Source organism: Homo sapiens, chromosome X, assembly GCF_000001405.40.
Source record: "Homo sapiens chromosome X, GRCh38.p14 Primary Assembly".
In the NCBI taxonomy this organism is placed as follows: Eukaryota; Metazoa; Chordata; class Mammalia; order Primates; family Hominidae; genus Homo; species Homo sapiens.
Genome location: NC_000023.11, coordinates 137,399,559 through 137,471,647, shown reverse-complemented (window position 1 = coordinate 137,471,647; position 72,089 = coordinate 137,399,559). Strand labels below are relative to the sequence as shown.

General features: G+C 41.8%; 1 pseudogene, besides 3 other annotated features; it reads left to right on the top strand.

Moving 5' to 3' along the window:
• On the top strand, positions 29,617-30,601 carry RAC1P4 (Rac family small GTPase 1 pseudogene 4; annotated as a pseudogene).
• Positions 42,901-43,827: an enhancer, noted in NCBI's record as "NANOG-H3K27ac-H3K4me1 hESC enhancer chrX:136509980-136510906 (GRCh37/hg19 assembly coordinates)". NCBI's record gives its function as "activates a minimal SCP1, AML or CMV promoter by ChIP-STARR-seq in naive H9 embryonic stem cells {active_cell/tissue: H9 hESC(naive)}" and the evidence as "EXISTENCE:reporter gene assay evidence [ECO:0000049][PMID:30033119]".
• Positions 43,828-44,755: an enhancer, noted in NCBI's record as "H3K27ac-H3K4me1 hESC enhancer chrX:136509052-136509979 (GRCh37/hg19 assembly coordinates)". NCBI's record gives its function as "activates a minimal SCP1, AML or CMV promoter by ChIP-STARR-seq in naive H9 embryonic stem cells {active_cell/tissue: H9 hESC(naive)}" and the evidence as "EXISTENCE:reporter gene assay evidence [ECO:0000049][PMID:30033119]".
• Positions 66,013-66,513: an enhancer, noted in NCBI's record as "H3K4me1 hESC enhancer chrX:136487294-136487794 (GRCh37/hg19 assembly coordinates)". NCBI's record gives its function as "activates a minimal SCP1, AML or CMV promoter by ChIP-STARR-seq in naive H9 embryonic stem cells {active_cell/tissue: H9 hESC(naive)}" and the evidence as "EXISTENCE:reporter gene assay evidence [ECO:0000049][PMID:30033119]".

The following is a 72,089-nucleotide window of genomic DNA, read 5'->3' as shown; positions in this document are numbered from 1 at the left end:
GATTTCTTGGCCTGAACATCGAGTTCTTTGAAGGCTGCTCTTCCTCTCCCTCCTACTTTCAGTGCCCAGCACAGACCCAATTGTCAGTAAATAATCATTTGCTAAAAGAATGAATGGACGAATGAATATAGGAATGCATAGTCATTGTGGAACATTTTGAAAGTAGGGAGAAATTCTGAGAATAGTTGGATGAGGGGCTGTATTTGTATTCCTTTAGCATTGATCACACTTTTAGAATTCTATTTATTTGTCTACGTTTTCCAATGAGGATTCGGAATTCTATAATCAAGAATCTTACTCGCCTTGTTCTGCATCATCTGGTGCTTAATAAATATTTGGTGAATGAATGAATTGGGAGGAAGGGGTTCCCAGGCACTGGTCTCTCAGGATCCCACACTCAGCAAAGGCCTGCCATTTATTGGACTTACATGTCAGACTTCCAGGATGAATTGCAAACTGTGCAACTCCAGAAGACTGTTCCTCAGGGGCTCAACTCCAAGCAGCTTGGACTCTCAGAAATTAACCTGGACCCTCTCACAGAAGAGTATGAAACCTCTTGCTACACTACATATGCCCCACTCCAAAGGAGCATTTGCTGGGAAACTGAACCCTAAGACCAAAAATCTTAGGTCTTATAGAAGCTAACATTGGAGGCAGGAGGAAGGGGGTTAAGGTATTTTTTTCCTTTCAATTTTATTTGGTCATTGAATTCAGTGTGTCTGAAGTCTAGTGACTTTTCACACCTAGAGTTCCACAATCTCTGTTTTGTATCCTGGAAGCTAGTTCAACCCTAGTTCCCATGAACAATTCAAGAAAACCTTACTCCGAGGACAGATTAAAGGAGAAGCTGGCTGTTTGCCCCAGAGAACAAATAAAATCAAGGAGAAACTGGAAAATCATTACTCAGTCAGGTCCCAGACTTTTGTATTTGTAAAGAGGTAAATTGGGGACAGGACTGCAAAGTGGTTAGTGGCACTAGCTTTGAAGTCCTACAGGCTGAGATCCTCCCTTTGTTATTTATGGGCTGTGTGTCCTTGGGCAAGTAAATAAACTTCTCAATGCCTTGGTTTCCTTATACGTAAATTGCAGATGATGAAAACACTTACTTCATAGAGTTGGGTTATTGATGAATTCAAATAATACATGTGTGATGGTTAATTTTGGTTGTCAACTGGATTAAGGGATACCTAGAGAACTGGTAAAGGATTACTTCTGAGTTTGTCTGTGAGAGTGTTTCCAGAGGAGATTGGCATGTGAATCAGTGAACTAAGTGGGGAAGATCTGCCATCAGTGTGAATGGGCACCATACAACCGGCTGGGTCCAGCCTCCCACTCTCCATGGAACAAAAAAGGAAAAAAAGGATTTCCTTTTTATTCTGGACCTGAGACACTCTCCTCCTCCTGCCTTTGGACACAAGAACTCCAAGCTGTCTGGCCTTAGGACTCTAGGGCTTATACTAGTGGCCTCCCAGTTTCTCAGGCCTTTGGCCTTGGATTGAGAGTTACAACACTGACTTCCTTGGTTCTGAGGTTTTTGGACTTGGACTGAGCCATGGTACGAGAATCTCAGGGTCTCCTGCTTGCAGACAACCTGTCGAGGGACTTTCCAGCTGTCATAATTGCGTGAGCCAATTATCCTAATAAATTCGTTCTCATATATCTCTTTCTGTCTGTCTGTCTGTCTATCTATCTATCTATTCTATCAATTATGTCTCTCTGGAGAACCTTGACTAATACAGATTTTGGTGCCAGGAGTGGTTCTAAAGGAACGGAATTTTAAGGATGAGTTTTCTTAATTCGTTTGGGGGAAAACCAGGGAATATAATGACATTGGTTGGTTGCTCCTAAGGTCGCCAGCGACCTTAGTGATGAAAGAAAAGGATAAACTCAGAGTTTCAAATTTCTGGCTTTAGCTTTGCATAAATAGTCTAAGAGCCTCTAAGTGTGCCCTGAGCCAGAATCTTCTCTGCTACAGCCACAGGGCTAAAATCACTGAAAATCAAGCCCAGGTCCTCATCACACAATTGGCTAAATTACAATGAAAGTTGAACTCTCAGCCTTGCAAGGTGTTTATTGTTTCTGCACAGCAAAAGAAACTACCATCAGAGTGAACACGCAACCTACAGAATGGGAGAAAATTTTTGCAATCTACCCATCTGACAAAGGGCTAATATCCAGAATCTACAAAGAACTTAAACAAATTTACAAGAAAAAATCAAACAACCCCATCATAAAGTGGGCAAAGGATATGAACAGACACTTCTCAAAAGAAGACATTTACACAGCCAACAGACACATGAAAAGGTGCTCATCATCGCTGGTCATCAGAGAAATGCAAATCAAAACCACAATGAGATACCATCTCACACCAGTTAGAATGGCAATCATTAAAAAGTCAGGAAACAACAGGTGCTGGAGAGGATGTGGAGAAATAGGAACACTTTTACACTGTTGGTGGGAATGTAAATTAGTTCAACCATTGTGGAAGACAGTGTGGCGATTTCCTCAGGGATCTAGAACCAGAAATACCATTTGAGCCAGCCATCCCATTACTGGGTATATACCCAAAGGATTATAAATCATGCTGCTATAAAGACACATGCACACGTATGTTTATTGCGGCACTATTCACAATAGCAAAGACTTGGAACCAACCCAAATGTCCATCAGGGATAGACTGGATTATCGGCCGGGTGAGGTGGCTCAAACCTGTAATCCCAGCACTTTGGGAGGCCTAGGCGGGTGGATCACAAGGTCAGGAGATTGAGACCATCCTGGCTAACACGGTGAAACCCTGTCTCTACTAAAAATACAAAAAATTAGCCGAGCGTGGTGGTGGGCACCTGTGGTTCCAGCTACTCGGGAGGCTGAGGCAGGAGAATGGCATGAACCCGGGAGGTGGAGCTTGCAGTGAGCCGAGATTGGGCCACTGCACTCCAGCCTGGGCAACGAAGCGACACTCCATCTCAAAAAAAAAAAAGATAGACTAGATTAAGAAAATATGGCACATATACACAACGGAATACTATGCAGCAATAAAAAAGGATGATTTCATGTCCCTTGTAGGGACATGGATAAAGCTGGAAACCATCATTCTGAGCCAACTATCACGAGGACAGAAAGCCAAACACCACAGTTTCTCACTCATAGGTGGGAATTGTACAATGAGAACACTTGGACACAGGGTGGGGAACATCACACACTGGGGCCTGTCGTGGGGTGGGGGGAGGGGGGAGGGATAGTATTAAGAGAAATACCTAATGTAAATGACGAGTTAATGGGTGCAGTACACCAACATGGCACATGTATACATATGTAACAAACTTGCATGTTGTGCACATGTACCCTAGAACTTAAAGTATAATTTAAAAAAAAAAGTGAGGACATTGGTCCGGAAAGAATGGCATCCTATAAGCTGGGATGGCAGAACGTATGGGAGGACCCTAATAAATCCCTTCATCTATATTTATATTTATCTATGTCTATATCTGTATCCTACTGGTTCTGTTTCTCTGGGGAACCCTGACTAATACAGCATGCAAAAAAATTAGTGCACAGTCTAAGTGCTCAATGAAGGTAGTTATTATTCTCTTTATATTACAATGAGGTAAAATTTGTGTAATGGGGTTCTGTGGCTTAGAGTGATTGACAAGATATCTGAGACTAGGTTAAGTTTTCAACCCCTGTCTGCTCCACATTCTGCTGAAGGGAGAAGTATCAGATTATGTGGGAGATTTGAGAATAACAGGGAAGAAAGGCTGGTAAAATCTTACAGAAACATAGGAATTCATAGGCACATACTTATATATGGAAATAAATGGGGAGAAGAAAAAGCTTTCTCTTACATAAAAAAGCAACTAATAAATGTTTTAGGGATGATTGAATTAGAAAATCACCATTTGGCAACCATCGTAGTAATAATTAATTCAGCCAAGAAACATCAATGGATGCTAAAATTAGTGGGTGAAAGTTTGATGAGAAATGGGATATTGACATAGTCTTGGGGTACCTCCCCACAGAATACTTATTAATTACAAAGGGAATAACTTTACAGTGGAGGAGCCTGGCAGATACTGCCACCTTAATGAAGTGATCAAAGTGAACATCATTAGTAATGGGACAAACTGAAATCATGTGCCACCTGATAGGATGCAATGAGAACACAGCATTGCTTCTGTGCTGTTACTGTAAAAGATGCATAACTTGAACCTAATCATGAGGAAACATCAGACAAACCTGAATTAAGGGGCCCTCAATATAAGAAATGGCCTGTACTCTTCAAAAAGTGTCAAGGTCATGTAAAACAAAGAAAGACTAAGGAACTGTTTCAGACTGAGGGAGCCTAAAGAGACATGGACATTAAATGCTACCTGTGATCCTGGATTGGATCTTTTCGCTATAAAGGACATTACTGGGACCTTTGGAGAAACTTGAATGAAGTTTGAGGGTTAGATATTAGTGATGTCCTTTTAATGATTGCAGGAGATACATGCCAAAGCTTTCAGGGGTGATGGGGCATCAGCTTGACAACTTACTATCAAATGATTAAAAAAAATTAATACTATTCTTGCAACTTTTTTGTGAGTTTGAAATTTTTTGAAGTACATAATTTTGCATTTCAAATGATGTTATTGAAACATACCCTTTATTTACAATTAATTGCCTGAGAGGTGGAGTTACTCATACTGAGTCTATGTGTTGGAAAGGCAGGGGAGAGAAGGTTCTAGGAACGAGGAAAGGTGTGCCCAAAGACAGCACTGAAAGCCCCGCACTTACCTACATAAATCTCACATCTATCTCATGAGTTAGGAGAAAACTGGGGCAGGCAAAAGGGTGAGACATTATTATCCCCATTGTATAGCTGAGCAAAGTAAGGCTACACAGAATAAAAAATGATATGAGAGCCAGAGGGCACCTCCCTATCCTTTGACAGATGAGGAAACTCATCCAGGAGCTGACAGGACTTGCCAGGTTCTCACAGTCAGAGCTGAACTGGAATCCAAAGGCCAGCACCACACTGCTCTCATTCAACTGTGTCTCATTAAAAATGTGTGTGTGGTTTACCCATGTAACAAACCTACACATTCTGCACATATATCCCAGAACTTAAATTTGGTTTAAAAATAAAATAAAATAAATGTATCTTTTCAACAAAAAAAGTGTGTGTGCGTGTGAATTATATATGTGTGTATGTGCTTATTTTATTTGTTCATAAAATAATTGTCTTACAACATTTAGTGACGGCAGTAGTTGGAATGAATAGAATTATCTGGACCAAAAATACAAGGGCAGGGATTTTGCTCACATTTACTTCCTCCTGTGTCTCCAGGGCTAGAAGAGTAGCTGGCATATGGTAGGCACTTCATGAAGGGTTGTCGAATGACTGAATGTTGTTCTAAACTTTTAGGAAAAAAAGATTTCATTCTCAGGAAAATTATTTGCCTTTTCCCCTCTAAAAATGCCTTAATGTTCTTTCCCCTCCAGGAGACGATACTTGGGACCCAAGCAAACCAAGCCTCAGGAGCCACTTCATGGGAAACTGCAAAAGCCTCTGCAAAGATGACAGGCATTCTGCCCAGAGGTCTACATCACAGTTGGTTCTTGAAACTTCCTTTTATATTTTCCTTAGCTCTTTCAATGGAGCTGGGTTTCCCACACGGGGAGTATCCTGTGGTGGCTAAATGTAGGGTAAGTGGAGCTAAATTGCTCATGTTTGTTTGAATTGTGGTTCTACCACTTACTGAATGTGTGATCTTGGGCAAGTTATTTAACCTCTCTGACTCTGTTTCCTCATCTGTAAAACAGAGATAATAAGAGTACCTATATCACAGGGTTGTTGTGATAATTAAGTTAGCATACACACAAAAACACAAATACCCAGACACAGACACACAGTTTCCAACTTAAGATGGTTCAACTTAGATTTTTTTGACTTTATGATGATGCGAAAGCCATATGCATTCAGTAGAAACAGTACTTTTTTTTTTTTTTTGACAAAGTCTTACTCTGTCACCCAGGCTGGAGTGCAGTGGCGTGATCTCAGCTCACTGCAACCTCCGCCTCCCGGGTTCAAGAGATTCTCCTGCCTCAGCCTCCCAAGTAGCTGGGATTACAGGCACATGCCACCATGCCCAGCTAATTTTTTTGTGTTTTTAGTAAATACAGGGTTTCATCATGTTGGCCAGGCTGGCATCGAACTGGTGATCCACCCGCCTCAGCGTCCCAAAGTGCTGGGATTACCACCGTGCCTGGCCAGAAACCATACTTTGAGTACCCATGCAGCCAGCCATTCTGCTTTTCAATGTCAGTACAGTGTTCAATAAATTCCATGAAATATTCAACATTTTATTATAAAATAGGCTTTGTGTTAGATGAGTTTGCCCAGCTGTAGGCTAATGTAAGTGTTCTGAGTACACCTAAGTTTGGCTTTCAGTAGGCTAGGTGTATTAAATGCGTTTTCTTTTTTTTGTTTGTTTTTTTGTTTTTTTGAGATGGAGTCTCGCTCTTCACCCAGGCTGGAGTTCAGTGGTGTGATCTCGGCTCACTGCAACCTCCATCTCCTGGGTTCAAGCAATTATCCTGCCTCATCCTCACCAGTAGCTGAGATTACAGGTGCATGCCACCATGCCTGGCTAACTTTTGTATTTTTAATAGAGATGGGGTTTCGCCGTGTTGGCCAGGCTGGTCTCGAACTCCTGACATCAAGTGATCCGCCTTCCTCGGCCTCCCAAAGTGCTGGGATTATAGGCATGAGCCACCGTACCTGGCCTTAAATTCATTTTCGACATACAATATTTTCAATTTATGATTGGTTAATCAATGGGTTTATGTAACACTGTCGTAAGTTGAAGAGCACCTGTAGTAAGAACTGTAAAAATGTTTGTAATTTTTCCCAGACACCTGGGAGCTTGTTAAAGCGCAGCCTTGGGAAAAATTCCCCTCTTGGTATTCTCTCAGCCTGCCCTCTGGCACATCCACCATAAATTTGTCCTGCCCGCCTGGTTTTTCAGGGGCTGTCTCAAAGGGAGAGACATTTGAACTGGGACCTGAAGAATGAGTAAAAGGTTACTAAATGGAAAAAGAAGGAATTGAAACACCTCTCAAAAAGTGGCCTAGGAGCCACAACCTCACAGACAACCTCTCCCCAGCCCCTGAGGGGCCACTGCTGGGCTGAAATTCATTCACCAAGAATGGGTTGTGCTGTTGTCATTTCTATTTGCGAGGTGCTGTGTTGTATTCTATGGCTGGCAGTTTGATGTGACTTAAAATAGCATTTTTTAAAATCTTCAGAAGCAGAAATAATGAAGTGACTCACAGAAACAGCATAGTATAGTACTCATGAGCATGGATTGCCTGGGTACAAATCCCAGCTTCACTGTTCCTAGCTGTGTAACCTTGGACAAGTTTCTTAACTTCTCTGTGCCTCAGTTTCTTCATCTCTAAAATGGGGGAAATGATCATGGTACCTGTCTTATGGGTGTACTAGGAAGAGTAGATGAGTTAATACTTTGTAAAATGCTTAGAACAGTGACTGGCACAGAATATGTGCTATATAAATGTCTGCTAAATAATACATAAGCGATTGAAATCCTCAATATTAAAACAGAATGATGGAAGGAACTGTTTATGCAAACAAAAATAATAGTGATTAATTAGTAATACCCTATAAATGAAACCTCAGATCTCTTTACTGTATTTTTCTCTCACAGTGCATAGACAGGGGTTGGGGGGGGAACCTCTCATTACCAATTAGAAATTATTTTTAAGTAAATTATCAGTCACATATTAGGGATCAAATCAGAGGGGGACAAGTATTTTTTGTTGACATTATTGCTTACAAATGTGAAAACTCATCTGTGCAAATAGGTTTTGGTGAATAATCAACTCATTTTTACCTCTTTGGAAGAAGTATTTTAGAAACCCTTCCAGTGAGTAGAGAAAAGCATTTTTAAAACCATGAAAAAATCAAAATGAAAGGAATGAAAAAAGCACTAAAGGTAAAATTTTTTTGTTACCACTATCAAGACCTTTAGGAGAAAGAAACATGTTTACCAGTAATGGCATGGCATGAAGAAACACCTGTTTTATTTGCTTATATACTCCCAAGGTGACACAACTGGGCCAAGACCCTGTGAATTCCAGCACACTCATGAGTTTGGTGGGAGCCTTTGGAAACCATTGGACAAAGCCCCAAGTTTTGATTTTTGCCCTCTCAAGTTGAGTCAGATTGGAGGTCACCATCTGAAGCACAGCAGGAAGGGTCAGAATGGATGAGCTGACTGGCAGCTTCTGCACAGCTTTTCCGGAACACTTGGTTGCCTGAGGAATTACATCCCGAGTAATTGACTGGGACAATTAGGCAGACTCTGAAAGTCAAGCTTGGAAGGCACATGCTGAAGTGCACCCACAAATGGGTAAGCTCCATTGTAGCCCTTTGCAGATGTCACTCAAATGCAAAGATCTTGGGAGAGTTTTCTTTCCAAAGCTGGCAGAGGTATCACTGGTATCGAGTGTTCTGCCCATAAAAATGATAAAGTGTCAGTTAATGTCAGTCCTTTGCTAAGAGCAACAGCTGGGGACTCTGTGCTGGCAGACGGGGGTGAATTGTATAATCAAGCAAAGCTTAACTCTCATGAGTATGACAATCTGCAGCTCTCAATAAGTTTGCTTGTAAGGAAGCATTCATCCTGCACTGGGACACCAACTTCCCCCTCCACAACCACGCACCCCCACAGAGACTCCACATAGCTTTACCATGCAAGGTATGTGTAACCAGCCTTCTACTTTATAGCAACATCTGTCTAACTAGGTGTTATTGTGCCAACAGTAAGAGTTGTGTTCCCGAACCAAGTTCACCAAATTACAAAGATAGAAGAATGGTAGTGCCAGTGGATGTTGATTCTTTAGTGCCTGTCATGTCTACTTCATAGGGTGTGAGCATTTCATAGGATAACGCATAAGGAGAGGCTGTCACCAGATATACATTGATATCCGAGTTTAAAGGATTTTGATATTGTTACTTGGTAGATTCTCAGCAGAACTCAATAAAGACTCTAATTTCTGAATATTTAAGACTCCCGAGGCTATAGTAAGTCTGTGTAATCTTTATAGCTCTAAATAATATTTTATTATAGCCACCTGAAAATTACCTTAGGATAGTAGATATTGCTTTCTTTTCTTTCCGTTTGCCATCACAAGTCTCGGAAGAATTGTCTCTATTTCTTGCCTGCATTTCTTTATACTTCCTCCCTAATCCCTTATGATTTGGTTCCTGCCTTCGCCATTCTTCTCAAAATACAGTGTGTTAGTTATCTATTGTTGCATAACAAATTACCCTGACACTTAGTGCCTGAAGACAACATACATTGTTATCTCACAGTTTCCATGAGTCAGGAAGCTGGATGTGGCATACCTGGGTCCTCTGGCTCAAGGTCTCTTACAGACTGCAATTTAAGATGTTGGCGGGGGTTGTAGTCTCTCAAAGCTTGACCGGGGAAGGATTCATTTCAAAGCTCAATCATGTAGTTGTTGGCAGGATTCAATTCTTCATAGGCAGTTGGACCAAAGGCCTCAGTTTCTTGCTGGTTGTTGGCCAGAAGCTTCCCCCAGTTCCTTGTCACATGGACCTTTCCACAGAGTGGCTTATAACATGGTAACTGGATTTATCAGAGCAAGCAAGCAAGAAGGCAAGAGAGAGTAAGCTGGAAGTTACCATCTAATAAACTTAACCTTAGACATTATATCCCATCGCTTTTGCTGTAATCTATTCACTAGAAGGTATTCTATTTGTTAGAAGCTAGTCACTAAGTCTAGCCCACACTAAAAAGGAGGGGGTGACTCAAGGGCATGAATACCTGGAGGTGGGTATCATTGGGGACCATGTTAGTTATAAATCTGTTTATCACATGCAGGTCACTTGAGGCTTCATTGCCAAGTCCAATGAACTTTAGTATATTTCATCCTTTCTGAACTTTCTAGGGCCTCTCATCTACACACTGTCTCCAGCTTGAAATGCTGTCTTCATTGTGACTGCACAGCACTTTATTTTACCATCTCTCTACCACTCCTTTCTTTTCTCCATCTCTCTCTCTCTCTCTCTCTCTCTCTCTCTCGTTTGAGACAGGGTCTTGCTCTGTCACCCAGGCTGGAGTGCAGTGGCACCATCATGACACACTGCAACCTCAACCTCCTGGGCTCAAGTGATCCTCCTGACTCAGCCTTTCAAGTAGCTGGGAACCCAGGCATGCTCCACCATGCCTGTCTAATTTAATTTTTTAAAATATATATAGACAGGGTTTTCCTATGGTGCCCAGGCTGGTCTCAAACTCCTGGACTCAAACAATCCTTCCACCTTGGCCTCCCAAAGTGCTGAGGTTACAGATACGAGCCACCATGCCCAGCCTCTTTTCTCTATTTCTGCTCCTCTTCCCCCTTTTGCCTACTGAATCTGCAGCCTAACTCAAAGTAGGCCCACTAATGAAAAACTGTAGGCTCATGGAATAAATACAAGTGGCCATCAAGGGCCACTTTATAACATCCATTCAGTTATCATTTCTATGGAATTAAGTCTGAATTTTTTTTTTTTTAGACAGGGTCTTGTTCTGTCATCCAGGCTGGAGTACAGTGGTGCAATCTTAGCTCACTGCAGCCTCTAATTCCTAAGCTTAAGGGATCCTCCCACCTCAGCTTCCCCATAGCTAGTACTATAGGTATGTGCCACCATGTCTAGCTTTTTTTTTTTTTTTTTTTTTTTTTGTAGAGATAGAGTCTTGCTATGTTGCCCAGGCTGGTCTCGAATTCCTGGCCCCAAGCAATTCTCCTGCTTCATCCTCCCAACGTGCTGGGATTACAGGCATGAACCACCATGACTGGCCAGTCTGAAATCTTAATCTGCAACTTTGGTGTCTCTTCTGAGCCCCACTTCTGTTTTTCTGACTGCTTTAACACTTAAAAGGATGATGTGCTGGGACCTCAAAAGCAGCATATATTTCCCCAATCATTCTCCTAACTTCATCAAACCCTGCTCCTCCCCTATTCCCAATTTTTGATATTACTACTTACCCAATCACCCAGACCTAAAACCTAAAACTATTATATTTGATTCCTCTTTTCCCCCTAGCTGTCACATCCAGTTATTACTATATCTTGTCTATTCTAATCCTGCATCATTTATCCCCTCTTCTCTGTTCCCACTGAGTACTGTAATGGCCTCATAATTAGTCTCTATCCTCTCTCATTTATCCTATACATTCCTTTCAAATAAATCTTCCCGAAGCACATCTCTGGTCATTCCATTTCTTGTTTAAATATCAATGGGGCAGGCATGGTTGTTCAAGCCTGTAAACCCAGCACTTTACGAGGCCAAGGTGGGAGGATCACTTGAGCTCAGGAGTTCGAGACCAGCCTGGGCAACAAAGCAAGACCCTGTCTCTACTAAAAAAAAAAAAAAATTTAATTAGCTGGGCATGGTGATGCATGCCTGTAGTCCCAAATACTCAGGAGGCTGAGGCATCAGGATTGCTGGAGCCCAGGAGATTGAGGCTGCAGTGAGCTATGATTGTGGCGCTGCACTCCAGCCTGAGTGACAGAGTGAGACCCTGTCTCAAAACAAACAAACAAAACCCAACAAATATCAATGGTTGTCCACTGATTACAGAATACAGTTCAAATTTCTTAGCCTGTTATTCAAGGCCTTCCACAATCATCTGGTCCCATTCTTGACCCCTACTCCTTTTATGCACTGTGTGCTCCAATCATGTGGAATCTCTTATCTGCTCTTCATACAGCTCATGATTTCCTGCTTTAGTGGCTTTGTTCTTGCTCATTTTCACTTCAGCCTGGAATTCTCTGTCCCCATTCTTAACCTTAGTTCTACATAGTCAACTCTTACCTATCTTCCATGGCCTGGCTCAAATTACATTGGCTCCACAGAGTGTCCACCTTCCTTCAAATCTGACTTGAAGGTAGTAGTTCCCTACTGTGAATTCCCAGACTCCTTTACTTCTCCATCTTACGGCACTTTATCTAGATATTTCTGTTCACACTAATCTCTTTCCTGCTAGACTGGGTACTTCTTTTTTTGACAGAGTCTCACTCTGTCGCCCAGGCTGGAGTGCAGTGGTGCGATCTCTGCTCACTGCAGCATGAGAATTGCTTCACCCTCCCCAGTAGCTGGGACTGCAGGTGCATGCCACCACACCCGACTAATTTTTGTGTTTTTGGTAGAGACGGGGTTTTACCATGTTGGCCAGGCTTATCTCAAACTCCTGACCTCAAGTGATCCACCTGCCTCTGCCTCCCAAAAGGCAACTGGGCACTTCTTGATAGTAGGGTATGTGCTTGATTCTTTTTTGTTGCTCTCTGCACACTATAGAACCTTACACATCCACATCATCAATAGATTTAAAATCTTTTTTTATCATTACTCCCCATGAAATAGGTGTGCCCATTTGCCTTATGGTCACAGAAAAAGAGGGACAGATTCAGTTAACACCCCGTGTTATTACTTTTTTTTTTTTTTTTTTTTTTTCTTTTGGAGATGGAGTCTCTCTTTGTCACCCACACTGGAGTGCAGTGGCGCGTTCTCAATTCACTGCAACCTCCGCCTCCCAGGCTCAGGTGATTCTCATGCCTCGGCGCCCCCAACCAGTAGCTGTGATTACAGGCATGTGCCACCATGCCTGGCTAATTTTTGTATTTTACAGGCGTGAAGGCTCATGCCTATAATCCCAGCAATTTGGGAGGCCAAGGCGAGCGAATCACCTGAGGTCAGAAGTTTGAGACCAGCCTGGCCAACATGGCTTAGAATCAAGTTGGAGATCCTAAACTTTAATATGTACTTCTTCCTAAAATGTATTTGCTTGAGAAAGTATCCATGGTGGAGGCAGCAAGCCAGTTTTACTTTTCTACCTCTCCTTTCACCACTGATCTCCTTGCACTTTACTAAAGAGAGGCAAACTCTCACCCACCCTGGCTCTCACTACAGCGCATTGCCCCCAGGAATGTAAGCACTTCTTGGAAAATAAACAAAGAGGCAATTTGAAATACTGTGCTAGTGTCAAAAAAGTGGATGACTCTAATTAAGACCAGGTAACAAATTTCTATGCAAGTAGGTGGCTTCCAATTCTTTGCTTTTAACAAAATTGAAGAAGGGCCTAGTTGTATTTATTGTGACCTGATTGATCATTACAAATATTTTTGATGGAACTCTTGTGCACTGCTGATGGGGAAGTAAAATGGTGCAGCCACTGTGGAAGACAGTATATCAGTTCCTCAAAAAGTTAAAAATAAAATTACTGTATGACACAGCAATTCCAATTCTGGGTACATATCCAAAAATTTCAAAACAAGATCTCGAAGAGATATTTGTACACCCATGTTCATAGCAACATTATTAACGACAGACAAAAGTCAGAAGCAACCCAAATATCCATCAATGGATAGACCTGATAAACAAAATGTGGTATAAGCATATAATGGAATATTATTCAGCCATAAAAAAGGCAATTCTGACACATGCTGCCATATGAATGAACCTTGAAGAGATTACTCTAAGTAAAATAAGCCAGTCACAAAAAAAAACAAATATCATATGATTCCTCTTCTATGAGGTATCTAGAGTAAACAAATTCATAGAGACAGAAAATAAAATGGCAGTTTCTAGGAGCTGAGCAGACAATGAGGAGTTAATGTTTAATGGGTATGGAGTTTCATTTGGGGAAGTTAAAAACGTTCTAGAGATAGATGATGGTAATGATTACATGACAGTATGAATGTGCTTAATGCCACAGAAATCTACACTTAAATGGTCAAAATGATAAATTTTGTGATGTATGTTTTACCACAGTAAAAAATATATTTCTTTTTTTATTTTTTATTTTTTTTGAGACAGAGTCTTGCTCTCTTGCCCAGACTGGGGTGCAGTGATGTGATCTCGGCTCACTGCAACCTCCACCTCCTGGGTTCAAGCAATTCTCCTGCCTCAACCTCCCAAGTAGCTGGGATTACAGACGTGCACTACCATGCCTGGCTAATTTTTTTGTATTTTTAGTAGACACAGGGTTTCACCATGTTGGCCAGACTCTTCTAGAACTCCTGACCTCATGATCCACCTGCCTCGAACTCCCAAAAAACATACATATATATATTTCTCAATGATAATAATTATGTGATTTTGGGAGCATGCAACATGAAAAGAGCTTTGAAAAACCAAGTGACATTGCTCTAACAAAGCTCTACTCCTCCTTCCAGTCCAATATACTTATTTAATGTGAATGAGATTTATTTGCATTTAGGATCTATACAAATGAAAAACAGAAATAAAATCAATGTTGAATCTTGTGTCATTCTAGCAGTAAGTAATAGTTATCTCAGGTACATGGACTAACTGAGCAGAAAAGCCTTATCCATTTCACTGGCATGTTTTCCCAACAAAAATCTTACTTTGGGGTCAGGCGCAGTGGCTCACATCTTCAATCCCAGTATGTTGAGAGGCCGAGGCAGGAGGATCACTTGAGCCCAGGAGTTCGAGACCAGCCTGGGCAACACAGTAAGATCTCATCTCTACAAAATATAAACAAAATTATGTGGGTGTGGTGGTGCATGCCTGTGGTTACAACTATTTGGGAGGCTGAGGTGGGAGGATTCCTTGAACCCAGGAAGTCAAGGCTACAAAGAGCTGTGCTTGCACCACTGCACTCCGGCCTGGGTGACAGAGTGAGATCCTATCTCAAAATAAAAGTCTTTCTTTTAAAATGTAATAGTTAGTTATCGAAATTTGTAATATATTTATATTTTCATAAATTGTGTAGTACTAATAATTTTAATAAAAACCAATTCAAATAAAATTTTGACACCAATAATTTTATGGATACTTACTTTTAAAAATGTTAAATTTTGATTTCTATACATATTTTTGTTGCTAGGTGGTATTATGGGTGATCAGTAAGAATTTCAAGCATAAAAATACATTACAGCAAAATCCTATAGAAGTAGAATGTGAATTTAAGGAGATAAAGGAACAGCGTAATAGTTTTGGCTGTTTAGAAAGAGCTTATATATGTATGTTTGGATTCCTTTAGATATGGAAAAGTTTTATTTTAAAATGGCAATATTTACGATATTTTGAAAATTACATCCTTCACAACTCTTTAAACTTACGAAGAAAAATATTTTAAATCAATGAAATTTAAAATCAATTAAAAATGTATAATGATTTTTTTAATTACTTTAGAGGGGCACTTGATCAAAAAAATTTGAATACCTCTGCTTTGGGTCCTTTCTTGACAATTTCTACTCGGTTACACTGAACGCTCCCAGTACAAGCTTGAGTTATTTTTCTCAGCTCACTCTATCCATGCAGAAACTGAGTACCAAGCACATCTCTTGATTTTAGATAGAAACTGCCATTCTCAGGGATACTCAGTGGAACTCCTGGATTCTGGGAGAAGTGGTTTTCAGCCAGGGACAATTTTGTTGCCCAGGGTCACATTTGACAATATCTGAAGACATTTTTCGTTGTCACAGTGGGAGGAGCTGCTATTAGCATCTAGTGGGTAGAGGCTGGGATCCCCTCAACTTTGTACAATTTACCTGACAACTTCCCATAACAAAAAAAAAAATCTGGCTCAAAATATCAATGGTGCCAAGGTTGAGAAAACCTGTAAGGTATGCATTCCCAAATGAATGAATAAATTAATGATGAAATGAATGAATGAACAAACAAATCAATGAATAAATGCTACCTAACTCAATTAGTCTTTAACCAGTACTGTGTGCCAGGTGCTCAGAATATGATGGTGAACTTGACATACCCAAGGCTGGCTTTAATGCAGCATACAGTTGAGTGCCAGCCCAACACAATGTCTTTTTAGGTCCAGAGCACCTTGCTAAAGTAACAAAGGCTGCCCCTCTATCCAGACCTACATTCCTTTTGCCTTTGGGGTGCTTTAAAAGCTCTCAAATTTCTAATTGCTTTGATTATGGGCTTTCATGTTCTTTGTTGGGCCACCTTCCTCAGGTAATCACCTGAAGGCTCTCATCTCTGGAATATTTTCTTCCTCTTATGTCAAACATCATCATGGCTCAACAGCATAACTCCTGAGCAACTGCATAGCCATCCTTCTGCTTCCCATCAGCCAGTGGAGAGCTGAGATCCACTGTGATCACCCCAGGAAAGGGCTGGCCCGAAACATCTCTTAAGAAGCAATGTGCACAGTATACAACCTCATTTACATAATTGATTCCTGGGTTTTTCATCTATGTTCATAGCAATGGCATTTGAAGATATATTTTCTTCTAAATAGTTGGCAAAGAAGGTTAGGTATTTGAAACAATGATAACTACAAGACAATCACTTCACAAAGGCCCTTAAGAGGTTGATGTTTCCTTTCAGGCCCCAGTCCCACCCTCAGTTCTTAGGCCTGAAGATTCTGTAGGAAAATCTCCATATCTGGGTGGCTACAGATCCAAAATATTCAATGATACAGCCTTTTTTCAACATCTACAAATACAATAACTAACATTTGAGTGCTTGTTATATCCTAGCCACAGTGCTAGGCTCTTTCCAAAACCAGTCTATTGTGAGTGTCATGGAAGAGTGATAGGCACAGGCCAATAAGATTCTCTTTCTGCAGGCTATACAAGTTCTCATGATCTTGGACTTTAAGGCTACCTAGTATGCCCATAAAACAAAAAGCTGTTAGGTCCCTGCCCCCACACACACTCTTTCTCTGAGACTGCTTCCCACCTATAGTCGTTGGTGAAGAGATGAGACTAAGCTGCCCAAGTGAACTCCTCCATTCTGCCCTGAGCTGATTGAACCCACCTAACACAAGCTGGAACAATCCAATCCTGTTCTTAGGAATATGGAATTGAGGCCCCCAAAAATGGTGCCATTTCGCTATGGGAAAAAGTTTTTTGAGGGTGGTCGTGATTCTTCATGGGCAAGAGGTTGAGTGAATTGAGAAAGCACGTCTGCAGTAAGAGAAAAGACTAGATCAGAGATGGCATGGAAGACAGACTGTGTGACCCTGTGTAGTATCACTTCCTGATGGCTTTTCAGCCCCTTCAAGACCTGGCTTACTTTGTTTACTATCCTTGGGTTCTATGATCATCTCCTGAGTCATTTATTTTCAATAAGTTCTCCTTTATTTGAGCTAGGTTGGATGAGTGTCTCTTCTTTGAAACCAGTGACTCATAATTAAAATAAATTTTTTTAAAATTCTATCAGGCAATTAAATACCTGACTAACTCTGGATTATCCTGGTCCATTGTGATTGATTCTGTGAAAACTTATGATGCTTATGGTTTGTGTCCTCCCAATAGTCAATTATCTACCTATCATCGTCATTCACCTAGTCCTTGAACTCTTACTGGGTGCCTACTATGTGCCCAATGCTCAGAGAATAGTATAAGGACAAAATCTGACCTCTGTGTTCAATAGGCTTACAAATCCTTTAGGAAATGTAAAGTACAAAGCAAAAAAAAAGTTAATATAGCAAAATGCACATAAAGCATGATATTACAGGGGAGAAAGCAATTAATACAATTAATTTTCACTGTAAAGACTGGAGAAGGTTTCATAAGAGGTGCCATCTAAGCTAAAGTTTGAAGGAAAAGTGGAATTTTGGCAAGCAAAGAAAGTAGGAAAGAACAGATTAGTAAACTATTGCCACAATCATGCTATGTAACAAACCACTCCAAAACTAAATGACTTTAAACAATAATTTATTCCTACTCATACGAACAATTATGGGTTGTCTGGGGATCCACTGATCTAAGCGGGGCTCTGCTGGGCTTGGCTTCAATCTTCCAGGGTGTGTGTGTATGTGTGTGTGTGTGTGTGTGTGTGTGTGTGTGTGTGTGTGTGTGTGTGATACAGCCAACTTTTCTCATGTTCCAAGAGGACTTATTTTGCTGTAGAACAGCTGCCCCAAGAAAACTCTTCTCACGGCCATGGCAGAAATGCAAGAGAACAAGTCCAACTATTCAAGCACATTCAAGCCCTTGCTTGCATCACATCTGCTAACGTCCTATTGGTCAAAGTAAGACATATAGTTGAGCCCAAAGTTGAAGGGTGAAATATATTCTGCCTCTAGCGGAACTGCAAAGTCGCATGGCAAAGGATGAGGATACAGGGAAGGTGAATAATTTGGAACAATGCACTACAGAAATTCCAGGCAGAGAGATCAAACGGATGATCAAAGGCATAGTCAGAGATATGGAAGCACATGGATTGTTTAGAGGAAGGTAACAAGGCTAAGAATTTAATTTAAGCCTTGAACACCATGCTAAAGATATGGGCATTAGTCTGCTGCTCCAGAGAGCCACTAAGGTTTACATGGTTGTATCTGGGTTTTAGAAATATTAAAAGCAAGGAGACAATTTAGGAGGCCAGTGTAACAGTCCAAAAATTGATGGAAGTGGAGTGGATATAAGATATGTTTGGGAGGACTTAGCATATGTCCACAAATTATATGATATTCCTTTTAAGAGGTAGAGCCTAATTCTCCTCTGAGTGTAGGCTGTACTCAATAACTCATTTCTATTGAATAGAATGTGGTAAAAGTGATGATGTGTAACTTCTGAGACTGGGTCATAAGAGGCATGCAGCTTCCTCCTTGCTGCCTCTTGGATCACCCACTCTGGGGAAAGCTAGGTGCCATGTCATGAAGTCACTCAAGCAACCCCATGGAGAGGTCCATGTAGTGAGGAATTAAGACATCTTACCTATAGCTGATGAGGAACTAAAGGCCCTGCTAATGGCTAAGTGGGCAATTTTGAATGATGATCCTGCAGGTCCAATCAAGCCTTCAGATGACTGAATCCTTAGCTGACATTTTGATGGCCACCTCATGAAACATTCTAAGTCAGAACCACCTAGCTAATCTGTTCTTAAATTCCTCACGCACAGAAACTGAGTGAGATAATAAATGCTTATTGTTTTCAGATGCTATATTTTGAGATATACACAGCAATAGATAAGTAGTACAGCTTGGATGTAGAAGGTGAGGAAAAAGAGTAAGTCAAGGATGACTCTCAAGTTTCTGGCTTGAGCCACTGGATGATGTGACTTATTGAAAAGAGAGAAGAGGAGGAAGGGCAAGTTTGAGGGACAGTGATGAGATGTAAGATGAAGAGGTTATTTTAGGACAGTGTTATAGACTGAATTGCACTGCCCAAAATTCATATGCTGAAGCCCTCAGAGAGGTAATTAAGGTTAAATTGTCTTAAGGATTGATACCTAATCTGATAGGCTTGGTGTCCTTATAAGAAGAAGAGACACCAGATCTCCCTTTCTCTTTGTCTCCATCTCTCTCTCCATGTGTGCACAAAGAGGCTATGTGAGGACACAGTGAGAAGGCAGCTGTCTGCAATCCAAGGAGAGAGCCTTCACCAGACACCAACCATGCTGTCACCTTGATCTTGAATTTCTAGTCCCCAAGACTGTGAGGAAATACATTTCTATTGTTTAAGCCACCCAGTCTGTGGTATTCTGTTACAACAGTCCTAGAAGACTAATACAGATTTTGGTACCAAAATTTGGGGTGCTAGTGAAAAATATGTAAAAATGGAGAAGTGGCTTTACAACTGGGTGATTGGCAGAGTCTGGAAAAGTTTTGATGTGCAGGCTAGAAAAATCCTAGATTTCCTGTTAGCAGAAATATAGATGTTAAAAATCTATGTGTATTACAAAAAATAAGAAAGCATGTTCTGGAGAGAAAACCAAGGGTATGGATGGACAATCACTCCATAAGGAGATTACACAAGGTACTAGTCAGTCATTTCAGCAGAAACCAAGAATAGAGATGGAAGTATAGTAGCAGAGACATCACCAGTTTGAACCGAAGACAATAGAGATGAGATGAAATAAATGAAGATCTTCAGACGTCTGCAGTTCTACAACTGGACAATACAGCTATTGAGCTGAAAGCATACCTTAACCTTCAAGAAAAAAAAAAAAAGAATAACCTTGAAGGCAATTTGAAGACAATCATGGCTGCTACTCCCACCACAGGCCCGGGGGCAAGGCTGTTTCCTCCTCCTCGGTTTCAGAGGGTGGGCCTACCTTCTGGGTTTCAGTGGGCCAATGCCTCAGGGATAGCGCCTCCACAAGGAGCTACATGAGTGGGAACACTGCAAAATACCATGTGAGTGGGGCCGCCACACAGAGCAAAGGGTCAGATCTGCTGGCTAGGGCCATCAGTGATGCTGCCACCCCAGTGGGCATGAAAGAGCATCCAAAGAGGATTATTCTCAAGCTTTAAGATCTAATGGAATTTGTTTTGCTAGGTTTGGGACTTGCCTAAGACCCATCATCCCTTTCTTCCCTCTGATTTCACTCTTTTGGAATAGGAATGTCTATTCTATGCATGTCCCACCATTATATTTTGGAAGCACATGACTTTCGTGATTTCACAGATTCATAGCTGGAGAAGAATTTTGCCTCAGAATAAATTATACCTTGAGTCACCGGTATCTGATTTAGGTGATGTTTAGATGAGGCTTTGGACTTAGAATTGATGCTGGAATGAGTTAAAACTTCTAAGAGTTTTGAGGAATGGGGTGAGTTTATTTTTCATGCCAGAAGGAAATTAATTCTGTGAGGACAGTGGTGGAATATTATGAACAAAATCTCTGCCCCAAAAGTTCATATGTTGAAGCCCTAACTCCCAATGCAACTGTATTTAAAGATAGGGCCTTTAGGGGGTTAATTAAGGTTAAATGAAATCATCTTGGTAGGGCCATAATTCTACATGACTGGTGTCCTTATAAGAAGAGACAGCAGATCTCTCTCTCTCTCTCTGCACATGCTTAGAGAAAAGGTCATGTGAGGACATAGGGAGAAGTTGGCCATCCACAGCCCAAGAAGAAAGCTCTCACCAGGTAACCTACCCTGCTAGCATTTTGATTTTGAACTTCCAGCCTCCAAAACTGTGAGGAAATAAATTTGTTTTGTTTAAGCCCCCCAGGCTGTGGTATTCTTTTATGGTAGCTCAAGCTGAGTAATACAGACAAGTTGAGTTTGAGACGGCAGGACATTTATCTTGTGAATATCTAGTGGGCAGCTTGAAATACACCTAGAGCTCAGAAGAGCGTTGTAACGATGCAAGTCACCTGATCATTGGCATTTGGAGCTAGATGAGACAGAGCAATCAGGGAGAAAGAGAATATGGAGAAAAAAAGAGAAGAGGGTCTTGGACAGAATTGAGTTAGAGGGAATGGCACATACAATTGGATGGTTCAATGAGGAAGATGGAGAGATGACTTTAAAGAGCTGTTAGAAAGGTGAAAGTGAACTACAGCAGAAGCAAGGGAGGTTGTTAAGCTAGAATAGTTGATGAACTCACCAAAAGCTCAGAAAATTCACATAAGAGGATCAAGATGAGGCCGTTAAACTTTCTAATATGGGGTTCATTGGTAACCTTTGCAAGCGATATATAGTTGGCTCTGAAAAGCTAACTTAGAGTGGGTTGTGTGGTAGCCAATGTGATAAGCCACTCAGATCTCCTTTCAATGAAAGATTTGTTGCTCCATTGCTGGGAGTGTTATGTACATATGGTCTTCAGCAACCAGCCCCTTCAGAGATTGCCTCAGCTGCAGAGAGTCATCTCACCCAATGTCACTTCCCTTTTCAGGGTAGCACCCATCTATTGACTGATCCCTGTCATTAGATGGGTGCTACCCTGAGAAAGGGAGTGACCTCTGGTGAGTATAAAGGTCTAGCCATTTTGGCCTAACTCGGATGCACTGGAAGCCTGTCTCACTCTGGAGATTCCTGTGAGGTTGACAGAGCAATCACAGGGCCTGTGTCACAGTGCATCTTCTCCTTCTGGCCAACCCTGCTTCCATAGGCATGCATCTCTAGAGAACTCATTAATTAATATCCTGCCTTCTAACTCTGTCTCAGAATCTGCTTCCCTGAGAACCCAACCTAAGACATGGAGTGAAGGAAAAAAGTAGAGATTACAAGTATAGACTACTCTTCCAAGGACTCAAGGAATCAAAGTAAGATGGGTCAGAAACCAAGGGCAAAAAATTCGGTCCTCTAAGCTTTCTCCCGTATCAGACACAAAATTGAACACACGCTAGGTGTTTTTACCTTGATTGTAGAACTCCAGGAGGAAAACAAAGTTAGTAACTAGGTGATTAGTTCTTCAGATTTTCAATAAAAATATGAGCCCAGAAAATCTTAGATTGATTTATATTGCCTCCTCCTAGCCCCCAGCCTACCAACACACACACGCGCGCACACACACACACAAACACCGCGTCACTGCATACCCCTAGAAATGACTCATGTCCTTTTAGTTTACCCCTGGTTGAGGTCAGACAGGAAAAATGATTACACTGCCTATTTCCCCTAACCAAGAAAATTCCAGTGAAAGGAAAAGGGAGAAGGATGTAGATGAATGGCCAGAAGCACTCTCAGTTGCTGATAACAGGAGCACCCTGTCAACTGGGGCCAAGCCAACCACTGAACTTCAGACTTGAGCTCCTTTAAACGTATTCTTCAGACGACAGGAACTCAGTCAAGTGGGAACAAACCCATGGTTCGGTTGAGATGTCTAGGAGAATCATGGGGCAGGTCCAGACAGAAGCTATACCATTCTCAGCTGCTCTCCAACATGACAGACCCCAAGCCTCCTCTCTGGAGAAAATGGGGCAGAAAAGAATGCTTAATGAGGTGAGTTGTGATCACTGAAGAGGGAGCTTCCCCACTAAGGCCCCAAACCTCAACTCAGAGGGCTCCCTTTTTCACGCAGTGCTCTCACTAGAAGTCAGTGGGGGCTCTATGCTTTGTGCAAGGGACATGCAGGGACGCAGGTGGGGAGCCTGGGTGTCACGATTACCCAGCACCAGAGCAGCATAATGCAGACACTGAGACATTTGGGGAGATGCAGATGCTGACTGAAATTTGTCTAAGCCCCAAATCAATGGCTCTGGAAAAACAATTAAAAGGAAGCATACAGGACAGAAAACAAGCAGTAGTTTACAGGACATTTTGCACTGCCCAGGTGAAATCATCCACCTTTAGAAGCTTATTAAATAAATGTTAACAAGGAAAGAACCAAGATATGAAAAGCTATAGGACTAGGGTACATTTTGTTTAAGACAATTCCCCCAAGAAATGTTAGGGAAAACAAAGGAGATGCTTCAAACTTTTTCCAAGTGTAAGATGCTCCATAAAATGTCTCTTATGCTAAGTGTTTTGTATTTGAGATTAGGAGGGTGCTATTTTGGAAAATATAGATGTGCAACAGGCAGAGAAAGGAATGAGAAAGAAGCCACAAAAGCAGTAGAAAAATAAACTGCAGCAACTGTAGGAATCAAAATGGACTTGACATTTCGTACCAGTACAACTGGAAAACTCTTGCTCAAATTCCTTAACAATTGCCTTTAAATTTAAAAGCTGCATTCTAACTTTTTAAAAATGTCAAGCCAAAAAAATGTCAAATCCAAGAAGCAGAAAGTACATGTTTGGCAGGCAATCACTCCTGTGCTCTAACCTCAGACCACTTAGTTTCCCCCACATTATTTTTCTTCAGGTTCAATAGCATTTTTTAAATCTAACAAGCAGAAGAAAATTGAAGATAGAAAAATGGATAGGAATATAAATGTGAACTTAGATTCTATCTCTACATATGTAAGAGGATGAGTGAGACAAATATACTCCAAGGAAATTCTTAAATTTCTGCTTCAAATCAACTCCTGCAAAATGTAGTGGCTTTCAACTGAACAATGTTAGTGTGTTTAGTATCACCTTAAAATGAAATGCTCAAATGAATGCAATGAGAGCAGATTTTAGCATGGAACCTGGTCACCCCAGAATCAAGATCCTCTTTTTTTTTTTTTTTTTTGATGGAGTCTCACTCTGTCACCCAGGCTGGAGTGCAGTGGCGTGATCTCAGCTCACTGCAACCTCTGCCTCCTGGGTTCAAGTGATTCTCCTGCCTCAGCCTCCCGAGTAGCTGGGACTATAGGCACGTGCCACCACACCTGGCTAATTTTTTGTATTTTTAGTAGAGATAGGGTTTCACCACGTTGGCCAGGATGGTCTCGATCTCCTGACCTCGTGATCCGCCCGCCTCAGCCTCCCAAAATGCTGTGATTACAGGCGTGAGCCACCGCGCCCGGCCTCTTTCTTTTTTCCTCTAGTAATCCACTGTTTTCTTTTCTACTCCAAACTAATGAAACAAGAAGTTATTCTGACCCCAATACCTTTCGAGTCTCATTGGTCATTATCAACATATAATAAGAATTGTCAATTCTTTGTCCACTAATTCAGCAAACTTTTATTGTGTGTTACTTCTCTGGTGGGGGTTGTGTTATGCCCTGGTTGTGCAGTAGTAACAAAGCATGTCCTTGCCTATAAGCTGGTCAGAGTTCAGATTGGAAGACCTTCAAATAGACAGGCAATTAAAATGTGGAGTAACAAGTGCTGTGGCCAGAGGTGTACAAGCTGCACAAGAGGGATGAGTGAGAAGGATGGGAAGCCATGGAAGGATGTCTGAGCTGCACCAAGGCTCAGCCTTTGCCATTTTTAATTGTAAGCTCTGCAACAGCAGGACTATATCATTTCATCAGTGTGTGCTCAGTACCTAGCACAATGCCTGGCATATAGTAGGCACTCAATAAACAATACTCAGGATGAAAGCCTTTCTTCGAAAAAATTGCAAGGAAAGAATCTGCTTGAACATTTCCCACTTTCCATTTTCATAGCAGAAAACATATCTGTAATGGATGTGTGCTAGGTAAATAAATGAATGGGAAAAAATGACAACAGTCATGCGCTGCATAACATTTATTCAGTGATGGGCTACATATCTGACAGTGGTCCCATAAGATTATAATGCCATATTTTTACTGTCCTTTTCTATGTTTCAATACACAAATATTTACCATTGTGTTATAATTACCTACAGTATTCAGGACAGTAACATGCTGTTGTTAACAAATGACCATGAGATCTACGGAGAAAGGAATAGGAGAAAACTTTATTTTCAGACAGACAATCTGCAGATCAGGAAATGTAGCCTCCAGGGAAATCAAAAGCACACACTCCAAAGGGGGAAGAGGGAAACTGGCATTTATGTCTTTCAGGTCTGCCTCACATGTATATTTAGCAGGTTTGGGGAAAATCTATGAATATTTATGAGGGAAGCCAAGCACGTGTGTAGTAGGCAAACATACATATACATTTTATGTTTATTTGGGGGGGTGGGGATGAGGATGTCAAAATGTGAATTACAGGGCATAAAAGAGGTTTTTTGCAGTCTCTGTTTGCCGGCTGAAATTGGCTTGAGGTCTGTGCTGTTTATCAGGAAAGAAGGTTTACAAGGTCAGTCTGCTGTCCAATCGGGGTTGCTGGCAGGCCCACAAAGCAGGGTCAGGCCAGCTGGCATCGGGCAGTCCACTAAGCATCAGTTGGGAAACTCCCAGTTATAGCTGTTTTGACAATTTCTTAAAGGGTGAGCTTCTGCTCAATTATAGGAGAAAAGATGTTATGGCAGTCAGTAATATAGGGGTATGTGACCAACCCCTCTCTCTGCTATGGCTGCTTGATTTCATCTTGGTGTGTCTCATTTTAGCCACAGGGAATCCATTTTGTCTGTCAGCCAGGGGTATATTTTAACACTGCACAGGTTAGTAGCCTAGGAGGAATAAGCTATATCACCTAGCTTAGGTGTGTAGTAGGCTATACCATCTAGGTTTGTGTACACACACCCTATGATGTTCATGCAATGAGAAAATCCACCTAATGATGCACTTCTCAGAACGTATCCCCATCATTAAATGACATATGACTGTATTTAGAGAAGAAGGAGTCAGTTCAGTTCCACAACTATCCTGAAGGACAGTTCAGTTCCAAAACTTTGAGTGCCAGCCATGTCCCAGACCTGGCACTGTGTGCTGGGGCTACAGAGGCGGCTTAGACACAGGCTCTGTCTTCAGGATGCTAATTGTTTTCTGGGGGTGGCAATGCAGGATGACAGAGAAGTGATGATTCTGTGTATTTAGGTCATTTGGGTATAAAAGGCATCTTTCCCCTCAGCAGGTAGAAGAGTGCATTAGAGAGGCAGATATGGCATGGCAAGATGTCCTTGGAGATTGTTCCAACTTCACAACAGTTTGAATGCATTCAGAGTAATCCTGCACATTAGAAGAAATACCAAGTTATCAAGAGGCCCAGCCTATGTGTAAATAAGCACTGGTATTTTAATTTGGGGGAAAAATCTGCTGACAATATATAATCAGATTTCAAAGGATGCAAACATCATGAAGAATCTTTGCTTTGGTTTGAAGTTTAAACATAACTAATGCTCAAGCAACCCATGAAAGGAATGGAGGCCCCAGAGTGGGGATGAGGGTGTTTCTAGAAATGGAGAGTAAGGGGAGAGAGGGAAGGTTTGCATATGTTGATGGGGTTCCAATTTTCACTATAGACCACTAGTTCTAAAGTGAGTTGTCTTAGTATGGCATCCATCATCATGAAAGAAAATGTAGAATTTAGAAAGTGTATAATCAGAACCTAGACAACAGATGAGCTAGGCAGAATGGCAAACTTTGAGGCCTATGGGATATGGGCCAAATTCAGCCTAGAAATGTGTTTTGTTTGGTCAGCACTGCAAAACAACAACGAAAAAACTAAAACAAACAAACAAACAAACAAAAAAAGGAAGACGAATTTGAATGCCTTAAGCTAAAACAAGCACTCTCTGGTTTGCCACACCTCCCACCATTCCTTATTGTCTTGCACTCATCTACTTTGCTCATGTTCTCTATTCTGTGCCTGGCCCCTGAGTGGGCATTTGGGTTTGTAACCCCTGAGCTAGTGACTTCTCATTCCCATTTAACAGCTGGAAGAGCAAATGCTTCAAATTGGCATTGCAGAACCCCTAATTTTAAGGGAAATTGTAAGAGTGACGGCAGACCAGCAAATGTTAGCAAGGGAAGCTGAAATTGTAATGGCTGCCTTGAACTGTGTGGGCTAGAATTTTGTCCTAGCTCACCACTACTCCAAATCTTGGGACTGCCATTTGCCATCTCTATTCCTTACCACTGCCATAGTATCCAAAGCAAAGGTGGACAAGAAGTCCTATTCCATCCAAAAGCTACTCTATAGTCACTTCAAGGATTGGAACGTATTTTTCCTTCTGCATTTTGTATCCCCAACAACTGGAGAAGAAGAGCAATGGAAAAGCAAGAGAAAAACAGTACTGGCATTTCTTGAGGGGCAGGGAAGAGAGGCATAGGCAAGAGCACAGAGTATAACAGATAAAGGTGAAGAGGAAAAGTAAATCAGGCAGAAGGGAGCCAAAAGAGAACTTGAGGCAGGCATGGTGGAGATTCTGAATAATGGAATATTAGCTCTTCTTAAAGGTTTATCTGCCCCTCTCTAGTCACTGACTCAGAGTACAAGCACTGGAAGGAGCCTAGATTAACTCTGTGGCCCAACCTCCTTACTCCACAGAGGAAGAAAAGAAAGTCAGAAGAGCAATGACTTGCTCAAGGTCACACAGCAAGTGAGTAATGTGCTCACCTGAATCTTGAAGTAAGGTGTCCTGTGATTTCCCAAGCTCTTTTCACTCACAACCATGCAATGGCAGGGTGGACCTACTTAGGAGCAGGGAGATTTCACCCTGGCTGTCTTCCAAAGTCAATGTATCCTAGGGTTAGAATGTTGGAGGGAACATTCATTCATTCAAGAGTAAGCAATGCTGGGGAGTGAAAAATGGCTTCCCTCCACCTTTCTAGGTTCCTTGGTTGGGTAACAAGTTAAATTGACACAAGACGGGTTAACAGAAGAAAAACCATATTTAATTCTGTATATATACACAAGAGTCTCACAAAAACATAAGACTTGAGGAAGGGTCAGATGATTGAAGGTAAAGAAAGGAATAGGGGTTTCTGGCTTCGGGGGGATGGTGACAACACAAGTTATGGGAGAGTGAGAGGAGGAAATGTATGGTAAATAAAGGTTGTCTTGTTACACAGATAAAAAGTCTCTTAGGTAATAAAAGTTGTCTCGGAGTAGCCCTCTGAAGAATAGGTCATTATCTGGGTTTGGTCTCCACCTCCAGTCTCCTCTCCTGTGATCCCAGTTAATCTTCCCTGGCTAATAAGATTCCAGGGGAGGGGATTCTTGACAATTGAGTTCCTTTTGGAGAATCCATTTATAGACAGATAAGGCTCAGACAAAACCTCTGCCTGTATCTGCTGTTTCCGAAGTGCCCTCAGTTCCAAGTAATGAACATACCAAATCATCATATTTTGGAGCCACATTTCCTGAACAGAGCACCTGCTTATAGGTCAGGTACTGTGCTTGACTCTGATTAGGCAAAGAGCAAGAAACCACAGTCTGTTCTAATGCTGGGCACAGAGTATGTGGTCAGAAACTGTTTCTCAACAGTCTAGGGCAGTGCTGCCCAATAAAAAAAGAATTTAAGCTACAAATATGAAAAAATAAAAATAAAAAAATAAAAAAATGAACTACATATATAATTTTCATTTTTATAGTAGACTCATTAAAAAGGGTAAAAAGAAACAGCTGAAATTAATTTTAATGATATATTATATTTAGTCCAGTATATCTAAAATGTTATCATTTCCACATGTAATCAATATAAAAGTTATTAATGAGATACCTTGCATTCTTTTTTTGTACCAAGTCTTGGAAATCCAGTATGTATTTCTCACTTACAGCATACCTCAGTTTGGATTAGCTACATTTCAATTGCTCAATAACCACATGTGGCTAGTGACCATGGTACTGGATCATGCAGGCTCAAGATGAATGACAGCACTTGCTCACAAATACCTAGCTTTGCGAACTGTCAGGCTAGTCTGTCTGCAGCTTCGTAAGCTATGAGCCCACAGCTTGGCCACATAAAGTTGGTGTCTTAGTCTCCGTTTTGTGCTGCTATAACAGAATACCTGAGACTGGATAATTTATAAAGAACAGGAATTTATTCTCTCACAGACACTGTGGCTGGGAAGTGCAAGATGAAGATGCTGGCAGATTAGGGCCTGATTTCTCTGCTTCCATGCTGGGTCCTTGAATGCTCCATCATCCAGATGGGATGAATGCCATGTCTTGACATGGCAAAAGGAGAGAATCCACCTCTGCAAGCCCCCTTTATGGTAGCATCAATCTATTTATGAGGGCAGAACCCTTATGACCTAAACACCTCTCAAAAGGTCCCACCTCCCAACACTGTTGCATTAGGGGTGATTAAGTTTCCAACACATGAATTTTAAGGGACACATTCAGACTATAGCAGCTGGGAAGTGAGGTGGAGGGGACAGAGGGAGGCAGGTTCCGAATACAGTAGACCTTAGGCCTTCGGGGATTTGATGATTTCATCTATTCACGCCATATCTTAAGCAGTTCAGCCAGTGAGCTAGTGCAGCATACATAACTGTACATGGCTTTGTTGTTGTCAATGTTAGAAGTTTCATGCCAATTAAAGAGTGGAATAATAAAATCAGTGGTGGCTGTACTCTCCATGGTAAACAGGTCTGTTTGTTATGTGATTTAGACAGCAACAAGAAACCTCAATTCAAGCAATTGCTTCAGGTGTTCAAATCAGTATAAAATTACTCATCAGAGGGGTTTTCCTCTGCTTTGGGTGGTGGCCGCTGCCAGACTTCAGCTTCCAGTCCGCGGAGGCCAAGGCAGCGTAGACAGAGGCCCTGGCACCCAGCGCCCCGCCGCCCGCAAGCCTCGCGCCTGTCCGCCGCGCCCCGAGCCCGCCGCTTCCGGTCTCAGCGCCTGCCGCAGCAGCTGCGGCCCAGCGAGCGGCCCAGATGCAGGCCATCAAGGGTGTGGTGGTGGGAGACGGAGCTGTAGGTAAAACTTGCCTACTGATCAGTTACACAACCAACGCATTTCCTGGAGAAGATATCCCTACTGCCTTTGACAATTATTCTGCCAATGTTATGGTAGATGGAAAACTGGTGAATCTGGGCTTATGGAATACAGCTGGACAAGAAGATTATGACAGATTACGCCCCCTATCCTATCCGCAAGCAGATGTGTTCTTAATTTGCTTTTCGCTTGTGAGTCCTGCATCATTTGAAAATGTCCTTGCAAAGTGGTATCCTGAGGTGCAGCACCACTGTCCCAACACTCCCATTATCCTAGTGGGAACTAAACTTGATCTTAGGGATGATAAAGACAGGATCCAGAAACTGAAGGAGAAGAAGCTAACTCCCATCACCTATCCGCAGGGTCTAGCCATGGCTAAGGAGATGGGTGCTGTAAAATACCTGGAGTGCTTGGCCCTCACAAGGCGAGGCCTCAAGACAGTGTTTGACGAAGCGATCCGAGCTGTCCTCTGCCCACCTCCCGTGAAGAAGAGGAAGAGAAAATGCCTGCAGTTGTAAATGTCTGAGCCCCTAGTTCTTGGTCCTGTCCCTTGGAACCTTTGTTCGCTTTGCTCAAAAAACGGTGGAGCCTTTGCACTCAATGCCAACTTTTTGTTACAGATTAATTTTTCCATAAATCCATTTTGAATCAATCAGTATCTTTTAGGTTTTGTTTGTTCTAAATGTAAGAGTTCAGACTCACATTCTATTAAAATTTAGCCCTAAAATGGAAAAAAAAAATTACTAATCAGAGGAAAACCAGAACTTTAATTTATTTCAAAAAGGCCTGAAGAGGCCGGGTCGGTGGCTCACGCCTGTAATCCAGCACTTTGGGAGGCCGAGGCCCACAGATTGCCTGAGCTCAGGAGTTCAAGACCAGCCTGGGCAAAAACGTGAAACTCCGTCTCAACTAAAATACAAAAAATTAGCCAGACGTGGCGGTGTGCGCCTGTACTCCCAGCTATTCAGGAGGTTGAGGCTGGAGAAGCGCTTGAACCCAGGAGGCAGAGGTTGCAGTGAGCCAAGATTGTGCCACTGCACTCCAGCTCAGGCAACAGAAAAAAAAAATCCTGAGGAACACAAATATGACAACAGAAATGAAAGTGGCAATCTTAAATCTGAGGGTTCCCAATGGTCTCCAGATCTAACCCAGGAGAATGTTAGGGGTCTACTAACATTAATATTCTGGCCTTATCTCAAGACCTCAGCCTCCCCAGTGTGAGCAATGCCTTGGTCTCTGGCTTTCTTCTCCTCAAGTATTTCTACTTACAACCTATTTGCTGCCAGTGTCCAGCCTGAGAGCATCTTGGCTTCTATCATTTTCACCATGCAATATCAAGTGTTATTCACAAAAGAGCTCATAGGCTGGATAATACAAAATGTTAGCATCACAAAGCAGTCAGAATTGCTTGCTATTTTCAAAACCCTGCCTGCATGTGACTCTTCTAGGAACTGTAGTTTGAGATTCTAGAATGTGAGGACAAATTCTAAGTGGGCTCAGATTTCATTTTGTTCCCAGAATCACGTACCATTAGACGGGACCTTAGAGATAATCTAGTTCCATTTCCACTCTTTTATATTATAAATGAAGAAACTGAAACTCAGAGAGGGGAATTGACTTGCCTAAGAACTGACAGAAAAGGTACTAGAACCAAAGGCTTTCAGTGTCATGTTCAGTGAATTTTATGGCATTCCTCTTGGTTCTAAGAAGGCCTATGTGTTTTAAGATATCACGGACAAACAGTGAACATCATGTCTCCATTCAGTGAATACTTTGACCTCAAACCAGTCAAATAAAGATTTTTTTTTAAATTATACTTTAAGTTCTGGGCTATATGTGCAGAACGTGCAGGTTTGTTAAGTAGGTATACACGTGCTGTGGTGGTTTGCTGCACCCATCAACTCGTTATCTATATTAGGTATCCCTCCCCTAGCCCTCCACCCCCCGACAGGCCCCAGTGTGTGATGTTCCCCTCCTTGCATCCATGTGTTTCATTGTTCAACTCCCACTTATTAGTGAGAACATGGGGTGTTTGGTTTTCTGTTCCTGTGTTAGTTTGCTGAGAATGATGGTTTCCAGCTTCATCCATGGCCCTACAAAGGACATGAACTCATCCTTTTTTATGGCTGCATAGTATTCCAAGGTGTATATGTGCCACATTTTCTTTATTCAGTCGATTGTTGATGGGCATTTGGGTTGGCTCCAAGTCTTTGCTATTGTGAATAGTGCTGCAATAAACATACATGTGCATGTGTCTTTATAGTAGAAAGATTTATAATCCTTTGGGTATATACCCAGTAATGGGATGGCTGGGTCAAATGGTATTTCTGGCTCTAGATCCTTGAGGAATTGCTACACTGTCTTCCACAATGGTTGAATTAATTTACACTGCCACCAACAGTGTAAAAGCATTCCTATTTCTCCACATCCTCTCCAGCATCTATTGTTTCCTGACTTTTTAATGATTGCCATTCTAACTGGTGTAAGATGGTATCTCATTGTGGTTTTGATTTGCATTTCTCTAATGACCAGTGATGATGAGCTCTTTTTCATATGTTTGTTGGCCACATAAATGTCTTCTTTTGAGAAGTATCTGTTTATATCATTCACCCACTTTTTGATGGGGTTGTTTGTTTTTTTCTTGTAAATTTGTTTAAGTTCCTTGTAGATTCTGGATATTAGTCCTTTGTCAGATGGATACATTGCAAAAATTTTCTCCCATTCTTTAGGTTGCCCATTCACTCTTACGATAGCATCTTTTGCTGTGCAGAAGCTCTTTAGTTGAATTAGATCCCATTTGTCAGTTTTGGCTTTTGTTGCCATTGCTTTGGGTTTTAGTCATGAAGTCTTTGCCCATGCCTATGTACTGAATGGTATTGCCTAGGTTTTCTTCTAGGGTTTTTAATGGATGTAGGTCTTACATTTAAGTCTTTAATCCATCTTGAGTTAATTTTTGTATAAGGTGTAAGGAAGGGGTCCAGTTTCAGTTTTCTGCACATGGCTAGCCAGTTTTCCCAACACCATTTATGGAATAGGGCATCCTTTCCCCATTGCTTGTTTGTGTCAGGTTTGTCAAAGATCAGATGGTTGTAGATATGTGGTGTTATTTCTGAGGCCTCTGTTCTGCTCCATTGGCCTATATATCTGTTTTGGTACCAGTACCATGCTGTTTTGGTTACTGTAGCCTTGTAGTATAGTTTGAAGTCAGGTAGCCTCCAGCTTTGTTCTTTTTGCTTAGGATTGTCTTGGCTATACGGGCTCTTTTTTGGTTCCATATGAAATTAAAAGTAGTTTTTTATAATTCTGTGAAGAAAGTCTCCCCCCCGCACCCCCCTTGTCCTCCTCCTCCTCCTCCTCCTCCTCCTCATCTTCCATTTCTTTCAGCTGGGCTCTCCTACTTGTGTTGCTCTGTTGCTCACGCTGGTCTCAAACTCCTGGCCTTGACACTTCTCCCGTCACATCTGCCATCTGGTTGTTGAAATGAGCATCTCTCGTAAAATGGAAAAGATGAAAGAAATAAACACGAAGACGGGAAAAAAAAAAAAAGTCAATGGTAGCTTGATGGGAATAGCGTTGAATCTATAAATTACTTTGGGCAGTACAGCCATTTTCACGATATTGATTCTTACTATTCATGAGCATGGAATGTTTTTCCATTTGTTTGTGTCCTCTCTTATTTCCTTGAGCAGTGGTTTGTAGTTCTCCTTGAAGAGGTCCTTCATATCCCTTGTAATTGTATTCCTAAGTGTTCTATTCTCTTTGTAGTGATTGTGAATGGGAGTTCACTCATGATTTGGCTCTCTGTTTCCCTAATATTGGTGTATAGGAATGCTTGTGATTTTTGCACATTGATTTTTTATCCTGAGACTTTGCTGAAGTTGCTTATCAGCTTAACGAGATTTTGGGCTGAGACAATTGGGTTTTCTTTTTCTTTCTTTCTTTTTTTTTTTCTTTTTTGAGACAGAGTTTCGCTCTGTCACCCAGACTGGAGTGCAATGGCGTGATCTCAGCTCACTGCAACCTCTGCCTCCCAGGTTCAAGTGATTCTCCTGCCTCAGCCTCCGGAGTAGCTGGGATTACAGGCATCCACCATCACACCCAGCTAATTTTCATATTTTTAGTAGAAATGGGGTTTCACCAGGTTGGCCAGGCTGGTCTTGAACTCATGACCTCAGATGATCCCCCCGCCTCTGCCTCCCAAAGTGCTGGGATTACAGGTGTGAGCCACCATGCCTGACCAATGATTGGGTTTTCTAAATATACAATCATGTCATCTGCAAACAGAGACAATTTGACTTCCTCTCTTCCTATTTGAATACCCTTTATTTCTTTCTCTTGTCTGATTGCCCTGGTCAGAACTTCCAATACTATGTTGAATAGGAGTGGTGAGAGAGGGCATCCTTTTCTTATGCCAGTTTTCAAAGGGAATGCTTCCAGCTTTCGCTCATTCAGTATATTGGCTGTGGGTTTGTCATAAATAGCTCTTATTATTTTGAGATACGTTCCATCAATACCTAGCTTATTGGGAGTTTTTAGCATGAAGGGGTGTTGAATTTTATCAAAGGCCTTTTCTGCATCTGTTGAGATAATCGTGTGGTTTTTGTCATTGGTTTTGTTTATGTAATGGATTACATTTATTGATTTGTGTATGTTGAACCAGCCTTGCATCCCAGGGTTGAAGCTGACTTGATTGTGGTGGATAAGCTTTTTGATGTGCTGCTGGATTCGGTTTGCCAGTATTTTATTGAGGATTTTTGCATGGATGTTCATCAACGATATTGGCCTGAAATTTTCTTTTTTTTGTTGTGTCTCTGCCAGGTTTTCATATCAGGATGATGCTGGCCTCATAAAATGAATTAGGGAGGAGTCCCTCTTTTTCTATTGTTTGAAATAGTTTCAGAAGGAATGGTATCTGGTAGAAGTCAGCTGTAAATCCATCTGGTCCTGGGCATTTTTTCGTTGGTAGGCTATTAATTACTGCCGCAATTTCAGAACTTGTTATCGGTCTATTCAGGGATTTGACTTCTTCCTGGTTTAGTCTTGGGAGGGTGTGTGTGTCCAGGAATTTATCCATTTCTTCTATATTTTCTAGTTTATTTGCATAGAGGTGTTTATAGTATTCTCTGATGGTAGTTTGTATTTCTGTGTGACCAGTGGTGATCTCCCCTTTATCATTTTTTATTGTGTCTCTTTGATTCTTCTCTCTTTTCTCCTTTATTAGTCTGGCTAGTGGTCTATCTATTTTGTTAATCTTCAAAAAATCAGCTCCTGGATTCATTGATTTTTTGAAAGGTTTTTCATCTCTTTATATCCTTCAGTTCTGCTCTGATCTTAGTTATTTCTTGTCTTCTGCTAGCTACTGAATTTGTTTCCTCTTGCTTCTCTAATTCTTTTAATTTTGATGTTGGAGTGTCGACTTTAGATCTTTCCTGCTTTCTCCTTTGGGCATTTAGTGCTATAAATTTCCCTCTAAACACTGCTTTAGCTGTGTCCCGGAGATTCTGGTACATTATATCTTTGTTCTCATTGGTTTCAAAGAACTTATTTATTTCTGCCTTAATTTTGTTATTTACCCAGTAGTCATTCAGGAGCAGGTTATTCAGTTTCCAGGTAGTTGTGCGGTTTTCTGTGCGTTACTTAATCCTGAGGTCTAATTTGATTGCACTGTGGTCTGAGAGACTGTTTGTTATGATTTCCATTCTTTTGCATTTGCTGAGGAGTGTTTTACTTCCAATTATGTGGTCAATTTTAGAATAAGTGCAATGAGGTGCTGAGAAGTATGTATATTCTGTGGATTTGGGGTGGAGAGTTCTGTAGATGTCTATTAGGTCCACTTGGTCCAGAGCTGAGTTCAAATCCTGAATATCCTTGTTAATTTTCTGCCTTGTTGATCTGTCTAATATTGACAGTGGGATGTTAAAGTCTCCCACTATTATTGTGTGGGAGTCTAAGTCTCTTTGTAGGTCTCTAAGGACTTGCTTTATGAATCTGGGTGCTCCTGTATTGGGTGCATATGTATTTCAGATAGTTAGCTCTTCTTGTTGCATTGATCCCTTTACCATGGTGTAATGCCCTTCTTTGTCTTTTTTGATCTTTATTGGTTTAAAGTCTGTTTTATCTGAGACTAGCATTGTAACCCCTGCTTTTTTTTTCTTTCCATTTGCTTGGTAAATATTGCTTCATCCCTTTATTTTGAGCCTACGTGTGTCTTTGCACATGAGATGGGTCTCCTGAATACAGCACACTGATGGGTCTTGACTCTTTATCCTATTTGCTAGTCTGTGTCTTTTAATTGGGGCATTTTGCCCATTTACATTTAAGATTAATATTGATATGTGTGAATTTGATCATGTCATTATGATGCTAGCTTGTTATTTTGCCCATTTGTTGATGCAGTTTCTTCATAGTGTCAATGGTCTTTACAATTAGGTATGTTTTTGCAGTAGCTGGTACTGGTTTTTCCTTTCCATATTTAGTACTTCCTTCAGGAGCTCTTGTAAGGCAGGCCTGGTGGTGAAAAAATCTCTCAGCATATGCTTGTCTGTAAAGGATTTTACTTCTCCTTTGCTTATGAATCTTAGTTTGGCTGGGTAGGAAATTATGGGTTGCAAATTCTTGTCTTTAAGAATGTTGAATATTGGCCCCCACTCTCTTCTGGGCTGTAGGGTTTCTGCAGAGAGATCTGTTCTTAGTCTGATGGGCTTCCCTTTGTGGGTAACCCAACCTGTCTCTCTGGCTGCCCTTAACATTTTTTACTTCATTTCAGCCTTGGTGAATCTGACGATTATGTGTCTTGGGGTTGCTCTTCCCAAGGAGTATCTTTGTGGTGTTCTCTGTATTTCCTGAATTTGAATGTTGGCCTGTCACTTTCAGGTACACCAATCAAATGTAGGTTTGGTCTTTTCACATAGTCCCATATTTCTTGGAGGCTTTATTTGTTCCTGTTCATTCTTTTTTCTCTAATCTTGTCTTCACACTTTATTTCATAAAATTGACCTTCAATCTCTGATATCCTTTCTTCTGCTTGATCAATTCAGCTATTGATACCTGTATATGCTTCAGGAAGTTCTTGCGCTGTGTTTTTCAGCTCCTCCAGGTCATTTATGTTCTTCTCTAAACTGGTTATTCTAGTTAGCAATTCCTCTAACTTTTTTTCAAGGTTCTTGGCTTCCTTGCATAGGGTTAGAACATGCTCCTTTAGCTCAGAGGAGTTTGTTATTACTCACCTTCTGAAGCCTACTTCTGTCAATTCATCAAACGAATTCTTTGTCCAGTTTTGTTCCCTTGCTGGTGAGGAGTGGTGATCCTTTGGAGAAGAGGCATTCTGGTTTTTGGAATTTTCACCCTTTTTCCACTGGTTTTTCCTCATCTTCATAGATTTATCTACCTTTGGTCTTTGATGTTGGCGACCTTCGGATGGGGTTTCTGTGTGGACGTTCTTATTGTTGATGTTGATGCTATGCCTTTCTGTTTGTTAGTTTTCCTTCTAACAGTCAGGCCCCTCTGCTGTAGGTCTGCTGGAGTTTGCTGGAGGTCTACTCCAGACCCTGTTTCCCTGGGTATCACCAGCAGAGGCTGCAGAACAGCAAAGACTGCTGCCCGTTCCTTCCTCTGGAAGCTTCATCCCAGAGGGGCATGCACCAGATGCCAGCATATGAGGTGTCCGTTGACCCCTGCTGGGAGGTGTCTCCCAGTCAGGAGGCACGGCGGTCAGGGACCCACTTGAGGAGGCAGTCTCTCCCTTAGCAGAGCTCAAAGGCTGTGCTGGGAGATCTGCTGCTCTCTTCAGAGTCAGCAGGCAGGAAGGTTTAAGTCTGCTGAAGCCGCACCCACAGCCACCCCTTCCCCCAGGTGCTCTGTCCCAAGGAGATGGGAGTTTTATCTATAAGCCCCTGACTGGGGCTGTTGCCTTTCTTTCAGAGATGCCCTGCCCAGAGAGGAGGATCTAGAGAGGCAGTCTGGCTACAGCGGCTTTGCCAAGCTGCGGTGGGCTCTGCCTGGTTCAAACTTCCTGGTAGCTTTGTTTACGCTGTGAGGGGAAAACCGCCTACTCAAGCCTCAGTAATTGCGGACGTCCCTCCCCCCACCACCAAGCTTGAGTGTCCCAGGTCCACTTCAGACTACTGTGCTGGCAGCGAGAATTTCAAGCCAGTGGATCTTAGCTTGCTGGGCTCTCTGGGGGTGGGATCTGCTGAGCTAGACCACTTGGCTCCCTGGTTTCAGCCCCCTTTCCAGGGGAGTAAATGGTTCTGTCTCGCTGGTGCTCCAGGCACCACTGAGGTATGAAAAAAAACTCCTGCAGCTAGTTCAGTGCCCAAATGGCTGCCCAGTTTTGTGCTTGAAACCCAGGGCACTGGTGGTGTAGGCACCCAAGGGAATCTCCTGGTCTGCATGTTGAAGACCGTGGGAAAAGCATAGTATCTGGACCGGAATGCACCCTTCCTCATGGCACTGTCCCTCATGGCTTCCCTTGACTATGGGGAGGGAGTTCCTAGACCCTTTGCACTTCCGGGGTGAGGTGATGCCCCATCCTGTCTTGGCTCACCCTCCATGGGTTGCACCCACTGTCTAACCAGTCCCAATAAGATGCGCTGGGTACCTTAGTTGGAAATGCAGAAATCGCCTGCCTTCTGTGTTGATCTCCCTGGGAGCTGCAGACCGGAGCTGCTCCTATTCGGCCATCTTGCCAGTCAGCCAAACCAAGATTTTTAAAGGCCCTTTTTTCCAGTCCTGAGACACTTTTATTTTGGGGGGACTCCATGGTTGTCAAACATATCAATATGTCCTCTCTTGAGAGTGTGTGTGAGCTGTCTTTGTGTTTACTTTCAAGAGAAAATGACTATTCTCATTTTCTAGATCTCCACTTGAGCCCTATTCCAATGTGATTATGCCCACCATTCTTGCCTGTACCTACCATTGTCACCTCCAAATCTGGAAATAGGGTTTGAGAGTGACGAGTGTGCCCTCTGCTGACTGGATGTCTGCTCTGCAGTCATGTCCAAACAACTCATACTTGCACATTTAGAGCCTCAGCTACCTGAGAGATACCTTACATGGAACCAAGGCAAGAACAAGAATTTATTTATCTCTTATAAAGACTCTTAAAATGTTATGGCAAATCAATGTCTTTGATACTTTGTATTAGTCCTTATAATGAGGAAAGAAGCTATTATTAAAGAAGTTTCCAAGTTCTGATTTTCTACATATTTTTTCAGAAAACTACATTTCTAACATTTACCATCCTCCCACTCTACATAAAAAGTTAAAACATATAAACAGTGCTTTAAAATGTGGACTATAACTCAGTACAATAACAAGCTTTTAAAATAGAACTTAAAAGGAGCCCCTTTTCTGAGAGCATGAAAAGTAATTGGAAATACATTTTGAGTGCTTCCTAGATCCCTAGCTCTCCTGGGGTGTGCTTTAGGATGTGTCACTTTTCTCACATGCCTCTTCCTACCCTCCCCCCACCAGAGCTGCCTTGGGAGCTGCAAGCCTCTCATTCTCAAGCCTTTTCAGCTGGAGGCCTGGCTGCACTCTCCCAGCATTGCTTTCTATCAGGGCCTCTCCTTTCCCACTCCCTTTCTCATATTCTCTCTCTCTTTCTTTCTTTCTCTTATTTCTTTCCTTCCTTCCTTCCTTTCTTTATTTCTCTTTTTTCTTTCTTTTTCTTTCTTCTTTCTCTTTCTTTTTTCTCTTTCTTTCCTTTCTTTCTTTCTCTTCCTTCCCTCCCTCCCTCCTTCCCTCCTCTTTCTTTCTTTCTTTTCCTTCCTTCTCTCCCTCCCTCCCTTCTTTCTTTCTTTCTCTCGTCTCTCTCTTTCTTTCCTTTCTTTCGCTTTCTCCCTCCCTTCCTTTTTTTATTCCTTTCCTCCTTCCTTGCTTTCTTTCTTCTTCTCTTTCTTTCTTTCTTTCCTTCCTTCCTTCCTTCTCACTCTTTTTCTCTTCCTTTCTTTCTTTTCCTTCCTTCCTTCTTTCTTGCTGTCTTTCTCTTCCTTCCTTCCTTTGTTCTTCCTTCCTTCCCTCCCTCCCTCCTTTGTTTCTCTCTTTCCTTTCTTTCTTTCTCCCTTCCTTCCTTTCTTTCTTCCTTCCCTCCCTCCTTCCTGTCTTTCTATTTCTTTCTTTCTTTTTCTTTCCCCTTTCTCTCTTTTCTTTCTTCTTTTTCTTTTTTTTCTTTCTTCACTGCCTGAGATCAAGAGAGGCACCTCTAAAGCTACATACAACCCCACAAAGACAGACCTTGGTGCTGACACTGGAATTTGTTTGCCACCTGCAGAGAAAAGTAGATACCACTAAGGAACAAACATCAACCCATTTGAAAGTCTCTAGGAGCTCAGTGTTAGAATTAAGGCATAGATCTAGTTGGGAATGGGGCTGGATGGGGGTTGGAATCTCATGATTCTCTGCACATTCTCTTCAACCACCTGGGAGAGTTGGCAAATCCACATTCCTGCTTGGGATTCTGACTCAAGTGTAACTGTAGTTTGATTCCTCATGAAGGACAGGAAATGTCCCAGAGAGATTTAGAGAGATAGGGAGGGAGATAGAGAGGGAACAGGAGATGATAGGGAGGGAGCAGGGGATAGAGATAGAGAGGGAGCAGGGGATGCCTCAGGATTAGGTTTGAGCAAGAGAAGAAACAAAGGAAACCTTCAGACCAAGAAGGTGAAATAAGCCCAGGAAGATCCAGGAGGAAGAAGGAACATGAGAGTAGCTCCAGAATGGTGAACAAAACCTGAGTTCTTATTCAACCTGAAACACAGGAGAATAAGGGCTTGCCCCAGTCACTGCTCCAACTTACACCTTTGTTACCAGGTGGCAAACAGCGGCCACCTTTAACTCCCAGCCAAGCAGCCTGTGGTCACTGCTTCTGAACCTACTGAGGAGCCGTCCAAAAACTGTGTTAGAAAGGACAACTGTTACGATTCATGTTGACAATATTTCAAGATATGGGGCCAGTTGCCAGGTACAAATCCAGATATGTTAAGGAATGGTAGAAAAACTTGAATCCAATGTCCAACCCAGATTTTTTTTTCCTATTTAATTAGAAGCTGGAAAAGACCATCAAGGGAAAGCTTAACATCATTGTCCTTGGTGAGAAAAACTTAGCCCTGGGTTGAAGAAAAGATTTTGCTGCGGGAGGTGGGAATGGGGTTGGGCGGGTGGGTGTGTGAGGTGAAGCTGAGAGTTGGTTGCTGCTGCTCGTTTCCGGAGGAGGTGGGAAGTATTCCAGCCACAGCTCAAGGCACTCCGGGGACAGTTAGAGGGGTAGCATTCCCCAACTCCCCACCCCCTCCCCCGCCCCCTCCCCCGCCCCGGGAGGACGCGCCGCTCGTAAACTTAGTGCTGTTGTTCCTTTGGGTAGAGGTTTCCTGGATTTGGCGACAATTGGCGACCTGAGGGTGGGGGGTGGGGCGCGGAGGTGTGGGCCCTGAGAGAGTGTGTGTGAGCAAACGTCCCAAGCTACTAAGAGGTGGGATTTGTCTTCTCAATTTGTGGAGATAGGCTTTAATTTTGCCCAGCGAAGTTACGCCAACCTGATCAGTTTTTAACAGATGTTCCTAAGGTGTCGCTGGGGAACTTCAGGTCCACTTTCTCCACAAATGACGTAGAGAGTGCCAGGCTCTATGAGAATCGCGAGCATTCAAAATCTCTGATTACTGCACTTGGGCTGGGCTTGGGTGAGGTTTCTTCGGTTGCATTCCCCCCACGGCCCCAGACCTGATCCACTGCTTCCCACCCCATCCCCTGGGCCAGGCAGGTGCCTGCGTGGTGCAAACCCCAACCCCAACAACCCCCTCCCCCGCTCTACCTGTACCCCTGCGTCCCCGGAACCCTGGACTGGTCCGCATACTGAGTGCGTTGCGCGGTCTCTGTTGATTTAATACAAGTGCACCGTGAACGCGGAAAAATAAATAGCAGGAAAGACTTTTCTCCGTAGTGAAAAGTCTTTTCGAATAAATAAAAAGAGGCTGAGTTTTCACTGTTGAATGTAAATTCCTTTGAAGTGGAACTAATCATTTCAAGGATAGTTCACGTTGTCCTAACAACGCGGGTGAATGGCAAGAGCCCTTCTTTTTGTTAAAGATATGTTTTCTTTCTTTCAGTCAAAACTGATGATGATAACCCTTTCACGCTCTGTCCTCCAGGATCGTAAATCTCCACTCCCAGCTACCTAAATCGCACTTTCAGAAGCCAAGCCCCAGCGGGTGACCGCTTCTCAGACGGGGACCGGAGCACACCAGCTTCCCTCGGCCTCCCCGGCCCCCACCCCTGGGCTCCCCGCGCCCGTCGGAACCTTTCAGGGCCCACCTCCAGACCGTAGGGGGCGCTGCGGCAGGGGGAGCGGGCCGCCTGGATTGGGGTTGCAGCTGATCCCTGGGGAAGGGGGAAGTCTTGGGGTGCGAAGGCTGCAACTTCAAACTAAGCGGGATGCCGCGAGCTCCATACCCTCTAAGGCCCCTGTCAATCTCCTGGCCCCAGGAATGTGGAAAGTGTTCACAAAGGCTGAGTGTCCCTCTCCCGCCTTTATCAGCAGCTGGTGCCCACTTATTGGGAAGAAAAGGTCATCCCGAAACAATCCCGGCTGGCCAAGCTCAGATTCTAACTTTTCTCTCCCAACGGGCGCCTCCCTCAACAATCCCGAAGATCCTTGTGGCCCATGCCCCGTGGCCTCCCTAGCCCGCGGCGCTGTAGCCCACCCCTTCCTCGACGCCCCGGGCCCTTGCGGCCGCCGTTTGTGATGAACAGGAGGGGAGGGCTCGGACTTGCGACCCAAGAAAGTGTACTTGTCACATGGAGCGGGAGAGAGTTGCTTCCAGTTCACCTACTCCAGGACCCAGAGGTGAGGGAAGGGGCCCAGACATCCATGAGACCTCTCTTGGGTCCCAGAAACGCTAACCCTGGGGTCAAGGACATCTAGCTGGGTTCCCCCGTGCTAGGGCGAGATGGCCTAGCCCTTCCTCGTTCTGGGTCCCGAAAAACATAGGAAAAGCCCGCATCAAAGCAAAAGGGGAAGTTCTTCGGGCCGAACAACGAATACGGCGGGCCATGAGCAGCGGCAAGGGTGGGCCAGCGCCGGACACGTTCTGATAGAGCGTGGTGTCGGAGCTCCCTGGAAGAAGCAGGCTGGGCACTTAGTGTCCAGTTTCCACCCAGAACAAGGTGGCATTCTGGCGGCCCGGCCCAGGCAGGCCCTGCTGGCTTCCCAGCCCCCCTCCCCCCGGGCTGGGGGTGGAGCGCTGTACAGTTGCAAATGTCGAAACGGAAAGCGAGGGGCTGGTCTCTTCGCCTTCATTCGCGCCTGCTTTTGCCTCTTGGGGAGATAATTTGGCCTCGGTCAGACCCCAGCGTTGACCATTTGCATTTGCCTGGGTGTTAAGCGTTTCGCCACATCCTCGGGTGAGGACCCGCCTTCGCGCTGCGGGCGGTCTCTTCAAGGCGCAGAGCGGGTGCGGCCTCCCAGAAGTGGGCTGAGAGGGTGGAGGGGGCATCCCTCCGGCCCCCGTCTCCCACGCACTCTGGCTTGTGGGTTCTGGCGGCGCCCGACACCCGAGTCAGCATGACCACCCTTGCACCGCTGTCTCCTGCGGGCACTTTGGGACCCAGATTAGGGGGACCCGCGACCCGGGAGGAAGAACTCAGGGAAAGTTCATCTGCAGGGCAACTCCGAGGAGCTTGGAGCCACTCGCTAGCTCAGCTAGGGCTCTGATTATTCAAAAGAGGTCTTCTTTCTTTAAAACAAAACGAAACAAAAATTTCAAACTCGAGCAGGAGACTGTGCTCCGCCAACTAGGAGATATGGGCGGGGCCCGGCGGCAGTTTCTGCCTTGTATCCCTATGCTCCGGGGGGAATATTTGGAGGGCTTTGGGGCAAACTGGGGACAGTTTTGCGGGAATCTGCCTTCTCCTTTCCGACGAGCCGTGCTTGTTGATGGCCCAGGGTAGCCAGGGCATTGTTGGCACGTTGCTGTCAAGGGTCCGATCTCAGTTTCCACATCTGTTAAGAGGGAGCAATAATACCTCCCACCGTTGCTTGGAGAAAGGGAACTGTTGTGAAGCACTGGGTCTGGCACACAGTAGGTGTTCAGAAAAGTCTTATTCCCTCTCTGTACCCTTCATGCACGCCCGGCCCTTTAACTCGCCGACGTGGCTGGCCAGAAAGGTTGAAAAGGAAAACCCCCGTGAGGCCGAAGGCGGCTTTATTGTCCGTATATTCTTGCTTGTGGGGTGAGCTCGGGACCCGAACCTTGGAGACCCTGGCCCGCACGCGGAGTGGCGTAGTGCTAGCTACCGCAGCCCTCTCCCCTGGCCTCAACTGGGACCTGGGCGCCGGGACTCAGGGGAGAGCCGCCTGGGGGCCCCTCCTAGCCTCTGGGCCTCTAGCCGGATAAAGAGGTTTAGAGGCCATCGTCGAGCACTTCAGGAAGCGAGGGAACAGGATCCGGAGGCAGCGCCCTGTGCAACTTTGGCAACTCGGAGGACGCGGGCGGCCCGCGCACTGACCCTCTCCTTGGCCCACGTTTGCCCCTGAATTGCGCTCAACCGACTGCCGGGGCCCGAGGCTGGGAGCGGCAGCCTGCGCCTCGTTTAGCCGGGCTGGCGGCTAGCGGCCGACGCCGACGGGAGGGAGGGACTATCTGGCTGCTCGTTCCCGCCACGGAGCTGCCTCTGTGGAGGTAACATCTGTGCCCACCCCCTCCCCCATCCCCTTCCTCCCTCCAAGCCACCTCTATTTTTTTTTTTTTAAAGAAAGAAAACGAAAAACCAACCTTCCTTTCCCTCCACAATAGAAGCACCAGGGGGCCTTTCACTTGGCCAATCTCAGGAGTTTCATATGAACTTCATTAAATCAATTACTCGGTGAACACATCACAATTTATTTGCAATTAGTATCAAAATGTCTTACTTTTCTTAATAGGTCGGAGCAGATGTAGCTACAGAAGGGACAACGCGTTTTCGTGAAATCTATCTCTTGCAACATATTAAATTTTCTGGTCAGAAGAGAAGGGGAAATTCAAAGGCAGTTTAGAGAAGTAAAAAAAAAAAAAACAAAAAACAAACAAAAAAAAACACGCTGGAGACAAATGCGATCCGTGCAGGTGTTGGAGCAGCTTGCGTTATAATTGTTATCTAGCGAAAAGGTTGTCTTTATTATCCGTAATGATCGAACAAAAGTCACCGTAATTAAACGTCTGGTTTTCTCCTATGACTGAGAGGTGCGTGTCTGAAAGGCGCCGGGTACAGCGAGGGACTTCAGAAATGGTTAACAAGACGCCCCGTTCTTTGAATAGTGGCTTTGTCTTAATGGGGGTGGGGGGGTGGGGAGAAGAGACAGAAAGAGAGAGAGAACAGTTATCTAATTTTCATTGCCCCAAACCAGAGATTTATTGATTGCGACAACAGTTTTATTGTACTCAGGGAGGGGGTTGCTGCAGGTTTATAGAAACTGATTTACTTTCGTTTGGATGTAAAATCATATGCAACAGTCTCCCGTTGGAAGGTTGGACCTCAGCTCCTGTTAATACCATTAGTGACACAGGATCGAATTTCAAATGAAGCCTGGTGACAATTACAGACGGAAACAGATGCCCTTGGAAATTTAGGTCAAGTGTTCAAGATTCTAGTTTCATGGTCAAGGTTGTCTTGGGGGAAACCTTGAGGAGAGGCTCATAAATCTTTCTTCCTCTCTGAATTGGGGATGAGCCTTCCAGGGGCGTGATTCGTGGAAGAGGGGGGCAGAAAATTTAATTAGAGGGTTCTCAGGTCACCGAAAAAAGAAGACATGCCGGAGTGTTGTAAAACTGGGCAAGTGTGCTGGGCTGGACTGCGTGTGTGTGTGTGTGTGTGTGTGTGTGTGTGTGTGTGTGTGTCAGAGGCGAGCTACTCCTGGGGGCACTGGGTGAAGAACTGCGCGGGCCAGAGCTGCAAAAACCTAGATTCCCGCGTCCCATTTAGTGCCCAGCAAGCATACACAGCCACTGTCCCTTAGCCTCTGAGCCTTATTTTTATTCATCGGCAAAATGGGAAACACGGCTCCGGCCTGGTCTTTCTGGAAGACTGGTGGCGAGGATTAAGTGTGATAACGAATTTGAGAGCGTCTAGGCTTTTAAGTAGAAGGTACCATTATGAGAGTGCACCTCCTCCCTTTGCGTTTTAATCCGTTGCCCCTCTGCTAAGTGACAAAGACAGGCTGTCTCTGCTCCTTCTCCATGCGGGAACCTTCTTTGAGAGCTGCCCGCTCTGGCTCTGGCAGCACCCGCGTCTTCCTTCGGGGTAGAAAATCATGTCTTTCCACCCGGCTGTCATCCCAACCGGCGTCTTTAAGCGTGGCAGTCTTCGGGGTTTATGTCCCTCTGGTGGGTGTTTTCCACTTGACAACTCTTTTAAAGACGTAAAACCATATTTTATTTACTGCCTACTATAAATTATTTACTAGCAGGCTGAGGTAATTCCATTAAAGCCACACGGTTTGTTTATACTAAATAGTTATCTGGGGACTCCTTGCTCTCCTTAGAGCTGCGAGGCTCCGGGAAGGTGGGGACCGTTCGCGCGCGCGAGATACCCACAGTAAGAACAGGGATCCATTGGTAAGGAAAACGGCTATATTTCTCTTGAGGATTAATTAGAAATTAAATACAATGTAACGATCGTCGTTTTTGTTTGGTGTGAGGTGCCACTCCCAGCTCCATTTCCTCACCTTCCGTCCTCGTCCCCCTCTCCCCGCCCCCCGCCCCCGGGCCCCCGCCCCCCGTCCTCCACCTCCGGTATGGACTGGCTCACACTTGGTAGCAAGATAACTTCTTTAAAGGAACTAACTCGACATTAGTTAGCATCAATCAGACTTGGGTGAGGAAGGAGGATTTAGCTGGAGGAGATATGCTTAGGGCCATTCCTGGGAGGGGGAGGGGAGGAGAAGTCCCGACCTCCTCGCTTGAGTTGCAGGGGGAGGAAAGCACTGCGGAACTTTGTCTCTGGTCCCCTCCCCCAACACGTGGATCCAGGCAAAAAGAGAGTAGAAAAAGACAGCCTGAGGGAAGGCACTAGGCCATATAGATTGGCTGTGCGTGTGCGTATTTGTGTGTGTGTTTGTGTGTGTGTGCGCGCCCGCGCGCGTTCGCGGGTGCCTGTATCTCCTTCGCAAAGATTTTAGCACTGGCCCACTGAGTTACTTCTTTCTACTTCTCTGACTCAGTGTGTGTTATGTGTATATAAAACAATTGATATCTGTCTCTCAACTTAGGGACCTCTCTCAAAACATCAAACAACTCAAGAGGTATACTGGCCTTTAGGAGAGGGGATGGGATTAGGCAACCCAACCATAAATGAAATTTTTGTCTGAACTCGCTGCCCTGAGTTATGTTGGCCTTGGAAGGGAGAAAGGATTTATCTATTTCTGTGAAAGTCTTCTTTAAAATGGGCTCTAGAGGAATGTAGTAATGGTGTGTTAGTTTCCCACCTGGTTTTGCAGATGGGATTTTAGAATGCTTGGGTTATCACCATAACACAGGGAGAGATAAACAAGACAACTGGACAAAAAGCCAGTTGTCTAAAGCAACTTGCAAGTGATAAACAAAAAGACCATTTGTTGTTTAATTTCTTTTTTTTTTTCCTTTCAGCTGAAATAGAGATGCAAGGTAGGAAAAAAATCACATTGGTCTCAGTGAGTGAAAGACCTACTGCTGAAAAAAAAAAAAAAAAGACCTACTGCTGTTCATTACAGAGCTTAAGGACTGGAATTGACCTAAACATTCCGAACACATCTTACATTCTCAGTAGTTAGGTTCACCAATAATTTAAAATCCAAGACATATTTTTGGATTATATTTCTCGGTAATTCGGTTACCTTTATTAAATTCTCTTTTATCAAAAAGGGGGAGAAAACTATAATATGTATTAACACCTTAAGTATGCAAACATGCATTAGGCATTTTGTGATAATGGAAATGCAGGTTAACCCTGTGAACACCAAGTCAAATGTACTATCTAACCACACATCTCATTAGCCCTATTTAGAGATCTTAAAAAAAAATTGGTGCAATTTACATAACAAAATTAACCATTTAGAAGTGGTATTTAGCGCATTCACAATGTTGTACAACTAGCACTACTACCTACTTACAAAACCTGTTCTTCAACCCCAAATAAAACCCTCTACACGATCAATTTTGTCACTCTCCATTCTTCCCTCCTCCTAGCCCCAGGCAAATCTTTTTATATTGGTGCTTTTATTTCTTAAAACAAGTATTTTCCTCAAGAGCAAAATTTCTGTATGCTACTATTTCCTTAAACCCTGTTTTATCACATTCTATTCTGTACATCTAGCTACAGATACAAAGAGAGAGGGGATAAACGACATAATCTGCTTATTTGTATTTGTTCTAGAAGCCAATAGGTTTCCAGACTGGTATTTGCAACATGGGTCTTTTTAATGAGCGGGTGGATCCCTGGGTAACACTTACAAATACTTTGCTAGACATTGTGGGAGGGACATGAGTTTGAGGCAACAGTTAATCTTGCTGTCATCAATAGCAAGTGGATTAGAGTGGTATTTTCTCTTTTGAAATGTAATTCATAAAGTTTAACAAAGCAATAGTTATAGTCAACCTTTTGGGAAAAAAAGAGTGCGAGGATGAGTTGTTGCAACCATTTGTTTCTGGCCATCCAAACTGTGCCCTGAATTCACGATTATGGAAAAACTTTGTGAATAGCTTAGAATTGTCAGAGTCCCATCTCCTTGCTCCAGTGTGTGCTGATGCATTCATTTATTTCACGCAGGCTCACCACAAAGACAAAGGGAAATATGACTGTGGCTTAAGAATTTTAATCAAAATTGAAGCTACCATTCATGTAACTAGGACCACAGTGTCTGAAGCAGTTGGAGAAGCCATTGCTGTAAGATGGCAACGAGAGGTCAGGATTGGCCCAGAGTCATGAGCTCAGACAGATTTTTGAACCCTGTCTACCACCCTGGATTAATGTGGAATTAAAGGAGTAAAGAATGTATTGGTGGGCAGAATCATGGGTGGTCAGTTCTGTAGTTCAACATTTTGCTTTATTCTATTTGGAGAATGAGAGCTTTCAGAGGAGCGAGCTGACTTTGACCCTCATTGATAATATCATTAAAAATATACAATACATTTAAAGTTTGGACTAGTGCATCATGAGGGGAAAACAAAAAGTGGTATTCAGAACTGTTCCATTTCTTCTGATACATTTTTACAAATGAAACATATTCTCCTCTTTGCCTTAACCATTCTTTCTACAGCAGAGTTGTTCAGCCTTGTCACTATGGACATTTTGGACTACGTATTTCTTTGTTGTGGCAAACTGACGTGTACATTCTAGGACGTGTAACAGCATTCCTGGCTTCTACCCACTCAGCAGATGTCTTTGAAAATTGCCAAATGTCTCCTCAGGGCCAAAATTGTTCATGGTTGAGAACCATGGTTCTACAGTGTTTGATTTTGATACAAATTATTTCTTTTTGGCTGAACTTTGTAAAACATATAATCTTATTATCAGCAAAGATCTCAGGGATTCATTATTCATCAAATAGGGAGGCTATTAAGAACAAAAACCTGGATTTAAATCCTATATACTAGCTCTGCGACCTCAGAAGAGTCATTTATCCTCCCTGAGCCTCAGTTTCCTTTTCTGTAAAAAGACCCTCAGAAGATCCACGTGAGGATTCAATTAGATAATGCATGCTTAGAGCTTAGCACAGTGTCTCTCACACAGTAGACAAGTGATAAGCGTGTGCTATGTTTAGTTACTAGATGCTTACTGTGTGCCAAGCAATGTGTGAAGCCCTCTTCTTCATTGTGGGATTCCTGTTCCATGGCCATGACAGATGGGAGCGGTAAGGGCTCAGCCTTCTTTATTAAAACAATCACCTGCAAAGCATGACGATTTTCCGAAGAAGCACCGCTAGGCTGTTGCCGTGCCCTCAGTCCTTGGTTCTTCCTCACTCTCCTGGGGGTCTCTTTCTTGGATATTGAATGCCACTCTCATGCTCCCCCTTCTAGTTCCTCTGACTCAGGACCAGTTAGGTACAAAAACCCCTTTCTGTGTTTTCCTTTGCACAGCTGGGAGAACTGACATTTTCCAAGAGAACTTTACTAATCACTAAGGGGAAATAAAAGGAAACAATTATAGAATAAACAAGCAGCATAAAAATAGATTTCTGAAACAGAAGTTTCTGATCTTTAAACACCAGTAAAGGTTGCAAAGAGCCTTACAAGGTTCCACTCCTCCTTCTAACTACGTCCTAATGCAGTCCCTGAGAAGACAGTACATTTATTCATTTATTTAACAAATTGTGAGTGTCATGAAGGCAATAAAACCAAGCATTGTAATAGAGTTGACTGGATCGGGATGGGAGGGTCGGGGTGGTTTTTGGCAAAAATGATATTTGCACTTAGGTCTTAAGAATGAGAAAGTGCTTGTCTAATGAAGACCTGGTGTGCGAACGTTCCAGGTAGAAGAAACAGCAAGTGGAAGTGCCCTGAGGCAGGGCTGAGCTGGGCATTATAATAACAATGCTCACTATATTCCAAGCACTATTTGAAGAACTTGCCATATACAAATTCACTTAATTGAGTTGGTATCTATGAGCTAGGTACTATTATTATTCTATTTTATTAATAGGGGACATTGAGGTACAGGAATCTTAAGTAAGTTGCCCAAGGTCACAGAGCTACTAAGTGGTCAAGCCAGAATTCAAGTCCAGGCAGTCTGGCTCCAGAATCTAGGCTCTTAGCACTACACTGCACCGCCTGGGGCTTGGAGAGAGTAAAGAGAAGTGTGGGGCAACAGGAGCCTGGGGAGGCAGATGGAGGCCAATCCATGTGAGGACTTTTTAGGCCTGGGAAGGAGTTTTTCTTTATCCTATGAGCAGTGAGTAGCCCCTAAACTATTTTTAGCAGAGACATGACATGATTTTGTTCACATTTTCACAAGCTCACTCTGGCTTCTTGTTGAGAATAGACTGTAAGGGTCAAGGGTAGAGTCGGCAAGACCAGTTAGTGGTTATTGCAGTCATCCAGGTGGGAGATAAGGAAGAACTGGACTAGGATGATGACAGTGGAGAGAAATGAAGGGATTCAGTAAATATGTGGGAGGTAGAGTTGGCAGGACCCTCTTAGTAAACCAGGTGAGGGAGGTTAGGTGGAAAAAAAAGAAAAAGAGTAACAAATCAAAGATTACTGATAGGTGTGGATTTGAGCAACCAGATGGATGGTGGTACCTAGGTTCTTTCTTGCCCTTTACTCATGTGGACTCTGGCTGCCATCTTGTCTTTCTGACTTCTAGGAACTGTTCAGCCTTTGAATTCTTCCTTCCTTTCAATTGTTCCTTCCCAGGACAAATGCCAATGCTATTTTTCAGAATGCTCAGAATACCCAGGTTCTCCCCATTCAATTCCAGTGTTTAATTTGAACAAATGCCTGGTTCAGAGCTAGGTTGCATGACAAACACCAGTGTTTAACACCCTTGAGACAGTCTTCCATTCACCCTCAAAGCATTCTGGGATAATTCCTTCAGGTAACTCCATTACCCATGTATAGGCAGTATGGCCTAAAGAATAAAAAGCACAGCATGGAGATTGGGGTCACAGGCTCTGGAGTCAGACACATATTCAAATCCCTGCACCACCACTGATTATCTGTATGACCTTAGACAATTTACTGAACCACTTGAAGCTTCAGTTTCCTCATCTGTAAAATGGTTATACTCTTTTTCATCGTTAAATGAAAGAACACATGTAAAGTGCTAATTAAGTACCCAGCACATCATGTCTATTAAAATTGATCATTATTACTATGAATTTTCACCCATTCGTTTTAGTTCTGGCCTGGAAGCAATAATAAATATGCTTCCTTTTCCTCAAGGTAGCATTTAGCATACGTGAAGAATGTTCACTTTTCTGAATCTGCCCTTCTGAAAATCATCTAATTCTTTGATTTGTTCTGGATCCCTCTACATCTTTAGCTTATTGAAAGTGTTTCCTTGCCCACTCTACTGCTGTCTCAGAACATGAGGCCTATTTTATCAGTTGAGCAATTCCAAAAGGCTATCAGATTTATGTCCAGCCCTTTATAATTTAGTAATTAGGCATGACAAGATATGGATAAAGCACTGACTTTGGAATTAGATCTAGATCTTCCTCCACTTTATGGCAGTATGTATAGGGAAAATCACTTAAACTCTCTGTGATCTGGTTTCCTTGTCTATAAAATGAGGATCCCACTACTACTGACTTCACAGGAATATAGTGAATTAAAAATGAGGTAATGTTAGTGAAAATACTTGATGAACTGTGGAAGAACTAAAGAAATATTGTTATTCCTTAAACCTGATATGACACTTAATGATCAGTTATTTTAATTTGCACAGAAAAACTGGAGCACCAAAATTCAATGGGGACAAATTGCACATGTCCAAATTTTAGTCTTATGTTACTGAAAGAAAAACTAGAAATGTATTGTGAGCCAAGACAACTGCATTGCAGGAAACTAGCTCAAATGTTTTGCTAATTCCCGGGGTATATTTGCTGTGGTTTCAAATGTTTATTACCTAGCCTAGAATTCAACCTTGACATGCAGAGTAGAAATGTCATACTCAAGTCTAGATGTATAAATTTAACTCACTTCTATAATATAGGTAAAATAAAAAGAACATGGAATGCTTTTGTGCCAGATATTATTATAAATCAAATATTTATCTTCAAAAATAGAAAATAAATAAAAGACTAATATGTCTATTATTCATAGAATTATAACAAAGCATTCTTGTTTAAATTAAAAATATATCTATGCTGTATGTGAATATTAAAAGGAACTATTATAATTACACTTTTTTCAGGTTGATTTAAAATTGTTAACTAAAAGAGATCTGTCAATCTCTTTTATAAAAGTCTTAAAATCTTAGAAATGTTAGAAGTTTGACATCATCAGAGTTGACAAAATGCCCTATCTGATTCCTACAAAAAAAATTCAACATTATTTGCATTTTTGAAGTGGCTCTAAAAGAATTTGTTTTTGTTTTTACTTTGAAAGTTATAGAAAATAAATGTGGCCAAGTATTAGCAACAAATGAATGTAGATGAAGGCTATATTCTGTTAAATTTTTCAAAATAAAAAGTTAGGGAAACCTAGAAATAACAGTTCTAATGAGCCATAAAATTTTCAATGCATATTAAAAAATTAAAAAGTTAATATATAAATAAATAAAAATGACTTGGCAAAATATAAATTAAATTTACTTTGAAATATGTGGATTCACAATTCACCTAAAATAATATTTGGAAAGATGCATTTTACATTTTATTAAACTACATTGTGTATTCCTTTTAAAAATATTTAATATGCTTCAACTTCTGCAGTCATTCCTTCTACAGATATTTATTGGGCACCTCCACCATGGCTAGATGCTATGTGAGATACAAAGATCTATAAGACACGGCCTGTGCCCTCAAGGAATTTACAAGCTAGAAGTAGTATCATATTCTTCAAAAAGCTTTGACAGTGTAAACAGAAACTATATGCTTATAAAAGAAAGCAAGCAAATCTACTCCAGAAGTCCATTTTGCAACATTACTACCCCATTGTGCACTTGAGTTCTTTCTCTAAAGCAGAGGCAATCCCTTAGCATAGCCCTTTCATCTTCGTTGTCTTTTTCTGCTTCCTCCTCTTTCTTTCTCCTTTTTCCTCCTCTTTTTTTGTTGTTCACATTACATTAAAAATATTTTTTCTCTTTCTTTCTTTTTCTTTCTTTCTCTCTCTCTTTCTTTCTACCTCCCTTCCTTCCTTCCTTCTTTCTTTCGTCCTTTCTTTCTTTCTTTCCCTTCTTTCTTTATTTCCTTTCTTTCTTTCCTTTCTTTCTTTTCTGAGACAAGGTCCCACTCCATCACCCAGGCTGAAGTGCGGTGGCTTGATCTTGACCTCTCAGGCTCAAGCGATCCTCCTGATTCAGCACCACCCCACCCCTCCCCCCACCCAGTAGCGGGATTACAGGTCTGTGCCCACCACACCTGGCTAATTTTTGTATTTTTAGTAGAGAGGGCTTTTGCCATGTTGGCCAGGCTGGTCTTGAACTCCTGGACTCAAGCGATCCGCCAACCTCAGCCTCCCAAAGTGCTGGGATTATAGGCGTGAGCCACCATGCCTGGCTACATCATTACATTTTTAATTCATATATTTAAAATGTTTGCAAAGAGTGCTTGATCCTTAACCTTATTTATGCATTTAAATGGTAGAAAGGATACAAGCAACAACTATAATTGTCCTAGGAATATTAGAAAAATTTTAAAATAAAGCAATAAAAGCAATATTAGCTTCACATGATTGATGCGTTTTTCACTAAATAGTGTTTTATAACTTTAGGTAAATTATTCCAATAATACCTTATAATATATTTTTAAATTTCTTAATAGAGAACTTCCTGTGTGAAAAGAACAATTCCTTTTTGTTCCTCATCCTTTGCTATCCTGTGTCTCTGCTTTCACTCTGTTGTATGGGGATACTGTCCTTTAAAACCCTGGAAATATGGAGTAAGATGTGTGACTTTTGCATATTGACAACAATTACAACACAATATTATTTCTTTCTTCTGCCTGCCTCTTTTCACTGATCTGGGGCCTATTTGATTGCAACGGAAACAAATTGATTTAATACCTGCTCTACGGTGTTTGCATTTAGCTATAGAATGATGCTCAATTTATTTCAGCAAAACATGGGGGTCTGTGAACAACAGGAACAAGAGGGGTGGGGAGGGGTTTAGTCTGATTACATGAGCTTCAAAACTGAGGGATTTTTTTAAGGGAGGAAGGGGGAAGGATAGAAATAAGAACAAGTTCTATAGAAAGAACTTGCTCTTTCCTCCAAGGAGGAAAAACGTGAACATTTCTCTGTATTTTATCCTGTGGTTGAAGATCACAGAATGTTGAAACTGAAAGGAACTTTAGACATCTTTCTCTCTCTCATCAAATCTCCAGTACCCCCTCTTCCATTTTTACTCTCACCTGATGACATTGTTTGTTATTTTCTTGAGACAATGGAAGTAAACAGAAGAGATTGTCAACAAGTTCCTAGTGCCTTATGTACACACCTACCTGCAGCTTCTGTACCACTATACTTGGCCTTCTCTCCAGTTGTTCTGAAAGAGCCATCCACACTTTTGGCTGAGGACAATGTCTCCTCATGTGCAATAGATTCTATTCTCCTTGCCTACTCAGAGACATGGCCCTAACAATTCTCCCCTCTTCCTTCTATATCGTCAAATTTTCTCTCTCTATCATTCTCATTAGCATACAATCGTGTTGTTGTTTCTCCCATCTTAAAAAATACACTCTTTCCCCTACCCTACTTCTGCTTTTAGATACTGCGCCACTTCTCCACTTCCTTCTCCAGCAAAATTCTTAAAAGAGTTGCCTGTAGTCAAGGACTCAAATTCTTCTCCTCTTATTCTGTTTTGTACCTGATTCACTGAGGCTTTTGTCCCTCCCCAGCCCCACCACCAAAACTGCTCTTATCAAGGTCACAAGTTAATTCTATTAGTGGGATTTTTGAATCATCATGTTGCTTGACTTATCAGCAGCATTTGACAGGCTTGACCACTTTTTTCTACCTTAATTTACTTCCTCCACTTGGCTTCCAGGACACTATTTGTAATAGTGTCTCCTATATCATTCCTACCATTGGTAATTTGTGTCTTCTTTTTTTGTTTTTAATCCCTGATCAATCTATTGTAGGAGAGGGAAAAATAGTTTATCTCCACCCTTTTAGGTTCTTTGGATGGGCTACAAATTAAATTGATGTGAGACAGATCAATAGGAGAAAAGGTATACAAATACATTATGTACATGGAGGCATCACATGAAAGAAATGTGAATACCCCCAAAAACAGTGAGATCTAGAAATATATACAGTCACACATTGCTTAAATACAGATTTGAGAAATGCATTGTTAGGCGATTTAATTTAAATGCAGTGGTGCGATCTCAGCTCACTGCAACTTCTGCCTTGTGGGTTCAAGAAATTCTCCTGATACAACCTCCTGAGTAGCTGGGATTACAGGCAGCTGCCACCACGCCCAGCTAATTTTTGTATTTTTAGTGGAGATGGGGTTTTGCCATATTGGCCAGACTGGTCTGGAACTCCCTTCCTCAGGTGATCTGCCTGCCTTGGCCTCCCAAAGTGCTGGGATTACAGGTGTGAGCCACTGCTCCCAGCCTCAGGTATTTCTTCATAGAAGTGTGAGAGCAGACTAATACAGGGTCAAAGATGAAATTACAAAGGAAATGGGAAAGTACTTTCAGATGAATGAGAAAACAACATACGCAAATTTATAGGATGTAGTTATAATCATAACACATATATTTACTTTTTTTTTTTGAGATGGAGTTTCACTCTTGTTGCCCAGGTTGGAGTGCAATAGCACCATCTCAGCTCACTGCAACCTCCGCCTCCCAGGCTCAAGCAATTCTCCTGCCTCAGCCTCCCGAGTAGCTGGAATTACAGGCATGCGCCACCACGCCCAGCTAATTTTTTGTATTTTTAGTAGAGACAGGGTTTCACTATGTTGGCCAGGCTGGTTTCGAACTCCGGACCTCGGGCAATCCACCTGCCTCGACCTCCCAAAGTGCTGGGATTACAGGAGTGAGCCACCGTGCCCAGCCACATATATTTACAAAAAGAATCTAAAATCAATAACCTAATAATGATCAACGTAACAATAAAAAAGTCTTAAATCCGTAACCTAAACTTTAAGAAACTAGAAATAAGAGCAAACTAAACCCAAGGCAAGCATAAGGAAGGCAATAATAAAGAAGAGAGTAGAAATATATGAAATAAAGAATAGAAAAACAATAGAGAAAATCAATGAAACAAAAATTTGGTTCTTTGAAAAGACCAACAAAACTGACAAACCTTTAGCAGTATTGACCAAGAAAAAAAGAGAAAAGACTCAAATTCCTAACATCAGGAATTAAATAGGATATATTACTACTAGCCTTATGAAATAAAAAATAATTATAAGGGAATAGTATGAACAATTGTATGCCAACACATCAGATAACCTACCATATGACCCAGTAATTCTACTCTTAGGTACATACCTAAGAGAATTGAAACAGATGTGGAAATAACCCAGAAGTCCATCCAACTAATGAATGAACAAATAAAATGTAGTATCTACATACAATGGAATATTATTTGCCCAATAAAGCAAATGAAGTGCTGATACATGCTACATCGGTGAACCTTGGAAACATTATGCTAGATGAAAAAATCCTGACACAAAAGGCCATGTATTATTTTATTTACGTAAATTGTCAAAAAAAAGGATAATCCATAAATACAGAAAGCAGATTAGAGGTTGCAAGGGGCTGGAAGTAGGAGACAATGGGGAGGGACTGCTAATAGGTATGGTGTTTCTTCGAGGGGACTATTAAAATGTTCTGCTATTAAATAGAGAGGATAATTGCACAGTTCTGTAAGTATAGTAAAAACCACTGAACTGTATTTCAAAATAGTGAATTTTATGTTATAGCAGTTATATCTTGAAAAATTTGTACATAAAACCATATAAAGCCAAACTGCCTGGATTTGAATTCCAGCTACTGACACTGTCATCTTACCTAGGTTATAAGGAAGTAACTGTGATAGGTTCAGTAGTTGATGTCAATTCTTTATTACACCAATAATATTATTATACATCCACTCCGTTGCCATTGCATTATGGTGAGCAGCTTATACTTTTTCACCTCTTGACGTTGGACCTGGTCATGTGACTTGCTTTATCCAATGGGATGTTAGAGGATATTATATCAGTAGATGTTTGGAATATACTTGGGCAGTTGAGCTTTCCCTCTTACAGTTTTGCCATTGCATGAGAAGAACACACCACTGATAGCTGTTGGCCCTTCATCCTGGGCCCTAAAATGAGACACCTGGAGCAGAGCTTCTTTATTATCTTCCAACTTGAAAGCAATAAATAGTGTTTATTACTGCATGCCACTAAAATCTGGTAGTTGGTTGTTATGTTGCCAAAGATGACAAACACAGGAACAAATAATAAAGGATTTTAGTGGTTTACACCACAAAAAATTTAATTATCAGTCATGTACTATCTGGGTCAACTAAAATTCTTCTTCATCTGTCTTCACTCTAGGATCCAACGTGAAGGAACAGCTCCTCTCACGAACACTGTTGGTCTCCTGGATGGAGAAGGAATGTGGTGAACCCTGAGCTGACTCTCAGGGCCTTTGTTCAGAACATTTTACTTCTGCTCATATGTCATAGGACAAAGCAAATTACATGGCTGAGCTGGATGCAAATGGGGAGGGGAAGAGGACTCTTCCCACAGGGAGGGGCATAAGTCACACAGCCAAGGCTGATGTCAACAGGGCAGGGATGTATAATCCTCCCACAGGGAGGAGTAGCTAATATTTTTAACAATATTATAATCCACCACAGTGACCTCGAGCATGTCACTTGACCTCTTTGTGCCTTGGTTTTCTCATTGTTAAAATGGAAATAATAATAGAACTTACCTCATAGGGTTGATATGAGGATTCAAACGACTTAATTCTAGTAGAGCATTTAAAATCCTGCCTAGTACATAATAAATGCTAGATAAGTGGTTGTTAAATAAAAATAAATAAAATGTTTGTCCATACAATTGTTTCCTCTTGCTATGGTGAAAATCGTGTATCCCATGCTTTATTATTACATGCCTAGAAATGAAGATACTTTGCCTACAGGCATTTAAAAACAAGACATTTCTATTTTTAAAAGCCTGTGGCTTTAAAATTAAGGTTTCCAAAGTTGTGTCATTGCTTAAACTTCTTGAAAGATGTCCCTATCATGGCTTGCAGTCTGATTAGTTCTTTCTGGAAAAGAGAAGAGATTCTGTTTGGTAGGAATAGGACAGCAGGTGGTGGTAGCATAAAACAGAAGAAAAGCTGCACTGTTGAAAAAGGATGGAAACCAAAAGGTCCAAAAACCTGCTCTCAGCTGTGATAGAAACAGCATCGCAGAAACCCAGTTATATGAACTGCTGTCTGAGTGGCCACCATATTTGGCGGGGGAAAAAAGGATTTCTATTCACATTATGCTTTTCTTTTTTTCCCTGCTATACTCTGAGTGCCCAGTTGTGTACTTTGACTGAAATACTTCTCACTCGGTATGCCTGTTAATCCCCTCTAGCAACATTGAACACCCACTTGGGATTCGCTAAAAGCACTGAAAGTTGTTTTGCTCAGTCATCTTGCTTCCTGAATTTAAAAAGGTAACAATTGATCCACACCTGAAAACAAATCAGAAAAAAAAAAAAAAATGTAGCTATAGACAAAAAACCTAGCCTGCTGCACACCTCTTCCAATCCCTACCAAAAGAACAACTACTTGTGTGAAGACTGGGAGAGAAAAGATCTGATTTTTTTTTCTTATAAACCCTGCCTTGCACAAAAGAGAACTTAATAAATGCATATGATATTAAACTTCTCATTAAATATCTTACATCTTTTATATGTATATCCTGGGATCTCTAAGGTGCTTTCCAGTCCTGGAGATTCTATACTGGATATAAATATTACATAAAGCCTCACTGCCCGAGTGAGGGCTCTCTAATTTCTCGCTGTCTCTAACCATTTATGCTGTACCGTCTTAAATTAGAATAAAGTCACCCATTTCACAGGTGGCTTAGCCAAAAAAGCTCATCTTATTTCCAGAAGTCTGTAAACTTGATTATAAACCACAGACCTCTTCAGCCCTGAGAGTTGATAGCAAGGCTACAGTAACTACCATGGCTTACATTCATCAATCATTTTTACCATGAACCAGGCACATGAATTATTTCATTTAACCTTCCCAATGAGTAAGAATTAATCATCGCTATTTCACATATGAAGAAATGCAGTAACCAAGAAGTAATATAAATTGCTCAAAGTTAGTATAAAGTGGTGATTGAGCACTTGGATTCTGAAATTAGACAGCTGGATTGTGGAGATTCATTTAATCATTTTTTAAAATACGATGAATTATTGCTAACTATAGTCACCCTATTGTGCTACAAAATACTAGATCTTATTCATTCCACATTGTTGCAAGCCCTTCCACCTCTGGCTGAGTTCCAGGAGATTTAAAGAGCTAGCACCTATAAAAACTTTTTTTTTGTAATAAAAAAATCATTATGACCTAGGGCTAGGTGAAGAGTTTTTAGACTTAACACTAAAAGTATGATCCCTAACTGAAAAGTTTGATATTTTTGACCTCATAAAAATAAAACACTTTTGCTACATTAAATATTCTATTAAGAACAAAAAAAGACAAGCTACATAGTGGGAGAAAATCTTTGCAAACCTGATAGTGGAAAAGGACTGGTACCTAGACTGCATAAAAAACTTATAAAGCCCAACAATGAGAAAACAACCCAATTAAAAAATAGGCAAAATATCTGAACGGATACCTGACTAAAGAAGACATGCTGATGGCAAATAAAGTGCATGAAAAGGCATTCAACATCATTAGCCATTAGGGAAATTCAAATTAAAACCACAATGAGATATCAATACACGCAAATCAAGAGGGCTAAAATAAAAACTTGTGGCAACAACAAATGCTGATGAGGATGCTGAGAAACTAGATCACTCATACATTATGTGTGGGAATGTAAAATCGTACAACTACTCTGGATAATCACTTGGCAGTTCCTTTTAAAATTTAAGTGGGCTTACCATATGACTCAGATATTGTACTTGCCAGTGAAAACTTGTTATCGTACAAATTTGTACACAGAAGTTCATAGATGCTGTATTTATAATAGCTCCAAACTGGAGATAACTATGACCTTAGATGGCTATATGGTTAAAGAAGCTGTGGTACATCCATCACATGGAATTACTGAACTATTAAAAGGAATGAACTATTGATTCAAGCAGCAACTTGAATGTATCTCCAGGGAATTATGCTGAGTGCAAAAAAGGTAATCTCAAAAGGGCACATACTATATGATTCAATTCATAAAACATTCTTGAAATAATAAAATTATAGACATGGGGAATGGATTAGTGGTTGCCAGGTGCTAGGGATGGTGGGAGAAATGATATGGGTGTGGTTATGAAGTAGTAGCAGGAGGGAGGCCTTTGTGGTAATGGAATAGCTCTGTGCCTTAATTGTGGTCATGCTTCTATGAATCTACACATCGTAAATGAAATATATATATACATCATTCAGTGTCAGCTTCTGGTTTTGATATTGTACTATAATTACATAAGATACAAAACATTGGGAGAAACTGGATGAAGGGAATACAGGCTCTTCCTGTACATTTTTTATAACTTCCTGTGAATCTACAATTACTTCAAAATAGAATGTTTTTAAAAAGTTTGTTAAATAAAATGTTGGAAGCGAAGCTGAAATTTGAATGTCAGTTTGTCTGAGTCTAAAGTTAAGCTGTATAATAATAGTGAGCATCTATTAAGTGATTAGGCTAGGTACTATTAAGTACCTTGCCAGACATCACACAGTTACAAAGTGACAGTGCAGGACTAGAAACCAAACCTGATTCCAAACATGTACTTTTAATCACCGGTGTGATTCTCTTTGAATTGCATGGGAGAGAGAGGATCATGGCAATGGTTGGAGGGGAAAGAATGGGAACATGAGAGAAACAAAAGGAAACAAAAGAAGGACAAAGTGGTGAATATAACTTACTATAGTCAAGGAAATAAAAATTGCATCCACAATAAGACATCATAACACAACCACCAGGTTGACAAAAACTAAAAAGTCTGATAATACCAACCATTGTCAAGCTGTGGAGTACTGAGAACTCTCACTATACCCTGAGGGTGGGAATGTAAATTGATATAGCCACTTTGGAAAATAGGCATTGGCTAGTTCAATTGAACATGTGCATACCCTACACATAGCAATTCCACTCCTAGGTATGAGAAACATGTGCACAAGGAGACATTTTAATAAAGCTTTGTTTATAATAGCAAAATACTATGACCAATATAATTGTCCAGCAGTAGTAGAATGGGTAGCTAAAATGTGGCATAGGAAATAAGAAGATAGAGGACTTGAACAACACTATAAACCAATAAGAACTAATGGAATTATATAGAACTATCTACTGAACAGCAGAATACATTCTTCTCAAGTGCACATGGAAAACTAGACCATATATTATGCCACAAAACAAGTCTCAACAAATTTTGAAAGATTGAAATAATTCAAAGTATATTTTCCAGCCACAATGGAAGGAGGCTGTAAATCAAAGACAGAAGGAAAAACTAGAACTTCACAAATATGTCGTGATTAAACAACCCACTCTCTAAAAAATGGTCGAAGAAGAAATTGCAAAAGAAATTATGGTGGCTCATGCCTGTAATCCCAGCCCTTTAAGAGGCCCAGGTGGGTAGTTCACTTGAGCACAGGAGTTGGAGATCAGCCTGGGCAACATGGCAAAACCCCCTCTCCACATAAAATACAAAAATTAGCAGGTCATGGTGGCACACACCTGTAGTCCCCAGTACTAGGGAGGCTGAATTGGAAGCATCACTTGAGACCAAGGAGGTCAAGGCTGCCCTGAACTGTGATTTTGCCACTGCACTCCAGCCTAGGTGACAGAGCAACACCCTGTCAAAAAAAAAAAAAAAAAAAAAGAAAGAAGAAGAAAGAAATTACCTAGAAACAAATAAATATGAAAACACAGCATACTAAAACTTATGGGAAAGTGAAAGCAGTGCTCAGAGGGAAATTTATGGCACAAACACCTACATTAAAAAAGAAGAAAGGTCTCAAATCAATAATCTAACTTTACATCTTGAACAACTAAAAACAGTAAACTATACCCAAAACTGGTAGAAGGATGGGAACAATAAAGATCAGACTAGAGATAATAAAATAGGGAAGAGAAAAGCAATAGAGAGAATCAAGGAAACCAGAAGTTGGCTTTATGAAAAGATCAACACAATTGACAAACTTGTTTTTTTTTTTTGAGACGGAGTCTCTCTTTATTGCCCAGGCTGGAGTGCAGTGGTGTGATCTCAGCTCACTGCAAGCTCTGCCTCCTGGGTTCACACCATTCTCCTGCCTCAGCCTCCTGAGTAGCTGGGACTACAGGCGCCCGCCACCACGCCCAGCCAATTTTTTGTATTAGTAGAGATGGGGTTTCACCGTGTTAGCCGGGATGGTCTCAATCTCCTGACCTCGTGATCCATCTGCCTCAGTCTCCCAAAGTGCTGGGATTACAGGCGTGAGCCACTGTGTCCAGCCCACAATTGACAAACTTTTGACTACATTGACAAAGACAAAAGGACAGAATGCACAAATAATTAAAATCAGAAATGAAAGTGGAAACATTCCTGCCAACCTTACAGAAACACAAGGGATTATAAGAGAATAATATAAATATTTGTATCCCCCAAAATTAGATAAACTAAATAAAACGGAAAATTTTCTAGAAACACACAAATTATCTGAACTGACACAAGAAGATACAGAAAATCTCAACAGACTATAACACATAAAGAGATCGAAACAGCATTCAAAAACCTGCCAACCATAAAAAGCCCAGGACCAGATGGCTTCACTGGTAAATTCTTCCAAACATTTTAAAAATTATTAACTCCAAGCCTTATTAAATTCTTTCAAAAAATAGAAGAGGAGAGAACACTTCCTAACTAATCCTATGAGGCCAACATTACCTTGACACCAAAGCCAGATAAATATCCCAACAACAACAACAAAATTACAGACAAATATCCCTTATGAATAGAGATACAAAAATCCTCAACGTAATATAGCAAAATGAACCTAACAGCACATTAAAAATATTATACAACACAACCATGTGGGATTTATCCCAACAATGCAAGTGTGGTTCAACATGATAAAATCAATCAATGTAACACATCACACTAATGGAATGGAAAAAAAAAACCCATAGGATTAACTTAATTCAAGCAGAACAGGCATTTGACAAAATCCCATACCCTTTCATGATAAGAACACTCAGAAAACTGCATAAAAGGGAGCTTTCTCATCAAGATGAATGGCATTTATAAAAAAACAAACAAAAAAGCCCACAGCTAACATCATACTCGATAGTGAAGGATTGAAAACTTTCCCCCTAAAATTAGGAATATAACAAGGATGCCCACTTTCACCACTGCTATTCCTCATTATACTGAAAGTTCTAGCCCCAGTAATTAGACAATGAAGATAAATAATAAAATATATTGAAACTGGAAAGAAAGAAGTAAATGTATCTTTATTTGCAGATGAAATGATACAAAATCTAGAAAATTCCAAACAATTCATAGGAAAGCTACTAGAGCTGATGAAAAAATTCAGCAAAGTTGCATGGTATGACATCAACACACAAATCAGTTGTGTTTTTGTACACCTGCAATGAACAATCTGAAAAGGAAGTTAAGAAAGCAATTTAATTTACAATAGTATGTAAAAAAATAAAATACGTATGAATAAATTTAAATAAGGAGATAAAATACTTGTATACAGAAAACCACAAAACATTGCTAAAGGAAATTTTAGAAGCTCTACATAAATGGAAAGACATCCAATGTTCATGGGTAGGAAAACTTAATATTGTTAAGATGTCAGTACAACTCAAACTAGCCTATAGATTGAACATAATCCTTGTCAAATATTCGAACACCTTCTTTTTTTTAACACCTTTAAAGCAATGGAGAAGCTGAGCTTCAAATTTATATATAACTGCAAGGGATCCCAAGTAGCCAAAACAATCTTGAAAAAGAAAGAAGTTGGAGGTCTCACACTTCCTGATTTCAAAACTTACTTCAAAGCTAAAGAATTTTTTTTTTTAAGTATGATGCTGGTGTAAGGATAGGCTAATATGGCAGAATTGAGAGTCCAGAAATAACCCCTTACCTCTATGGCCAATTGATTTTCCACACGGATTCCAAGTTCATTCCATGGGGAAAGAGCAACCTCTTCAACAAATAGTTCTAGGACAACTGGATATCCACAAGTACAAGAAAGAATTTTGATTCCTAACTCACATCATATACAAAATTAACTCAAAATGATAATGATTGACTCAAAAGATGAGGGCTAAACCATAAACTCAGAAAAAACTTGAGGCAGATATTCAGAACCTTGGATTTGGCAATGGATTCTCTGATATGACACTATGATTTCTGTTAAGGTGGATGGTGACTACGTGGATGTTTGATTTATATTATATTTGCACCCTTGTCACCAGAAGCATTGGTATCACTTGGGAGTTTGTTAGAAATGCAGAATGACAGGCTTTACCCCAGACTTGCATTTCAGTAGATCCCTGGGTGATTCCTGTGTGTTTTAAAGTTTGAGAAGCACTGGTGTGAACCATGCATGGGCTTTATGTACTTTTTCTAAAGGTGAAATATGTCTCATCGTTTTCAAAATAGTGTATTTCAGATTCCATTGGGCTATTGACCCAACAGTTGTCTAGCTCTGCTGTAACTAGAGTCATATACATATAATACTGATAATGCTAATAATTAACATCTATGTGCCAAACACACATATTGCTTTCTTGAATCTTAAAGCAGCCTCAAAGTAGGCTCCATTATTGCCTTCATTTTACAAATAAGTAACCTGAGATGCAGAGAGATCAGGCTGCCTGTCTGGGATCTGAGGAACTTCTCTTAATCTCCAAAACCGGCATTCTGAAGCTCTAGTGAATCGTTGGGTTGATGGCACAGGAGGAGGGGCTGTGAGAGGCTGCCCTGGACACCAAGGGTGAGGGCCACCAGAGCCGCGGTGGCGCCCCAGTAAACGGCCCCAGTGGCCGCCCTTGGACCTGCCACTGCCAGACCAGTTCTCCAGGCCGCGCTGCCAGTGTCCCTCCCTCTTTATGGTAGGTCCAGCCTGCTGCCCTCATTTGACTGCAAGGGATGTAGGGGCGGGTGTCTCAGTTATGGCCAGCTTGGCTTACCAGTGAGTTCCCCTACATCCTACCCCGCTTGGTTTGGAAGGACGCACACCTGTGAAAGTGACAAGGCGCCTTGGACTCGCCTGAGCCTGTCACCCGAAGTCACGGGCCCTCCACAGCACATGCCCACCTGGCCGGGCGGGTTGCGCCCTGGTCAAACTGGAGCGATTTGAAGGGGTAAACAAGGACTCGCAAAGGAACTCAACAGCGGTTGGTGAAAGGCGCAGGCCGAGGCTGGGCAGCTGGGCACGGGCCAAGAACCGGTGGGGGCTCCTTGCCCCACAGAAGAACTGATTCCTCCATCATCCAGAGTCAACTACCCCCATGCCTACCTTCATTTCTGGAACTTCCTGGGCTCAGCCACTACTTAATTAACAGAGATTTTTGTGCATCTTCTCTCCACCACACACACACACACACACACACACACACACACACACACACACTAAATAGATCTAAAATGCTGCATTTTTCTGATGTTTCTCGCCCTCCCCCCCATTCTTTCTTGTACAAACTCTGTCAAGGTGAATCACAATATAATAAAATGCATTTGGCATTTAAAGACGTTTCGAAAATTATCTTGGGTTTCCAATTAGTGCCCTTGGTTAACTGAAATATGTAGCATTATTTTCAAAGTGTAAAATTATTTCCAGTGAGATGGCAAGAAGACATGGTTCTTTTGTTTTGTTTCGTTTTGTTTGAGACGGAGTCTTGCTCTGTCGCCCAGGCTGGAGTGCAGTGGCGCGATCTCGGCTCACTGCAACCTTCACCTCCCGGGTTCAAGGGATTCTCCTGCTGCAGCCTCCCGAGTAGCTGGAACTACTGGCGCGTGCCACCATGCACAGCTACTTTTTGTATTTTTAGTAGAGACGGGGTTTCACCATGTTGGCCAGGATGGACTCGATCTCTTGACCTCGTGATCTGCCCACCTCGGCCTCCCAAAGTGCTGGGATTATAGGGGTGAGCCACCGTGCCCGGCCGGGAAGTGTTATTATTTTTCTAGTGATACATTATTTATTACACTTACAATGAAAGATGCATGATATTAACATTTAAAGTAGAAATAAAATGTCCTTTCTTCAAGATTTATAAATCCAGCTGTCTGTTTTCCATATTTGTGTATACCTATTAGTTTTAATTACACTAATAATTTCCCTGGGTTCTTAAATTTACATTAGCTTTTAAAGTATAGAGGAAACATTCCTCATATAATTTAATCATTTGTGCAAATGGCAGACAAGGAAGTTATTGGTTTGTATTGTAATTATTGTAGTTCATATTTTGAGCTCATTTGTACAATTGCTAAATTAATAATTATCATTTACGTAAGCAGATTAGGTCATCTGCACTCATTTGCAATTATAATTCAGAAATGATTAGATGTTCTTCAACTTTCCCAATTTCTTTAATGCCCTTATTAAAATCGTACATTAAAGAATTATCCAATTATGTCTATTATCATAAGTAAATTTGGCGTAGTACATATAATTACTCCCATGCTATTGCATGTAAATTTTCAATTAATCTATCTCTTTTCCAAAGTGTATGGTAAAACAAATTGATTGTCATAATGTTGTTTGCAGCATTTGCTTAAAAGCCATGCGTGTTGAGATTCACAAAGCCAAACCATTATGAGTAGTATAAAATAGTATATGAAATTATCCTATAAAACAGGTATCACACCAGGACTAACTTGAATGTTCCTGGATCTTTACCGTTTGAGGGAAGAGAACTTTTGACTTACTGCAAAGATTATTCAATACCATAGTATGCCAGGGAATATTTAAAATAGAATCAGTGCACAGTTGAAAAGATACTGACTTTTTTCAAATTATAAACATATTTATTGCACACCATTTGGGAAATACAGAAATGCATGAAGAAGGAAAAAATATTTTATATATAATGTCCCCAAACAGAGATAAGCTATAACATTTTGGTTTTTATCTTTGAAGTCTCTTACATGGATTTTTATGTATGTATCTATATGTGTGTGTAATATGCAGTAATAAAATTAGGGCTGTATTGTACATACTGTTCAAATTTTTGGTTTCTATGACTCCAATGAAAAGAACAATGTTGTCTTCCATTTTGCATTTGCCATGGAACTGACCTTCCTTTCTTTTAGAGACAGGGTCTGGCTCTGTCACCCACGCTGGAGTGCAGTGGCAAAATCACACCTCACTGCAGTCTCGAATTCCTGGGCTCAAGCAATCTTCCCACCTCAGCCTCCCAAGTGGCTAGGACTATAGACACGAGACACCGCGCCTGGCTAATTTTTATATTTTTGTAGAGATGGAGTCTTGCTATGTTGCCCAGGCTGATCTCAAACCCCTGGCCTCAAGTACTCCTCCCACCTTAGCTTCTCAAAGCACTGAAGTTACAGGTGTGGGCCACTGCACCCATCCCAGTGACTTATTTTTGTGTTTGTTATAAAAAATTCTGTAACTTGAAGAACGAAGTTATTTATAAGCAAAGGTATTTGAATCCTAACTCTCACACTTACTTGCTGGGTGACCTTAGACAAGATACTTAATCACTCTGTGCTTCAGTCTCCTCAGTAGTAAAATGGGGATAATGATAGTGTACTTACTTCAGAGAGTTGTTGTGAGGATCAAATGGATTAATTTATTATAAAGTTCATACAACAGTGCCTGACACATAGTAAGTTCTATGTAAGTATTTTTTTTCTTTTTTTTTTTTTGAAATGTAGTCTCGCTCTGTTGCCCAGGCTGGAGTGCAGTGGCCTAATTTCGGCTCACTGGGACCTCCACATCCCGAGTTCAAGCGATTCTCCCACTTCAGCCTCCTGAGTAGCTGGGATTACAAGCATGTGCCACCAAGCCTGGCTAATTTTTGTATTTTTAGTGGATGAGGTTTTGCCCTATTGGCCAGGCTGGTCTCAAACTCCTGACCTCAAGTGATCTGACTACCTCGGCCTCCCAAAGTGTTGGGATTACAGGCGTGAGCCACCACACTCAGCAATAAGTATTTTCTGTATTAATTATTTTACTAGCTTTATTAGCAGGTGTTATTTACTAGCTGATATTATTATTGTGTGAGAGTTGATCATTTTAGGTGGTACATGATGAACATTATGTCTACTCTGTATATACCACATGGGGACCAGTCCTGAGTATGGAGAATGGGTGGTGGAAAGGAGAGACAAATAGGAAACCAATTTAAAGGCAGTATAGAAAGATTAGGGATTAAAGGACACTTTTTTAGATTGAGAGGTATTAAGAATGGGCTTTTCCAGGGTGTTGGAACTACTCTTGTTTAATACCTTTATGAATGCTCTAAAAGTAAGAATACATATTTAATTTTCTGTTTTTACAAATAACACTACATTCTTCCAGTAATGGAAAGTCAAATTAATGCACATAAACCAGAGGGAGATCTTACTAGTTAGTGTACAAAAGCTAGAAAATATAAATGTTTTAAATAAACTTTATTGAGATATAATTAACATATAATAGACTTCACCCATTTTTAAAGAATACCGTTTGGTGAATTTTGATAACTATATTCACCCATGTAATACCATCAAAATCACCTTCACTCCAACCCCACTTCAAGACTCTGAGAACAATTGAATTTTCTGTCATTTACTTTTAGTTTTCATTTCTGGAATTTCATATACATGGAGTCATACATTATGTACTCTTTTGTGTATGGATTTCTTTCATTCAACATAATGTCTTTAAGATTCATCCATGTCGTAGCATGCATTCAGAGTTTATTCCTTTTCATTGGTGAATGACATGCCATTGTACTGAATATACCACAATTTCTTTTACCACCCACCTTTTGATGAACATATGAGGTATATTTCCAGTTTTGAGCAATATGTAAGTGGTTTGCTGAAGCTGGCTCATACCAGCATACAGGAGCTGATTGTGCACATCTCTTTTCAACTCCACCGTTCAGTGATGTCAAATTAGTAGCTTTAAATCAACCATAGTGGCAGTATTTACACCAAAGAAACTGGCAAATCAGGGCATTTTTAATGGGGGAGCCAGTTTACCAGTACTCCACTGGCTATTGTTAAAAAAGATGCTATGAAAATTTGTATAGGAGTTTTTGTGTGGACATAAGTTTTTATTTCTCTTGGGTAAATACCTAGAAGTAGGGTTTATATATCATACGTTAAGCAAATGTTTAATTTTAAAAGAAATTACCTAGAGGGGCAGAGTAAGATGGCCAAATAGAAGGCTCTACTTATTATCCTCCTGCAATCACACCAGTTTAACAACTATCTACACACAAAAATATCACCTTCATAAGAACCAAAAATCAGGTGAGCACTCGTAGTACTTGGTTTTAGTTTCATTTCACTGAAAGAGGCATTAAAGCGGGTAGGAAAGACAGTCTTGAATTGCAGATGCCACCCCACCCCTATCCCCCAGAAGTAGCCACATGGTACAGAGAAAGAATCTGTGCACTTGAGAGAGGGAGAGCACTGCAATTGTAAGACATTACATCGAACACACTGCTGCTCTGCCATAGCAGAAAGCAAAACCCAGCTGAACTCAGCTGACACCTGCCCCCAGAGGGAGAATTTAAACCAGCCCTATCCGGAGGGGAATCACCCATGCCAGCAGTTGGAACTTGAGTTCCTGCAAGCATCACTACCATGGGCTAAAGTGCTCTGGGACTCTAAATAAACTTGAAAGGCAGTCTAGGTCACAAGGACTGCAACTCCTCTAGTGCGGAACTGGGCTCAGAGACAGTGGACTGGGTGGGCACATGACCTACTGGGACATCAGCCAGGGCGGCTAAGGGAGTGCTTGCACCACCCCTCCCCAACCTCAGGCTGCACAGCCCACAACTCCAAAAAAGACCCCTTCCTTCCACTTGAGGAGAAGAGAGGGAAGGCTAAAGAGGACTTCGTCTTGCATCTTGAATACCGGCTTAGCCACAGCAGGATAGGGTACAGTTCAGCTGGGAGGCCCCCTTTTCAGGCCCTAGCTCCCGGAGGACATTTCTAGGCACACCCTGGGCCAGAAGGGAACCTGCTACCTTGAAAGGAAGAACCCAGTCCTGGCAGGACCCATTACCTGCTGACTAAATAGCCCTTGGGCCCTGAATAACCAGCAGCAATACCAAGGTAGAATGCTGTGGGCTTCAGGTGAGACTCAGTACTTTCCCAGCTGTGCTGGCTATGGAGAGAGACTCCTTTACTTGAGAAAAATGGAGGGAAAAGTAAAGAAGGCTTTGTCTTGCACCTTAGGTACCAGCTTAGTCACAGAGGAGTAGAATACCAAGCAGCTCCTGGGGTCTCTGATTCCAGGTCTTGACTATTGGACAGCATTTCTACACATACCCTGGGCCAGAGGGGTACCCACTGCCCTGAAAGGTGAGTATCAGGCCAGGCAGGAATCACCACAAGCTAACCTGAGAGCCCTTGAGCATTTTTGTTTTTGTTTTTGTTTTTGTTTTTGTTTTTTGAGACAGAGTCTCACTCTGTCGTCCAGGCTGGAGTGAAGTGGCACCATCTTGGCTCACTGCAACCTCCACCTCCCGGGTTCAAGCAGTTCTCCTGCCTCAGGCTACTGAGTAGCTGGGACTACAGGCACCTGTCACTACGCCCGGCTAATTTTTTTGTATTTTTAGTAGAGATGGGGTTTCACTGTGTTAGCCTGGGTGGTCTCGATCTCCTGACCGCATGATCTGCCCGCCTCAGCCTCCCAAAGTGCTAGGATTACAGGCATGAGCCACTGCACCCAGCCTAGAGCCCTTGAGCTTTAAGGGAACATTGGTGGTAGCCTGGCAGCACTCCCCATGGGCCTGTGGTGATGGTGGCCATGGGATAAGGCTCTTCTGTCTGTGGAAAGGAGAGGGAAGAGGAGGAAAGACTGCATCTTGTGGTTTCAGTGCCAGGTCAGCTGCAGTACAATAGAACACCAGGTAGACTTCTAAGGTTTGACTCTAGTTCCTGGATTCTGGACGGCACCTCTGGACACACCTGGGGCATGGGGGAACTTGCTACCCCGAAGGGAAGAACACAAGCCTGGCTGGCTTCACCACATGCTGCTTGTAGAGCCTTGAGTGAACATAGGCAGTAATCAGGGATTGGTTAACGTGGGCCTTGGGTGAGACCCAGTGCTGTGCTGGCTTCAGGTCTGACCCAGCATAGTCCCAGTGCTGGTGGCCACAGGGGTGCTTGTGTCACCTTGCCCCCAGCTCCAGGTGGCTCAGAACAGAGAGAGAAAAGGGAAGAAAACAAAAGTCTCTGCCAGGTAATCTAG